Source organism: Nicotiana tabacum, chromosome 9 (assembly GCF_000715075.1).
Source record: "Nicotiana tabacum cultivar K326 chromosome 9, ASM71507v2, whole genome shotgun sequence".
Lineage (NCBI taxonomy): Eukaryota > Viridiplantae > Streptophyta > Magnoliopsida > Solanales > Solanaceae > Nicotiana > Nicotiana tabacum.
The window spans coordinates 20,849,087-20,921,175 of NC_134088.1; the positions used below are offsets into that span (position 1 = coordinate 20,849,087).

At 39.5% G+C, this 72,089-nt stretch overlaps 1 protein-coding gene and 2 long non-coding RNA genes across 5 annotated transcripts in view; 1 reads left to right on the forward strand and 2 right to left on the reverse strand.

Moving 5' to 3' along the window:
* Positions 1-21,958: 21,958 nt before the first annotated feature.
* Positions 21,959-25,205, reverse strand: LOC107770506 (uncharacterized). 2 transcript variants are annotated; one of them, XR_012694796.1, is made up of 4 exons: positions 25,067-25,205; positions 24,815-24,941; positions 23,610-23,692; positions 21,959-22,456 (listed from the first exon to the last, which is right to left on the reverse strand). It is a non-coding gene; the product is annotated as an uncharacterized LOC107770506 (long non-coding RNA). The 2 variants fall into 2 exon arrangements; XR_001644631.2 differs by lacking the exon at positions 23,610-23,692.
* Positions 25,206-26,337: 1,132 nt separating this feature from the next.
* LOC107770499 (CBL-interacting serine/threonine-protein kinase 24) lies at positions 26,338-46,365 on the forward strand. 2 transcript variants are annotated; one of them, XM_016589818.2, is made up of 14 exons: positions 26,338-26,557; positions 26,800-26,894; positions 28,190-28,262; positions 28,585-28,820; positions 29,453-29,515; positions 29,662-29,733; positions 30,640-30,747; positions 30,837-30,911; positions 31,029-31,082; positions 42,065-42,190; positions 43,714-43,803; positions 45,203-45,325; positions 45,756-45,803; positions 45,911-46,365. In XM_016589818.2, exons 4-14 carry the CDS (start codon positions 28,656-28,658, stop codon positions 46,037-46,039), a joined length of 1,053 nt encoding a protein of 350 aa, XP_016445304.1. In that variant the 5' UTR covers positions 26,338-26,557; positions 26,800-26,894; positions 28,190-28,262; positions 28,585-28,655; the 3' UTR covers positions 46,040-46,365. The 2 variants fall into 2 exon arrangements, with proteins under 2 accessions (XP_016445304.1, XP_075077606.1); XM_075221505.1 differs by lacking the exon at positions 42,065-42,190 and having other exon boundaries at positions 26,341-26,557.
* Positions 46,366-70,163: 23,798 nt separating this feature from the next.
* LOC107770467 (uncharacterized) overlaps positions 70,164-72,089 on the reverse strand; it is a 2,172-nt gene continuing 246 nt past the window's right edge. Inside the window, exons 1-2 of the long non-coding RNA XR_001644620.2 lie at positions 71,097-72,089; positions 70,164-70,501 (exon numbers count right to left, since the gene is read on the reverse strand). The exon at positions 71,097-72,089 is cut by the window's right edge and continues 246 nt beyond it. This is a non-coding gene — a long non-coding RNA (uncharacterized LOC107770467). The remainder of the gene's footprint in view (positions 70,502-71,096) is intronic.

Below are 72,089 nucleotides of genomic sequence, written 5' to 3' on the forward strand. Positions count from 1 at the left end.
AACTTGAAAGTAGAAATTTTGGGAATTTTGACCTAAACTTAAAAGAATATAATTTGGAGATTTGAATACTCATTTAGATTTGGATTTAGAAACTAATCAAAGATTTGGATTCAAAGGGTTATGAGTCACCAAAATTTAATTCTATTTTGGAGTTTGACCATTTGGGAATAGGGTTGTCTTTCGTTGACTTTGACCTAGACCTCTCATTTGCTTATGGAATTGAGTCCTATGACTATCTTTGATATTATTGAACACTCTTATAACTAGATCAAGATTGTTTGGCAGAATTGGATCAAGGCAAGTGTGTTCTTGAGGAGTAGAGCTTTTTTCGATCGAGGTAAGTTGAGACTTTGACTTCAATAAAAAATATTTTTCTAATTATTTTTATTTTTTATATGCTACGTGTTTGGGGATAATGTATATGTGAGGTGATGAGTGTATATGAAAGTGTCGTGGATTTTTATTCGTGGGATAGAATCTTAGCTTTGTATGCTTTTGTTTTACTTACTTTACTTGATGTAACTTGAGCATCGTATTCATAATAGTATCATGTTAAAGGCATTCTTTTCATGCAAGTTTAACATGATAGAGACTGTATTTTGGATTACACGAGTTAGTGGATAGTCATGCATCAAACATATGTATTATAAATTGCATGTCAGATTTCACTCTTAATTGTGATTATAGCACATTGAGCTTGATCCATGCGGTTGTTTTATGTGCGTATGGGCTATGCAAGTATGTTGCGATTGGTCAATGTTGTTAAGATATTGTGTGTGAATGTCAATCCGTCTCTCTAAAGTCAATGGACACCAGAATCCTATTTGTAGTATGTGCGTAGGTTTGTTGGACACTTAGAGAGTGTTACATTGATCTAAAGATTGAATCTTTATTATGCATTGGTGTTCTTATATTCTTGTTGATGCATTTTATATGAATTCTACTTCGTGCATATCATTGCATCAATATGTAGATAATTCAAATATTAGATTTAAATTGTTCTGTTACGATCAGTGGGTTATGATCGAAATTTCTTCACTGATAGACTCATGACATCATGCTTTTGAGGGTTAAGTTTGTGGTTGATCTAAAGTTTCTAAAATTTTATGGTATATATTAGTCATTTATATTTTTAGTCTAGTTCTTTGCTATTATAATAATCGAATTATTTGCCTTTATATTCCAGTTTGATTTGTAGTTTCTTTTGCTAAGTACAAGAATTTATTCATGTTAAAAATAATCGATTTTTAATTGAGTTCTTTAATTATTCATCATCATTTGATTCAATTATCATCAATATATCTTGGTAAATGATAGATTTCTCAAAGAGCAATTGATTTGATAGTGTTATGTTAAAAATGTAGTCGCGGAATATGTGTTAGGTAGTGTATGTCTCATATTTAAGAAAAAAATCGATGAATAACCTAAAAAACCGACAAAAACTGAATCAAACCGAATCGATAAGAAAACGACTTAATTAGTTTAGTTTTGTTCCAATATTTAAAAACTCGACTTACTTGCTTTGGTTTTTGCGAAGTTACTCTCGCGATTGCGAAGGGGAACTTCGGTCTGGGGTGGATTCCTTCATCGCGAATGAGATGGCATGGTCGCGAATGTGAAGCCTTGGGGGGTTGCCCTTTGCGAACGCGGGCAGCCTTTCGCGAACACATAAGGTTGAGGACCTGGGAGGGGGGTTAGTGATTCACGAAGGCCTGGGGGGAGCAACCTTCGCGAACGTGTGAGTGAACTCGCGAACACGTAGGCCATTTGGGCCGCTGTGTATCGCGAATGCGGCAGGCCCTTCGCGAACGCGAAGAAGGCCTGACGCCCAGACCTTAAATATTTTCAAATACGGGATTTCACCCATTTTTCACCATCTTTTCATCAGAGCTCGGCCTAGAGGCAATTTGGAAGAGAAAATTCATCATCCTTTCATAGGTTAGTATACTTTAACTTATTTTCTTCCATTTCTATCATTACCCTTTAATTTCTAACCTTAATCTTTGTTCTTTCATGGTAGAAAATTAGGGATTTGGGAAGAAATGGAGGGTTTTTGTAAATTTCGAATGTAGACCTCAAATTGGGGTCGGATTTCAATACTAATTACATAATCGGGCTCGGGGTGAATGGGTAAATGAGTTTTAGTCCGAATCTCGGGTTTTGACCAAGCGGGCTCGGGGTTGACTTTTGTTGATTTTTGGATAAAATTGTAAAGGTCTTAACTTTATGTATTGTAAATTAATACCCTAGCATTATTTGATGTTATTGAGTCAACTTTGGTTAGATTTGATTGGTTTGGAGGCGGATTTTAGAGGAAAGGCCCCGGTAGAGCTTTGATTTGCTTGCAGAGCGAGGTAAGTCTTGGGTTTAACCTTGATTTGAGGGAACTAGGAACCCTTGAGCTATGTGTTATGTGAAATTCATGTGTAGCGGCGTATATGCGAGGTGGCGAGTGTATATACGCCGCCAAAATACTTGTTTCCCTGCTTTCCGTATTTTATTAATTGTTTCATTCCATGTCTTAACTGTTATATGCTTTAAATGCTTCTTGCCTTTACTTGTTACTTGTCAATTATTATTCTAGTGTTAAAAATGTTAGATTCTCTCATGCTTCCATGATTGACTGTTACTTGCCTTAATTGATCTACATGTACCCTTTAATTGTCATCTACTTGACTTATCTTAGTGCTTAATATTAATTATATTGAATTTCCAATTTGGCACGAGACTTCCGTCCTAGTTCTGCTCCATATTCGTTAATCGTAGAGATTCTTGTGATTTGAGTTGTTAAATTGCTTGCACATATTAATTTATTTATATTGATATGGTGGGATCGGATTGCGCACCACAACAGGTGGAATAAGGGTGGATTGATTTGGTGAAATAAGGGTGAATTTATATTGATATGGTGGAATCGGGTTGCGCGCCGCAACAGGTGAAATAAGGATGGATTGATATGGTGAAATAAGGGTGATTACGATATTGATTCTGACTATATGGTGGGATCGGGTTGGGCGCCGCATCTCGGCACTTACAGATTATATGTGGTCGGTTGTACTCATACTACACTCTGCACTTCTTGTGCAGATTTTGGAGTCGGTCCCAACGGCGGTCAATAGATTGCTCGGGTTGACTATCAGTGTGCAGACTTGAGGTACAGCTGCTCGGCGTTCGCATCCCTAAGTTCCCCTCCTCGTATATCTTAACTGTGTATTTTTTTCTCTTTCAGACAGCTTTACTCTTATTCGGACCTTTATTTATAGTATTCTAGTAGCTCGTGCACTTGTGACCCCAAATTCGAAGCAGTATTAGATATTTCAGTTATTATGTTTTTCCACCCTTTACTTTAGAATTTATTTCAGTTATTTCGATTTATTTATTATTATTTAATTTGAACTGTTAAAAATGGATAAACTGTTCTAACGTTAGCTTGCCTAGCAAGTGAAATATTAGGCGCCATCACGGTCCCGATGATGGGATTTTCGTATCGTGACAAGTTGGTATTAGAGCACTAGGTTGCCTAGGTCTCACGAGTCACGAGCAAGCTTAGTAGAGTCTGGATGAAAAATGTCACTTCCTCATCACTCTGTCGTACGATTTTATTCTATAATTGATGATTGAACCCTTCTATTCTTGTTCTCTCACAGATGATGAGAACACACACTGCATCTACGACCGGACATGAGCCGGAGCCCCCTATGGCAGATACGACTAGGGGCAGAGGTCAAGGCCGAGGTCGCGCCAGAGGTCGAGGCAGAGCTCAGCCTAGAGCTCGAGCAGCAACACCAGCAGTGGAGCCTCAGGTAGATTTTGACGAGGAGGTTCCAGCCCAAACTATACTTGTGGGACCAGCTCAGGTCCCGGAGGGGTTCATAGCCACTCTAGTGTTTCAGGACACTCTAGTCCATTTGGTGGGCCTTATTGAGAGTGTGGCCCAGATCGGTATCTTTTTGGTGGCACTAGCCGCCTCTCGGGATGGGGGAGGAGCACAGACTCCTGCTACTCACACCCCGGAGCAGGTGGCTTCCTAGTTTCAGACTCCAGTAGCCCCGCCAGTTGTTGTGGCACAGGCCGGTGATAGGCCCGCTTTATCTTCTGAGGCTATGTTGAGGTTGGATAAGTTCACCAAGCTCTTTCCTTTTCATATTAGTGGCGCACCTTCTGAGGACCCACAAGATTTTCTGGACCGTTGCCATGAGGTGATGCAGAACATGGGTATAGTTGAGACCAATAAGGTCGATTTTGCCGCGTTTCAGATGGCTGGTTCTTCCCAGAGATGGTAGAGGGATTATATGTTGACTAGACCAGCTGGGTCGCATGCACTTACCTGAGACCAGTTCTCACAGCTATTTCTGGATAAGTTCATCCTTGTTACCCTAAGAGAGGAGTATCGCAGGCATATTGAGCGACTTCAGCAGGGTGGTATGACTGTCACCCAGTACGAGACTCGATTTGTGGATTTAGATCGCCATGCCACTATCTTGCTTCCTATTGAGAAGAAACGAGTGAGGAGACTTATTGATGGGCTCACTTACACTCTCAGGCTTCAGATGGCCAATGAGACATAGAGTGATATTTCCTTCCAAACGGTTGTTGATATTGCCAGACGGATCGAGTTGGTTCGTGCTCAGGAGAGGGGGCCGGGGTCACATAAGAGGCCCCGTCATTCTGGTAGTTTTAGCGGTGCCTTATCTGGAGGCAGGGGTGCTTTTGGTAGAGGCTATCCTCCCAAGCCATTTTATTCAGTTCTTTAGGCATCTCACAGTATTTCTAAGGCTCGTGGTCCTTATGTTCCTTATTTTGGGCAGCCAACCTACAGTGCACTATCAGCTACTATCAGTACGCCTCCGATTCAGAGCTATCACCGTGGTTATCCGCCTCGTTCGGGTCAGCTTCAGTTCCAGCAGCCACAACAGCGGGATGGGTGTTTTGAGTATGGTGGTTTTGGGAACATCCGGAGGTCATGTCCGAGATTATTGGAGGCAAGCCATGACAGATTTCTCGTGCCATGGTTCTGGCACTGGTTTCTCTACCGCCCGCTCAGCTACCCAGGGGTAGGGGTCAAGCAGCCAAAGGTGGGGGTCAGGCCGTTAGAGGTGGAGGTCAGGCCGTTAGAGGTGGAGGCCAACCAGCTAGAGTCCATCCCAGAGATGTAGCTCAGAGTGGTAGGGCCCAGCCCTAATGCTATGCTTTCCCAGCTAGACCTGAGGCCGAGTCATCTGACGCCGTTATCACAAGTATTGTTCCCGCTTGCCATAGAGATGCTTCAGTTCTATTTGATCTGGGATCTACTTACTCCTATGTGTCATCCTATTTTGCTGCATATCTGGTTGTGCCCCGTGATTCTTTGACTACTCATGTATATGTGTCCACGCCTGTGGAAGATTCTATTGTTGTAGATCGTGTCTATCGCTTATGTGTGGTTACTATTGAGAGTTTTGAGACTAGTATAGACCTTCTACTTCTTGATATGGTAGATTTTGATGTCATATTGGGTATAGATTGGTTGTCACCTTATCATGCTATATTGGACTGTCACGCCAAGACGATGACCTTAGCCATGCTGGGGGTTGCCTTGATTAGAGTGGAGGGGGACTCCTGGTCATTCTACCAGCAGAGTTATTTCTTATGTGAAGGCTCGACGTATGGTCGAGAAGGGTGTCTAGCTTACTTGGCTTATGTCCATGACTCTAGTGCAGAGGTTCCATCCGTGGAATCAGTACCAGTTGTTTGTGAGTTTCCCGAGGTGTTTCCTACAGACCTGCCAAGGATGCCACCCGACAGAGATATTGACTTCAGTATTAATTTGGTTCCGGGTACTCAGCCCATTTCTATTCCGCCATACTGTATGTCCCTGCCGGATTTGAAGGAGTTGAAGGAGAAGTTACAAGATTTTCTTGATAAGGGCTTCATTAGACCTAGTGTCTCGCCCTGGGGTGCGCCTGTATTATTCGTGAAGAAGAAGGATGGGTCGATGAGGATGTGTATAGACTATCGACAGTTGAACAAAGTCACTATCAAGAACAAGTATCTGTTACCGAGGATTGATGACTTATTTGATCAACTTCAGGGTGCCAAGGTGTTTTCGAAGATTGATTTGAGGTTTGGCTACCATTAGTTGAGGATTAGAGAATCTGGTGTCCCTAAAACGACTTTTCAAACTCGGTATGGGCACTATGAGTTCCTAGTGATGTTATTTGGGTTGACAAATTCCCCAGCAGCATTTATATATTTGATGAATAGGGTGTTCAAGCCCTACTTGGATTCTTTTGTGATTGTATTCATTGATGATATCTTGATCTACTTCCGCAGTCGAGAGGAGCATGAGCAGAATCTTCGGATTGTACTTCAGACTCTAAGAGATAGCCAGTTATATGCCAAGTTTTCAAAATGTGAGTTTTGGTTAGACTAAGTTGCCCTTTTGGGATATGTTGTATCGGCAGAGGGCATAAAGGTGGATCCTAAGAAGATTGGGGCAGTTCAGAACTGGCCTAGACCTACTTCAGCTACAGAGATCCGGAGCTTCCTCGGTTTGGCGGGTTATTATCGCCGGTTCATGGAGGAGTTCTCATATATAGCATCCCCATTGACCAGATTGACCTAGAAGGGTGCCCCGTTCAGATGGTCGAACGAGTGTGAGTTGAGCTTTTAGAAGCTCAAGACTGCTTTGACTACGACGCCAGTGTTGGTGTTGCCCACCGGTTCAGGATCTTACAAGGTATATTGTGATGCATCTCGTATTGGGCTCGGTGCGGTATTGATGCAGGATGGCAGGGTGATTGCATATGTGTCGCGGCAGTCGAAGGTTCATGAGAAGAATTACCTTATTCATGACTTGGAGTTGGCAACCATTATTCATGCGCTGAAGATTTGGAGGCACTATCTTTACAGTGTGTCGTGTGAGGTATTCATGGACCATTAAAGTCCTCAGTATTTGTTCAAACAAAAGGATCTCAATTTGAGGTAGAGGAGGTGGTTGGAGCTATTGAAAGACTATGATATCACTATTTTGTATCATCCCGGGAAGGCTAATGTGGTAGCTGACGCCTTGAGTAGAAAGGCTATGAGTATAGGCATCCTTGCATACATTCCAGTTAGTGAGAGGCCGCTTGCTGCAGATGTTCAAGCTTTGGCCAATCGGTTTGTGAGGTTAGATGTTTCAGAGCCTAGTCGTGTTTTAGCTTGCACAGTCACTCGGTCTACCTTGTATGAGCGCATCAGAGAGCGTCAGTATGATGATCCTCATTTTCTTATCCCTTAGAGACACAGTGCAGCACGGTGGTGCCAAGCAGGTTACTGTTGGAGATGACGGAGTTTTGAGGATGTAGGGTCGTATTTGTGTGCCTAATGTGGATGGACTTCGTGAGTTGATCCTTGAGGAGTCCCACAGTTCCCGATATTCTATTTATCCGGGCACCGCCAAGATGTATCAGGACTTGCGGCAACATTATTAGTGGAGGAGGATGAAGAAGGATATAGTTGCATATGTAGCTCGATGTCTAAATTGTCAGCAAGTTAAGTACGAGCATCATAGGCCTGGTGGTTTGCTTCAGAAGTTAGAGATTCCTGAGTGGAAGTGGGAGCGTATCACTATGGATTTTGTTGTTGGACTCCCATGGACTTAGAGGAAGTTCTACTCGGTGTGAGTCATTGTGGACAGGCTGACCAAGTCGGCACATTTCTTCCCAGTGGCATTTACCTATTCTTCAGAGCGGTTAACTGAGATCTAAATCCGCAAGATCGTCCGTTTTCACAGTGTGCTAGTGTCTATCATTTCTGATCGAGGTATGCAGTTCACCTCACACTTTTAGAGGGTAGTACAATATGTGTTGGGCACGCATATTGAGTTGAGCATAGCATTTCATCCCCAGACGAACGGACAGTCCGAGCGCACTATTTAGATATTGGAGGACATGTTTTGCGCTTGTGTTATGGATTTCGGGGGTTCTTGGGACCAGTTCTTGCCACTTGCGGAGTTTGCCTAAAATAACAGCTACCAGTCGAGCATTCAGATGGCTCCCTGTGAGGCATTATACGGGAGGCGGTTGTAATGACCCGGTTGGTCATTTTGAGAGTTATACCCCCGATCCCCTGTTTACTGCCTTCCCCGTATCTTTTTCTGCTTAAGTGACTTGTCGGGGGGTTGTTGTTGTGGTTTCGGAGTAAATTGGGACACTTAGTCCCTAAACAAAAGCTTAAGTCTTAGGATTTTTGACTGTAGTTGGAACAATGTGAAGACGACTCCGAAATCGCGTTTCGTCAGTTCTGTTAGCTCCGTTGGGTATTTTAGACTTAGGGGCGTGTCCAGATTGTGTTTTGTAGGTCTATAGCTGATTTAGGCTTGAATTGGCGAAAGTCAAATTTTTGGAGATTTTGATCGATAGTGGACTTTTTGATATCGGGGTCGGATTCCGGAAGTTGGAGTAGGTTTGTAATGTAAATTATGACGTGTGTGCAAATTTTGAGGTCAATTGAACGTGATTTGATATGTTTCGGCATCGGGTGTAGAAGTTGAAGTTTCAAAGTTCATTAAGTTTGAATTGGAGGGTGATTCATGTTTTTAGCTTTGTTTGATGTGATTTGAAGGCTCGACTAAGTTCGTGTGGTGTTTTAGGACATGTAGGTATATTTGGTTGAGGTCCCGTGGGCCTCGGATTGATTTCGGGTGGTTAACGGATCATTTTAAACTTAGGAGAGATTGCAGATTTCTGGTGTTCTTCAGCTCTGGTTTCCTTCTTCGCGTTAGTGAGGGGAGTCTCGCGTTCGCGACAAGGAACTGGATGCAGGCAAGATTTTGTGCTTCGTGTTCGCAATGGAGGTCCCGCGTTCGCGAAGCACTGAGGTACTTGGTCTACGCATTCGCGATGGAGGTCCCGCGTTCGCGTAGAGGTATTGGCCAACTGGGTCCCCAAGCCCTTTTTGCCTACGCATTCGCGACGTTGGTCCCGCGTTTGCATAGGGTCAAGCTGAGTGGTCTTTGCATTCGCAACACGGGCATCGCGTTCGCGATGGAGGATTTTGGGCCGAAGTAAATTTGTGCTTCGCGAACGCGAGGCTGTGGCCGCGTTCGCGAAGAAGGAAATGCCTGGGCAGTATTAAAGTTTCCAAAAAGGAGGGTTAGCCATTTTTATCAAAACTTGGGTTAGAGAGCTCGGATTTGGACGAGATTTTGAGGGATTTTCAGAGACATCGATTGGATAATGATTCTTCACTTGTTTTTTGTTATATCCCACTAACCTATCACTAATTTCATCTTTTAATTTCGGATTTGGGTGAAAACTTTGGGAAAAATGGGAAGAAGCTCTTCAACTAAGATTTTGGATTTTGATTGAGATTTTGATATCGGATTTGGATAATTTTGGTACGAGTTAACTCATGAGTGAATGGGTGTTCATATTTTATGACTTTTACCCGATTCCGAGACGTGGGTCCGGGGAGGCTTTTTAGGGAGATTTTCGAAATTCTTGTTAAAGTCTTGATTTCATTAATTAAACTAGTCTATTATAGTTGTATTTATGGTATGAAATTATTTTTGGCTAGATTTGGGCCATTCGGAGTCGGATAATCGAGGAAAGGGCGTTCTTACTGATTGATTGAGCTTGGATCGAGGTAAGTGGCTTGCCTAACCTTGTGTGGGGGAAATCCCCTTAGGATTTGGTACTGTTGTGATATGTGAGCATCGTGTACGTGAGGTGACGAGTACGTACACGAGCTATTTGTTGTAAAACCGGATTTATTTTACTGAGTAGTAACCTGTTTTCCTTTTAATTTGAGTTATACCGTTTAAATGAGTACTAGTTTGTTTTCATTCTCAATTGAGCTATTCCAATATGTGTAGTTATCCTGTTTAGTCTAATATCGCATGTCTATGTTCTTTAACTGTTTATTTGAACTCTGTGAAGCATGCCTAGTTGATTTTCTGCTTTTCTTTGTTCTTTATCAGTATAACTATAGAAATCTTGCTGTTAACTGTCGTATTTATCGATTTGAGCTGTGTGTTTCCTTTTGAAATTACGAGGCGGTACCTCGGGAGTTCTCCCTGTATATTTACTTTTGAGACTACGAGGCGGTTCCTTGGGAGTTCTCCCTACATATTTACTTTTGAGACTACGAGGCAGTTCCTCGGGAGTTCTCCCTGCATATTTATTTTTGAGACTACGAGGCGGTTCCTCGGGAGTTCTCCCTGCATATTTGCTTTTGAGACTACGAGGCGGTACCTCGGGAGATCTCTTTGCTTCTTTACTTCGGGACTATGAGACGGTATCTCGGAAGATCTCTTTGCTTCTTTGCTTCGGAACTACGAGACAGTATCTCGGGAGATCTCCTGCTGTTTACCCCTGTGTTGTACTGCTATTTTTGTTGTGTTTTCCTTTTATTAAATTTCATTCTCTTAAAATACTGTTATATTCCCCTGCTTTATTTATTATATACTAGTGGGCCTGACCTGACCTCGTCACTACTCGACCGAGGTTAGGCTTGGCATTTACTGGGTACCGTTGTGGTATATTCATGCTAATCTTCTGCACATATTTTTGTGTGCAGATCTAGGTACTTCTTATCAGCCCCGCTATTAGCTGAGACTGCTTGCTGCTGTACGGAGACTTCAAGGTATAATTTCCGCGTCTGCAGACCTAGGAGTCCCCCTCTATTCTCCCCTATGTCAAACACTTCCTGTATTCCTTTTATTAGACTTTGGTGTATAGAGATGCTATTTTCCTTCTGTAGCTTGTGACTTACGATGTTCCGGGTTTTGGGAAGATTGTGTATTTATAGAGTATTGGTTATTGTACTTGTGGAGCAGCATTATTACTAGTTATTCAGTTATCCACTGCTGTTAGTTATCAAGTTTTACTTTCGTTTTGTTATTTTTCGCAATTTGTTAGGCTTACCTAGTCATAGAGACTAGGTGCCGTAACGACGTTATACGGAGGGAGTTTGGGTCGTGACAAGTTAGTATCAGAGCTCTAGGTTCATAGGTGTCGTGAGTCACAAACCGATTTATTATCGTCTCGCGGATCGGTACGGAGACGTCCGTACTTATCTTCGGGAGGCTATGGAACTGTTAGGAAAAACATTACACTCCTTGATTCCTTGTCGTGCAAAAATTGTTGACTTCAAAATTCTAAAGTTCAGTATACTATTCTCTCACAGATGGTGAGGATACGTACATGCGGATCTGATGACTAGGCACTAGCACCCCCTGCTAGAGCCGCGAGAGGCCGGGGCCGGGGTAGAGGCTGAGGACGTCCACGCAGTGCAGTCAGAGCACCCGCACGAGATGCTACAGAGAAGCCCCCAGTAGCTCCAGCTGGAGGGCAGGCATATGAGGTACCTGTTGTTGCACCAGCCCTCCAGGAGACTCTATCCGAGTTTCTGAGATGTTCAACACCTTAGCTCAGACTGGATTGATTCCACTTGCTCCTGCCACATCTCAGGCCGGGGGAGGAGCACAGACTCCCGTTGCCGGTACTCCAGAGCAGCGGGTTCAGGTCGACCAGGTTCTAGAGATTATACTGATGCAGCTGGTAGCTCCAGCTCAGACCGAGGTTAGGGCAGCAGTTTCTGAGGTGGAGCAGCTCAGACTTGAGAGGTACAAGAAGTACCACCCTCTTACCTTCAGTGGATTGGCGTTAGAGGATGCCCAGGGTTTTCTGGAGGAGTGTCATTGTATTCTCCGTACTATGGGTGTAGCGGAGTCGAGTGGGGTTTCTTTTACTGCATTCCAGCTTAGAGGAGCAGCCTATCAGTGGTGGTATGAGTTGAGTAGTCCGGCTTAGGTAGCTTCACTTATATGGACTCAATTCTCGGACATGTTTTTGAGGGAGTATGTCCCTTAGAGCCTCAGAGACGCATGGCGCGCGGAGTTTGAGCAGCTGTGCCAGGGTGCTATGACTGTGTCAAAGTATGTAATTCGTTTCAGTGATTTGGCCCCACATGCACCGGCCTTGGTTACTACAGTTCGAGAGAGGGTTCATCGGTTTATTGAGGGACTCCACTCCAGTATCAGGATTAGTATGGCCCGGGAGTTGGAGATAGATATTTCTTACCAGTAGGTTGTGAGTATTGCTAGGAGATTGGAGGGCATGCTCGCTCGGGATAGAGAGAAGAGGGAGGCCAAGAGGTCCCCGAGAGTCTGGCACTTATAGTGGTACTCGTGCCCCAGCTGCAGTTCGCCATGGTAGGGGCTATGAGAGTCGCCCTGTCCATTCAGCACTTCCAGCCGCCAGTGGTATTCCGGACCCATCTAGGCCCCAGGAGCCTTATTATGCACCGCCAGTATCTAGTGCACCTCCTGCACAGGGTGCTTTTAGCGGTCAGTCCAGCAGACCTGGCCCGAGCTAATCACAGCAGCCACACTCTCCGAGAGCTTGTTTTGAGTGTGGCGGCACTTCCCATATGGTGAGGGATTGCCCCAGACTTAGTAGGGGTGTACCTCCACAGACTTCTCAGCCACCGCGTGCTCCACCGGGTCCTCAGGCTATGATTCCAGCACCAGCTACCACCCCACCTGCTCATCCAGCTCGAGGTGGAGGTCGGGGAGGTCGAGGTCTCCCTAGAGGGAGAGGCCAGGCAAGATATTATGCTCTTCTAGCTCGTAAAGAGGCAGTTGCTTCCGACTCTGTCATCACAAGTATTGTTCTGGTCTGTCGTAGAGATGTGTCGGTCTTATTTGATCCAGGCTCTACATATTTCTATGTGTCCTCTTATTTTGCCCCGTATTTGGGCGTATCTTGGGATTCCTTGAGTTTCCTTGAGTTCCCCTGTTTATGTGTCTACTCCTGTGGGAGATTCTCTTGTTGTGGACCGCGTGTATCGGTCGTGTTTGATTGATCTTAGTAATTTTGAGACCAGAGCTGATTTATTATTGCTTAGTATGGTAGACTTTGATGTTATCTTGGGCATGAACTGGTTGTCACCCCATTATACTATTATTGATTGTCATGCTAAGACCGTGACGCTAGCTATGCCAGGATTTTCGCGATTAAAGTGGATATGTACCTTAGAGTATACTACCAGTAGAGTTATTTCATTTCTTAAAGCTCAACGAATGGTTGAGAAGGGGTGTGACGCGTATCTAGCTTATGTGAGAGACGTCAGTATTGATACCCCTACAGTTGAGTCAGTCCCAGTAATGAGGGATTTTCCAGATGTGTTTCCAGCTGATCTTCTAGGCATGCCGCCCGACAGAGATATTGATTTTGGCATTGATTTGTTGCCGGGCACTCAGCCCATCTCTATTCCTCCGTATCGTATGGCTCCTCCTGAGTTGAAGGAATTGAAGGAGCAGTTACAGGAGTTGCTTGATAAGGGCTTCATTTGGCCCAGTGTGTCACCTTGGGGTGCTCCTGTCTTATTTGTGAAGAAGAAGGATGGTTCTATGGGGATGTGTATTGATTACCGCCAGTTGAACAAAGTCACAATGAAGAACAGGTATCCATTGCCTCGTATTGATGAATTATTTGATCAGCTACAGGGTGCCAGGGTGTTTTCCAAGATTGATTTACGTTCCGGTATTCGGGAGTCAGATATCCCGAAGACTGCTTTCAAGACTCGGTATGGTCACTACGAGTTCCTTGTGATGTCATTTGGGCTGACCAATGCCCCAGCAGCTTTTATGCACTTGATGCACAGTGTGTTCCGGCCTTATCTTGACTCATTCATTGTTGTGTTTATTGATGACATTCTGGTGTACTCCCGGACTCGGGAGGATCATGAGCAGCACCTGATGACTGTGCTTCAGACCCTGAGAGAAAAGAGGTTATATGCAAAATATTCAAAATGTGAGTTTTGGCTAGACTCAGTGGCATTCTTGGGTCATGTAGTATCGAGTGATAGGATCCAGGTGGATCCGAAGAAGGTGGAAGCAGTGCAGAGTTGGCCTAGACCATCATCAGCTACGGAGGATCCGGAGTTTTCTTGGTTTGGCGTGATATTACCGTCGATTTGTAGAGGGTTTCTCATCTATTGCAGCACCTATGACCAGGCTGACCCAGAAGGGTGCTCCGTTCAAGTGGACAGAGGAGTGTGAGGAGAGCCTTCAGAAGCTCAAAACAGCTTTGACTATAGCCCCAGTATTAGTATTGCCTACAATTTTGGGGTCTTATACTGTATATTGTGATGCATCGCGGATTGGTTTCGGTGCGGTGTTGATGCAGGACGGTAGGGTGATTGCCTACGCGTCCAAACAGTTGAAGGTGCATGAAAAGAACTATCATGTCCACGACCTTGAGTTAGCAGCTATTGTTCATGCCTTGAAGATTTGGCGACACTATGTTTATGGTGTCCCTTGTGAGATTTACACCGATCACCGGAGTTTGCAGCATTTGTTCAAATAGAAGGATCTTAACTTGCGTCAGTGGGGGTGGTTGGAGCTACTTAAGGACTATGATATCACCATTTTATACCATCCGGGGAAGGCCAATAGGGTGGCCGATGCTTTGAGTCACCGAGCAGAGAGTTTGGGGACTTTAGCATATCTACCAGCAGCAGAGATGCCATTGGCGTTGGATGTTCAGGCCTTAGCCAGCCAGTTTGTGAGATTGGATATTTTTGAGCCGAGTCGAGTATTGGCTTGTGTGGTCTCTCGGTCTTCTCTTTATAATCGTATCAGGGAGCGTCAGTATGATAAACCCCATTTGCTTGTCCTTAAGGACACGGTTCAGCACGGTGATGCAAAGGAGGTCACTTTTGGAGATGATGGTGCACTGAGGATGTAGGGCAGGCTATGTGTGCCCAATATATATGGCATGCGTGAGTTGATTCTCCAGGAGGCTCACAGCTCGTGGTACTCCATTCATCCGGGTGCCGCGAAGATGTACCAGGACTTGAGGCCGCATTACTGGTGGAGAATAATGAAGAAGGACATAGTGGAACATGTAGCTCGGTGTCTAAATTTCTAACATGTGAAGTATGCGCATCAGCGGCCAGGTGGGTTGCTTCAGAAGTTAGAGATTCCGGAGTGGAAATGGGAGTAGATCACTATAGATTTCATTGTTGGGCTTCCGCGGACTCAGCAGAAGTTTGATGCAGTTTGGGTGATTGTGGATAGGCTGGCCAAGTCAGCTCATTTCATTCCTGTGATGACTACCTATTCTTCTGAGCAGTTGGCTCGAATTTATATCTGCGAGATTGTCAGGCTTCATGGCGTACCGATATCTATCATCTCTGACCGGGGTACGTAGTTTACTTCACTATTCTGGAGGGTTGTACAGCAGGAGTTGGGTACTTGGGTTGAGTTGAGCACAAAATTTCACCCTCGGGCGGACGGACAGTCCGAGCGAACTATTAAGATATTAGAGGATATGCTCTGTGCTTGTGTGATATATTTTGGAGGTTCTTGGGATCAGTTCCTACCACTTGCGGAGTTTGCCTACAACAACAGTTATCAGTCGAGCATCCATATGGCACCGTATGAGGCTCTGTATGGTAGGCTGTATCAGTCTCCAGTGGGTTGGTTCGATCCTGGCGAGGCTAAATTATTGGGTACAGACTTGGTTCAGGATGCCCTAGATAAGGTGAAGGTGATTCAGGATCGACTTCGCACAGCCCAGTCCAGACAGAAGAGTTATACGGATCGGAAGGTTCGCGATGTTGCATTTATGGTTGGAGAGAGGGTCTTGCTCCGGGTTTCGCCTATGAAGGGCGTTATGAGGTTCGGGAAGAAGGGCAAGCTGAGCCCAAAGTTCATTGGTCCATTTGAGGTGTTGCGGCGAGTTGGAGAGGTTGCTTATGAGCTTGCCTTACCTCCCAGTCTAGCAGGAGTTCATCCGGTATTCCATGTTTCTATGCTAGGGAAGTATCACGGTGATCCGTCTCATGTGCTGGATTTCAGCTCAGTCCAGTTGGATAAGGATCTATCTTATGTTGAGGAGCCAGTGGCTATTTTGGACAGTCAGGTTCAAAAGCTGAGGTCAAAGAACATTTCTTTAATGGAGGGGTCAGTCGGTTGAGGAGTCGAGTTGGGAGACCGAGCACGATATGCGCAGCCGTTATCCTCATCTTTTCACCACTTCAGGTATGTCTCTATACTCATTCGAGGACGAACGATTATTTTAAGAGGGGGAGGATGTAACGATCCGGCCGGTCGTTTTGAGAGTTATAGCCCCGATCCCCTGTTTACTACCTTCCTCGTATCTTTTTCTACTTATGTGACTTGCCGGGGGGTTGTTGTTGTGGTTTCGGAGTGAATTGGGACACTTAGTCCCTAAACGGAAGCTTAAGTCTTAGGATTTTTGACTGTAGTTGGAACTATGTGAAGACAACTTCGGAATGGAGTTTCGTTGGTTCTGTTAGCTTGTTGGGTGATTTTGGACTTAGGGGCGTGTCCGGATTGTGTTTTGTAGGTTTGTAGCTGATTTAGGCTTGAATTGGCGAAAGTCAAATTTTTAGAGATTTTGATCGGTAGTGAACTTTTTGATATCGAGGTCGGATTCCGATTCCAGAAGTTGGAATAAGTCTGTAATGTTAATTATGACTTGTGTGCAAATTTTGAGGTCAACCGGACGTGATTTGATATATTTCGGCATCGGTTGTAGAAGACAAAGTTCATTAAGTTTGAATGGGAGGGTGATTCGTGTTTTTAGCATTGTTTGATGTAATTTGAAGGCTCGACTAAGTTCGTGTGGTATTTTAGGACTTGTAGGTATGTTTAGTTGAGGTCCCGTGGGCCTCGAGTTGATTTCGGGTGGTTAACAGATCATTTTGGACTTAGGAGAGATTGCAGATTTCTGGTGTTCTTCAGGTCTGGTTTCCTTCTTCGCGTTCGCCAGGGAAGTCTCGCGTTCACGATGAGGAACTGGAGGCGGGCGAGATTTTGTACTTCGCATTCGCGATGGAAGTCCTACGTTCGCGAAGCACTGAGGTACTTGGTCTACGCGTTCGCGATGGAGGTCCCACGTTCGCGTAGAGGTATTGGCCAACTGGTTCCCCATGCCCTTTTGCCTACGCGTTTGCGATATTGGCCCCGCGATCGCATAGGGTCAAGTTGAGTGGTCTTCGCATTCGCGACTAGGGCATTGCGTTCGCGATGAAGGATTTTGGGCCGAAGTAAATTTGTGCTTCGCGAACGCGAGGCTGTGGCTGCGTTCGCGAAGAAGGAAATGCCTGGGCAGTATTAAAGTTTCCAAAAAAGAGGGTTAGCCATTTTTATCAAAACTTGGGTTAGAGAGCTCGGATTTGGACGAGAATTTGAGGGATTTTCAGAGTCATCGATTGGATAATGATTCTTCACTTGTTTTTTGTTATATCCCACTAACCTATTACTAATTTCATCTTTTAATTTCGGATTTGGGTGGAAAATTTGGGAAAAATGGGAAGAAGTTCTTCAACTAAGATTTTGGGTTTTGATTGAGATTTTGATATCGGATTTGGATAATTTTGGTACGAGTGAACTCATGAGTGAATGGGTATTCATATTCTGTGATTTTCACCCGATTCCGAGATGTGGGCCCGGGGAGGCTTTTTAGGGCGATTTTCAAAATTCTTGTTAAAGTCTTGATTTTATTAATTAAACTAGTCTATTATAGTTGTATTTATGGTATGAAATTAGTTTTGGCTAGATTTAGGCCATTCGGAGTCGGATAATCGAGGAAAGGGCATTCTTAGTGATTGATTGAGCTTGGTTCGAGGTAAGTGTCTTGCCTAACCTTGTGTGGGGGAAATCCCCTTAGGATTTTGTACTGTTGTGATATCTGAGCGTCGTGTACGTGAGGTGACGAGTACGTACACGAGCTATTTGTTGTAAAACCGAATTTATTTTACTGAGTAGTAACCTGTTTTCCCTTTAATTTGAGTTATACCGTTTAAATGAGTACTAGTCTGTTTTCATTCTCAATTGAGCTATTCCAATATGTGTAGTTATCATGTTTAGTCTAATATCGCATGTCTACGTGCATTAACTACTTATTTGAACTCTGTGAAGCATGCCTAGTTGACTTCTTGCTTTTCCTTGTTCTTTATCAGTATAACTATAGAAATCTTGTTGTTAACTGTCGTATTTATCGGTTTGAGCTGTGTGTTTTCTTTTGAGACTACGAGGCGGTACCTCGGGAGTTCTTCCTGCATATTTACTTTTGAGAGTACGAGGCGGTTCCTCGGGAGTTCTCCCTGCATATTTATTTTTGAGACTACGAGGCGGTTCCTCGGGAGTTCTCCCTGCATATTTGCTTTTGAGACTACGAGGCGGTACCTCGGGAGTTCTACCTGCACATATACTTTTGAGACTACGAGGCGGTACCTCGGGAGATCTCTTTGCTTCTTTATTTCGGGACTATGAGTCGGTATTTTGGGAGATCTCGTGCTGTTTACCCCTATGTTATGCTGCTATTTTTGTTGTGTTTTCCTTTTGTTAAATTCCAGTCTCTTAAAATACTGTTATATTTCCCTGCTTTATTTATTATATACTAGTGGGCTGACCTGACCTCGTCACTACTCGACCGAGGTTAGGCTTGGCACTTACTGGGTACCGTTGTGGTGTACTCATGCTACTCTTCTGCACATGTTGTTGTATGCAGATCCAGGTACTTCTTATCAGCCCCGCTATTAGCTAAGTGCTTGCTGCTGTACGAAGACTTCAAGGTACATCTGTCGCGTCCGCAGACCTAGGAGCCCCCCTCTATTCTCCCCTATGTCAAACACTTCTTGTATTCCTTTTATTAGACTTTGGTGTATAGAGATGCTATTTTCCTTTTGTAGCTTGTGACTTATGATGTTTCGGGTTTTGGAAAGATTGTATATTTATAGAGTATTGGTTATTGTACATGCCAAGCGGCATTGTTACTAGTTATTCAATTATCCACTGCTGTTAGTTGCCAAGTTTTACTTTTGTTTTGTTATTTTCCGTAATTTGTTAGGCTTACCTAGTCGTAGAGACTAAGTGCCGTCACGACGTTATACAGAGGGAGTTTGGGTCGTGACAACGGTGTCGTTTGCCAGTTAGAAGGCTCGAGCCTGGGGAGGCTCGGTTGTTGGGTACAGATTTGGTACAGGATGCCTTGAATAAGGTTAAGATTATTCAGGATCGACTTTACACCGCTCAGTCTAGGCTGAAGAGTTATGCCAACCGTAGAGTTCATGATATTGCATTCATGGTCGGAGAGAGGGTGTTGCTCCGATTTTCACCCATGAAGGGTGTGATGAGGTTCGGAAAGAAGGGCAAGTTGAGCCCTAGGTATATCAGACCCTTCGAGATTCTTTGGGGAGTGGGAGAGGTGGCCTACAAGCTCGTATTGCCACCCAGTTTATCAGTAGTCCATCCGGTGTTTCATGTGTCCATACTCCGGATGTATCACGGTGATCCGTCCCATGTGCTAGATTTCCGCTCAGTCCAATTGGACAAGGATTTGACTTATGAGGAGGAGCTGGTGGCTATTCTAGCCCGGCAGGTCCGACAGTTGAGGTCTAAGAGTTATCCTTCAGTTCGAGTGCAGTGGAGAGGTCAGCTGATCGAGGCAACCACTTGGGACTCCGAGTCGGACATGCGGAGTAGATATCCACACCTTTTCACCAGTCCAGGTACTTTTCTATGTCCGTTCGAGGAAGAACGTTTATTTTAGAGGTGGAGAATGTGATGTCCCGATAGGTCATTTATAGTTTTAACCTTTATTTCTGTATTTTGAAACCTCGATTAGCTCCGTTTATCCTTCCTTGATTTGCGTGCGCAGTCCGTATCTTTTTTCGAAAGGTTTTTATGTGAAAATTTGACTAAAATGTGAAATCGTGCCTTAAAAACTTATTTGAGTTGACTTCGGTCAATGTTTTGAGTAAACAAGCCTGTATCAGTATTTTGACGATCCCAGTGGATCCATATCGTGATTTGGGACTTGGGCATAGGTCCGAAATCGAATTCGGAAGTCCCTAACTCGAATTATCACAATTTATTGAAAACTAGAAGCTTAAAAGTTTAAAGAATTAATAAGTTTGACCGTAGTTTGATTCTGTTGCTACCGGGTCCGAATTTTGGTTTCAGAACTTGGTATAGGTTCATTACTGTATTTATGACTTGTCTGCAAAATTTGGTACAAAACGGAGTTGATTTGACGTAATTCGGACGTACGCTTGAAAAATTAAAAGTTCTCAAGTTTCATTGAAAATTTCATTCATTTTGGTGTCTGATTCGTAGTTCTAGGTGTTATTTTGGTGTTTTGATTGCGCGAGTATTTTTGGACTTATGTGAATGTTTGGTTTGGAGCCCGAGTGGCTCGGGTGAGTTTCGGATGGGCAACGAATGTTTTTGAACTTAAGAAAATTTCTGGTTTTGGCTTGTGTTGTCAACTAAGATACTCCCGTGATCGCGAAGTGTAATATGGGATGGGGGAGTTTTTCTTCATCGCGAACGCGATGGAATGTAAGCTAACGCGAAGCCTTGCGGGTTGCCCTTCGCGAACGCGTGCAGGCTTTTGCGAACGCGTAAGGTTGAGGACCTGGGGAGGGGGGATCGGTGATTTGCTCTACGCGAACGCGAGCACTGGCTCGCGAACACGAAGGCCTGGGGGGAGCAACCTTCGCGAACGTGTGAGTGAACTCGCGAACACGTAGGCCATTTGGGCCGCTGTGTATCGCGAATGCGGCAGACCCTTCGCGAACGCGAAGAAGGCCTGACGCCCAGACCTTAAATATTTCCAAACACGGGATTTCACCCATTTTTCACTACCTTTTCATTATAGCTAGGCCTAAAGGAAATTTGGAAGAGAAAATTCATCATCCTTTTATAGGTTAGTATACTTTAACTTATTTTCTTCCATTTATATCATCACCCATTAATTTCTAGCCTTAATCTTTGTTCTTTCATGGTAGAAAATTAGGGATTTGGGAAGAATTGGATTTTTTTTTTTTTTTTTTTTTTGTAAATTTCGGATTTAGACCTCAAATTCGAGTCAGATTTCGAAACTAATTACATAATCGGGCTCGGGGTGAATGGGTAAATGGGTTTTGGTCCGAATCTCGAGTTTTGACCAAGCGGGTCCGAGGCTGACTTTTGTTGACTTTTGGGGAAAAGTGTAAATATCTTAATTTTATGTATTGTAATTTAATTCCCTAGCATTATTTGATGTTATTGAGTCGAATTTGGTTAGATTCGATTGGTTTGGAGGCGGATTTTAGAGGAAAGGCCCCGGTAGAGCTTTGATTTGCTTACGAAGAGAGGTAAGTGTTGGGTTTAACCTTGATTTGAGGGAATTAGGAACCCTTGAGTTATGTGCTATGTGAAATTCATGTGTAGCGGCGTATATGCGAGGTGACGAGTGTATATACGCTGCCAAAATACTCGTTTCCCTGCTTTCCGTATTTCATTAATTGTTGCATTCCATGTCTTAACTGTTACATGCTTTAAATGCTTCCCTCCCTTTATTGTTACTTGTCAATTATTATTCTAGTGTTAAAAATGATAGATTCTCCCATGCTCCCATGATTGACTATTACTTACCTTAATTGACGTACTTGCGCCTTTTAATTGTCATTTACTTGACTTGTCTTAATGCTTAATATTAATTATAGTAAATTTGCAATTTGACACGAGACTTCCTTCCTGGTTCTGCTCCATATTCGTTAATCGTAGAGATTCTTGTGATTTGAGTTGTTAAATTACTTGCACACATGGATTTATTTACATTGATATGGTGTGATCGAGTTGTGCGCCGCAACAAGTGAAATAAGGGTGGATTGATTTGGTGAAATAAGGGTGAATTTATATTGATATGGTGGGATCGGATTGCGTACCGCAACAGGTGAAATAAGGGTGGATTGATATGATGAAATAAAGGTGATTACGATATTGATTCTGACTATATGTTGGGATCGGATTGCGCGCCGCAACATATATTTACTTATTATTATTGATATACTAGATGAGTTAACGATTTTGATTCTAATGCAGCTTTACTTTACATTGCAACTAAGAAACAAGAACATTTCATGAGATGCACAGTTAAAATTCTTCTATGCGAAAAGAACAAAGACAAGATTAGACATAAAAACCCCACGATGGCAAATATGTACATCGGCTGATATCTCCAAATTGTGAAAAAGTCACCTTCGATCTTATGGTATCTTGAAAAATCACTCAACATGGGTGTGTTAGCCATGAACTTAATTAAAGAAAATATCGCCTTCAATCACCTCTTGTGCAATTGTATGTAGCCAAGGCAATATGTTTCACTCTATAAACTTCCAGAGTCCACTTTTTCCCCTTCTACGTTTATACCTGCTGAAATTAACTCCCTTCTCTTTCTGCTAATGCGGCTTGTGGGTAGGAAAGTGCTAACATTTTCTGTTTCACCATGTATAACTACAACTTATGCCTGCACCCTTGACTCGACATGTATGTATTGCAAACTGACATGATCTTTATGATATATCTCCTCTCTCTACAACTTTCAAACTCAAGAGTCAAGAAGAAACATAATGAAAATACTGGCTTCAATCAGAGCCCTGAACAAGTTCCACCAAGGTAATTATGAACCTGCCAATTTTGAAAGATTGAAACTTCAAGAGAAGGGGATTATGTAGGATATGTTATATTTACAGGAAACTTTTGTCCTAAAAAATGATTCAAAATTACTTAGCAGAAAGATATACTCTTTACATCAAAGCAATATACAAAAGTAGAATTTAGTATAAATTTCAAAACAATATAAAGTGACGAAACACTTATGGAATAAGAAAAATGTGACATTATAAACAGATTGCTTTACGCTGGAGCATCAATACCTTTTTATGTTAAGAAAGCTAAATATGTGAAGCAAGAAATTTTGATCCATTCTTATATATACCAAACATCATTAGGTAAACATAAAATTATCAAAAGGACTAAGCCTCACAAAGAGCCTTTTTGATCAAAGAAAGATATGTTTGCAGATATAAATATACATTCTTTTAGCACAAACAAAATACCACATTGCAATAGGTACTCTAATAGTTGGAGTAAAAGTGGACTATATATATATATATATATATATATATATATATATATATATATAGTACACATTCAGTATGTTTTCTCCTGTATACTGAGTTGATGCCGTATTATTGCTTTGAAAATTCATTTACTGACTGAGAAAAGAAAGATCCGTATGTTCCTTTGACATTATTAATCTTCTCTTTCCAAAATACTATTTTTCCTGTTCCATTCATTCATTTAATTTCTTTGTACTTGCTTACGTTTTTGGACCAAAAAGATAGTAATCATGCGAGAAGAAGGTAGATGAGAAGAGAATAAGATAGTTGAAGAAGGATTGAAGAAGCTTGATACCCATACTCCACCTTATAATGGTAATGGATACTGAGTTTGGGTCGTTTTCTTCCTTTCTGTCTTTTTATTTTTCCAATGGCCCATTAGAGGCTTCTCTTCCTTTTCGTTTAATCTCCTTGGAATTTTTAAATATCTTAATTTATCAATTTTCTTGAAATAGTGATATGAATAAATTGGTTGAAAAAATAAAGAATAGAATTCAAGAAGCAAAAGAGCTTTATGTAATAGCTTGCAATTGATCTTTCACCTTCTTTCCAGGCTTCTAGCTCAGAATTGGATGACATTCGATTCAAAACTATAAATGCAGAACTGAACTTTAAAATCAAGGAGAAAGAAGAAAATGAGATAAAATAGTAAGACTCACCAATCAGAAGTGGTAGAACACCATAAATCTCTAAGCGAGGGTAGCGGCAAAGAACTGCAACAATAGCCCAGTCCCAGGAGCAACTATATTGCCATAGAGGGAAAAGCGTGTATTAAAGGATAAAAAAATGTGTATCTCCATAGCGTCCTACTCTAACTGGAGGGGGAAAAAGAAGCACAGAGATGCTAAAACCCAGGCAAAGTGGAAGACGATGAATGGAAAAGCTCTAGAAGATTTTAGAGCCACAAAGAAAGCAAAATAGAGGAGGGGTACGTGGCAATTCTGCTTAGGGTAAAAGACGGAACCCCGTAAAAGACACCGCATACTAACTAAAGTAAAGATTAGAAAAGTTCAATATGCCCTTAGTCGACCATCTTAGCTTTTCTATGTATACCTATCTTCGTAGCAAACAAAGATTCTAATCTTCAACTAAGATTGTTCGCTATTAACCACATGATCTAACTGAAAAAGAAATGGAGAAGCAACTCACTAAATATTTGTGAAGCATGTTCCCCGGAAAGGGACAATGTTGTGTTAAGTTCACCACCAACAGATGTCACACACATGCCTAAAATGCAACACAAACCAACATAACCGGAAGCACATATTAATATTCTATCTTCTGAGAATTAAGCTCTTGGGTTCCTATATCTTTTTTCATAATTGAAAGCCACTATATCAGTGTAATTCTTCCGTGGAACAATGATCAATGATCTAATTATATTAATAAACCGTGTACTTCTAAATGAGTTTGGAGAAATATTAAGAAAGTAGTAGGAGGGTCTTCATCTTCACTATAAAGATGATCCACCAGAATTTAGTAAAAAGGAACTTCTTTTTACAACAATCCAGTAAAAAGAAAATTGGAATAGAAATCCAATAAGCTTCTGGATGTTTTTTATCACTAAAGCAGAAGAAACAAAAAAAGGGAGCAATGCACAAGCATTCCCTGAACAGACGGCGAAAGGCAAAGAAAAAAGGTAATTTGCATTACTGTAAAATTCCATCTAAGCACAATCTACTCGTGTTAATTTATCCGTAAGAATTGATCTGAAATATAGAATCAATACTATTCCAAATTCCTCGAATTAGAGCACTATGCCAAATATATGATTATAATATTGAGAAATTTCAAGTAAAACAACCTCAAAGACATTCAAGAAGCAGGTATACTAAAATAAAGAATCCTCTAAAAAGAATATTACCTCTGTACATATCATAAAATATGTTCCTAGAGGTTGAACATTTAAAGAGCAGCAAATACATGGAAAAAGAGCACCATTGTTGTCGGCGAAGAACTCCAAGTTATGCTCTAAGCTCTTCTACTCACGCCTAACTCTCCAACAAAAAAGGTCAAATCAGACAGGAAAATAAATTCCTCATACAGATTAACCGGAAAAAAAAGAACAAGATTTGGACAAAAATTAAAAGAGGAGGTGACGTGAAAATTACAATACCCGATTGAGAAGATGAAGAGAACTGGAAAGGGCATTATCTGAGAAGTCTGGAGAACTTGAACAAACAAGGAAATAAAAGAAGGTGAAGCAATTGATCTTCCTACAGGTTTGAAAGAAAATCATACTTCCTCAGTTTTAATTCCGTTTTAATAATTTGTGGTCCCGAACAAGTAAAAAGTAAAGTATTTGTGTGGTTATAAAAGCTTCTCATTAGGATAGAATTGTAAGTTTAAGTTTAAATTGTTTCTAAATTATTTCCAAATTTAGAAATAAATTATTCTTTTTAAATCGAACCAAAAAAAAATAAGTTCACAGCGGACGGAGAACGGAGGGAGTACAGCAATTGGAATAGGGACGGAAGAAGGGAGGTGAAAGAGTTATGTTTTTTCTAGAATTGTGTCGAGTGATACTTGGAAAAAGCAACCTGGACCATTATACCCTTTATTTTATTGTTATTAAATGATAATTATACCCTTGACCAACTTGGCTCTTCAATATAGATAATATATTGTGGGCGTTTGGACATAAGAATTGTAAAATTTTAAAATGGTTGAAATTTCTTTTCTAAGTGAACTTTAGTTCAGAATTTATTTTATTTATTTTAGTTTTTTTATTATTATTTAATTTAAACTGTTAAAAATAAATAAATTATTCTAACGTTGGTTTGCCTAACTAGTGAAATGTTAGGCATCATTCCAGATTTGGGATTTCCGGATGGTGACAAGGCAAAACGTGAAAATCAAGTTGGAAAAGGTGAAAAGTTGTAAAGCATGTAGCAGCGTCGGGCTTAAGGTGCAAAATGATCGATTTTTAATTGATGTGACACTATTGTTTTGCTAGTTTGTCCCCAAAAAATGATCCAGTCTAAATTAATAAATAGTTTTAACTTAACTTTTATTTTATTAATAATAAATTTTTTTATAGTTATACAAATATTATAATATATTAACACAAGTTTCAAAAATTTTATAAACACACAAATGCTATGACATATTTTAACACTATACTATTTCTTAAATTCTGTATCTACTCAAATAGTTTCGAATAAATTAAAATAGAGCAAATACTTTTTATCACTTTTCTCATAATGGGAATTTTTTTTTATCCACAAATATTATGATATATTATCACAAGTTTCAAAACTTTCATAAACGCATTAATACTCCAATAGTCTTTTCTAAACTTATTTCATATAAATTAAAATGGCAGGAGTACTTTTTTTTACTTTACTATATTGACATATTTAATATCCCTTCTTTCTTTTCTGTTCTTTCGTCCTTTTTAAAGATAAAGAAGTGCACTTTTCAATTTACCGGTATATCTTCATAGGGAAAACGAACAAGAAGAAAAATAGTATTTGACCTGTTAAAATTAACCACTTTTTGATTCCTTTCTAGTCGACGAGATTCGCCACTTCAAAATTCTCCAAAAACCTCAGAGTTCTGATTTCTTGTTTCCGGCGACTGCTCCGCCGCCTGCTCTCTTTTCCCGGTAATGCTCCCGCCGTAAAATTCTCCTCTCATTTACTGCTAAATTCATTATTATGTCTTTATATGTTTTTTAGATCATAAACAGTTCAGTAAACATTGAGGAAGCTTACGATCAGTTTAATTTCTTTAACCTTTTTCAGTAGAAGTTGGAACTGCGACATTTTCAGTAGAAGCTAATGTACCAGTTGGTTCAGTTAATATTGTTGATCAGTTAATTTTTTTTTTTTTTTTTTTTTTTTGCAGTTGAAACTACAGTTTTTTTTTACGATGGTGGTGTCGGACTAGCTTGCGCGGACCTCGACTATTTCACCGGATATGTGCTCCTCATGCCACCACAGGTACCGGATAACTCTATCCACCAAAACCTAGGGTGGGAAGAAATTACATAGTATTTTTCGTTTCCACTTGGATTTGAACCTGAGACCTCGTGGTTCTTCTCTCTCTTCATTGACTACTTGGCCACAGCCTTGGATGCGAAACTGCAGCTTTTTTGTAACAATCTATGAGTAGCTACACAACTCATTCCATCTGTCCATCATGTAACAATTAAGCAAACTCAACAAAATTCAAACAGAAATACCTGCCATAACCGCCACAATCACATAGTGAGCTGCTACTCTACAAACCCGATGGTAGAAAGTAAACCATATAACTATAACTCTTCCGGGTGATACACCCATATGATGCCTTGATTTGTATAAGCAAATCTGACCCGCCGTGAATACACATCATTTACGGTCCTACCAGTAGACACCTAAACTGATTCCACATTGTTCTGACGTAGTAATAAGCCTTCCACAAGCCAACAAAGACCCATTCTAACTCTCACTTATAAACACACAACTGCGAACATATATATGCAAACCCGTTTCAACCCAGTCACCAACTACACCACTTGTGATCAGCTAGATCAGCTAAAACCTCGGGAAACCTAATGCATTGAATATACGAATCCTTAAATCTCTATAGTTTTTACTTAACTTGTCCATTATCCCGATACACAAGAATAATGCCAACAACCTCTTAAACCATACTCCTCAAATCAAGATCTCCGAGAAGGATATATTACTACACCTAAGCAGATCATAACATACCAAATACTATAATCCACAAGCTCGAACAAGCACAAATCTTCTCAAGTCACCCACCGAAGATGCCTACAACCAACTTTCTGACTATTGACCATTACAAAAGTAATAGTCTCACCTCTAGAAATCCAATCTCTAAACTCCAAAAGTTCAAGATTCCTCATCCTAATGAACATGCCTACTCAAACACAACTCTGAAGTCACGCCTGCCAGCATCTCCAAAACCCCCATCTCCACAGATCCTTCCATGCCAGGCAGCTAAAATCTGAACCTCAATGACTAACCATCACATAATTGCTGTAATGCTTAGTCGAATTATCCATAGACCCCATGTGTAAGCATCCTCTACAACACATTCCCTTTCTTGGTGATACTGAAATCTGTACTACTATGCCCCTTAAGCAACTCAAATCATCTGCGCTAACTCAGAGTTGTTTAATTTTAATCCCTTTTTTTTGTATCATGTTTATGGTTTTTAATGAGCTAATGTAGCAGCTGGTTCAGTTAATATTGTTGATCAGTTAACTTTTTCTTTTTTTTTGTAGTTGGAACTGCAACTTTTTTTCTTGCGCGGACCACGACTATTCCACTGGATATCTGCTCCTCCCACCACCATAGGTACGGATAACGTTGCCCATTAAGGCTTAGGATGTGAAGAAATCACCTAGTGTTTTTTGTTTCCGCTTGGATTTGAACATGACACCTCATGATTCTTCTCTCTCTTCATTGATCACTAAGTTTGTTAGTGATTAGTGTCGAATGCTACAATTTTATATTCTTCCATTTTATATGTATGCATAAAAGCTGATAAGGTAGTCCTTATGTGTGTGTTCGAGCCTGTTTGAAGATTCTCTAGATAATTTAATTTAAATACAGTAAAATGTTCTACAATTTGTTTTAATTGTTTATTTATTCATTTTGCCTATGACTACATTGATAGGTTTTCACAAGCTAGTGGTATAGTTGGTTCAGTTAAAGAAGTGACTCCGTCCGTCGGATGAGAAGTGAGAGATGAAGAAAGTCAAGAGAAAGCTTGGGAAGTATGAGCTTGGCAGAACTATTGGCGAAGGTGCTTTTTCCAAAGTTAAGTCCGCGCAGAACACCGAGACTGGCGAGAATGTTGCCATCAAAGTCTTGGCGAAAAGCACCATTCTCAAGAACAAAATGGTCGAGCAGGTATTGCTATATACTTTCTTTCCTTATATTAGGTCTAAGTTTGAGTTTATTGCCTTTAAAGATCAGAATTTGAGAAAGCAAAGTTTTTTCAGAATTGACAAATTAATCTTTTCAAAGCCAAGTTTAGATTCATGAATCTACTTTGTCAATCTTGAGTTAACTGCTTGATGATGTGATATATATATGCTCCTACTTGTGTGATAATGTGGAGCAGTAGTGATGATTTAGTCCACAACTATACTACTAAGTTGACACTTAACATTATAGAAGTAGTACAAGCTTCATTGCCGTGATGTGGGAATGTGCTTAGCATCCTTACTAACTCCACTTGCTGAGCTTTATTTATGTTTGTGGGTAGTATCCATCTATCTTGAATAATAGTGGTCAAACGGCAGTAACCCTGTCTCCCAGGAAGTGGATGGATCCTAAGTCTGTGCTTTAAATGTTTGACTAACTTGAGGTACTTAAGAAGTAAATCATTTGCTGTATCATTTTCTTTTTGACTATCTATGTTTCGTTAAAGATGATTATCTGGCTATGAGGACTTAAGATCTTGGAGTTTTTCTCCTCGTTCTTCATATTTTGCCTCTTTTTCAGGTCAATCTCTTGACTTCTTTGGTCTGGTTTTGCAGATCAAAAGAGAGATATCTATAATGAAAATTGTCAGACATCCTTGCATAGTTCGGCTTCACGAGGTAAAATAATTCGAGAAGCCTAGCATGAGTACAACTCTTTCTCTATCTCTCCCTTTCCCCATCTGTCTGTAGTATGTTAAATTAGTAGCTTCATTTTCTTAATCTTTCTATTGAGATGTTTATTGCTTTTGCATATTCATTTATAGGTTTTAGCTAGTCGGACAAAAATATATATCATTATGGAGTTTGTCACTGGAGGAGAGCTTTTCGACAAAATTGTAAGATATTTCCAGCATTTTTTATATATATTGACTGAATATTTACTCCTGGCTTGGTGTTAGTTATTCTTAGTGTTTAGCAATATTATAACTTGGTAATTTTTTGTTGGATAATGCTTCATGATCTATAAGTAAATGCTATTTTCGAATCTAGATTGATGTAGATTTTGGGAGTTAATCAAATCAACTGAGTGAATCCTAATCTGTATGTACAAAGTAAAGATTCGGGGATTATCTTCCTAAGAGAAAATAATAGAGGCACGGATCCATTATCATGATCTTCATAAAAGCTATTTGACAAGCTACCCATATATAGATCTTTCTTCTGTGTTAGCATGCATACTTGCGCTTCTGTTTTTTCAATAAAAGGTCCCAGGATCCTTTCTCTAACAACTAATAGTTTTTGAGATTGTGATACGTTTTCTATTGTTAAGCCAAAAGGTTCATCTTCAAGAGTTTATACTAGCTTTATCTTACCACTCTAATTTTAGTCTTTGGTTAATGGGTGGAAATGATCAATTTGTTAACAATAGTTTAGCTTTATTTCCGTCTTTCAGAGAGTTCAAGGATGTTTTCTAGCTAGTCAAAGTCCAACGATTGAATTTTTTTTTCATCTAATCCGGATAGTTGATATGTAATACCTCAGATATCCTAGTTCTAAACATTAGTACACAATGATGGATGCAAGGAGTACCAAATAGATCTATACTGTTGGGTACATGCTGATTCTTAGAGTAGCTAGTCAGTCTTCCTTTAGGTGTTTCCATTTTCACCAACTCTGGTACAGCTCATGGACCTTTGAACCTTTTCTTTCTTATCCGTCTTCTTCCAATGTTGATTATTAAGAAGTGATTATTTATCTTTATCATGCCTCTGCCTTTCATGATAGTTTTGCTGGATTTGTAGGTTCATCAAGTTAGGCTCCCTGAAAAAGAGGCTAGACGATACTTCCAGCAACTCATAGATGCCGTTGCTCACTGTCATAGTAAGGGTGTATATCATCGGGATCTGAAGGTCGGCAATTGCTATATGGGGAATTTGTTGTGGGGATATCCATTTTTAGCATTAACCATTAACATTTGATGTTCTTCCTTGTTCTGTAGCCTGAAAATCTTCTTCTTGATTGTCAAGGTAACTTGAAAGTTTCCGATTTTGGACTTAGCGCATTGCCTCAACAAGTAAGTAGAATCTCATTTTTTAGTTGCATTAGATTGGCAGAGCATACTATTGTTTTCTTGATTTTCCTTGCGAAAATGAAAGCTTCTAAAACGGCATTTTATCGTAATTTCAATCAGGGAGTTGACCTCCTTCATACCACTTGTGGGACTCCAAATTACATTGCACCTGAGGTACGATGTTTATCTATTTTGAATTCTTTAAATCCTTTGTGACAGTTTGCTGAGTGTTGCTTCCTATTTGGGATACCCAAAAGATGATTCCTCATTTAATTGGCCTGCTAGCCTCAATAATACTCTTCTCATCTCAAATTATTTAAATTTTAAATTGATTGGTTATTTTCATGCTAAATTTACTACTGAGTAGATATGTGATGTCATTCCAGCTTTAATGATGCCATGCTATAATGCTGTCATCATGTATTGCTTTAACCTTAAGTTTGAGAATAGTATGCTTGCTGAACAAATATTTTCAGCTTCCTTATGAGAAAGTGGCGGGATTTGTTAGCATAGTTTCCTATGTACTTTATGCTTTTCACATTCTTTTAGTCCTTTACTGAAACCTAGTCAGTCTGTCAATGCTTACGACAGCCTTGCTCGTGTTTGCCAACTGAGAATCCATATCAGCTTCATTCCTTCTCAATGTCATAGGGGTCATCTGTGGGATGTATATTTCTTTGTAGGAATACTTATACTTACAGACTGTTTGGCCAAAAGTGTTTTTTTTGCAAAAATTGAGGAGTTTGGCCAAGCTTTTAGATGGAAAAAAGTGCTTTTGAGGAGAAGCAGAAAAAGTAGCTTCTCTTCAAAAGCACTTTTCTGAGAAGCACTTTTGAGAAAAATACACTTAGAAGCAATTTTCAAAAGCTTGGCCAAACACTAATTATTACTCAATAGTACTTTTCAAATTAATTAGCCAAACACAAAAAGCTTCTCACCAAAAGTACTTTTTTGAAAAGTACTTTTGAGAGAAGCACTTATCAAAATAAGCTGATTTTAGAAGTTTGGCCAAACAAGTTATTAGTTTCCGTGCTGTCTATCTCTAGGAATGCACAATTTCTCTTCTTTGTAGAAATTAAGTCTTTCTCACTCCTCTCAACTCTATATATACTATGGATGTGTGTATATACAAATCTTCAATCAATTCTAATGAGTACCATTGACATGTGTTCTGTCTACAAGGAGCTTGAATTACGGTGAAGCCAAGAAGAGCGTTCATATCATTCATTTTACTTTGTCCCGGCACTTATTTACCTCTCATGGCTAATCAACTTTCATTTGTTTGTAGCTTTTGAGAAGAAGAAAAGGCTTCTTATATTTCTATGTGTTTACATCCCATGAGCAAAGGAATTTATACAAAGCTCCTAATGCTAATTAAGGAAATAAAATAAATCTATATAATCAATCCAACTATCAAATCAAATAAAATCAGATCTCCTAAATATAATCAAATCTCATGAAATCATGCTAATCAACAATCTCCTAAATCAAATCTCCTTGAATCATGTTAATTAACACTCCCCCTCAACTTGGTGCAAAGACGTCGTACATGCCCAACTTGCAACTCAAAGTATGAAAAGTTAGCTTGTTGAGACTTTTGGTAAACACATCAGCTAGCTGTTTTTCTGATGGCAAATAAAACAAACTTAAGATACCAGTTATAACTTTTTTTTTATGAAGTGTCGATCAATTTACACATGCTTTGTTCGGTCATGATGGACTGGATTATGAGCTATACTGATGGCAGCCTTATTGTTACAGTACAAGGAAAGTTTTCCTTTTTCGGACATTGTCAATTCCCGGAGTAGCTTTTGTAGCCAAAGCAGTTCGTAAACACCCTAGGCTATAGCTCTATATTCTGTCTCCGCACTTGATCTAGCAACTAAACTTTGCTTCTTGCTTCTCCAAGTAACCAAGTTTCCTCCTACGGGCGTATAATAACCGGATGTAGATCTTCTGTCATCTAGAGATTCAGCCCAATCCGCGTCTGTAAAGGCTTCTATTTGGATGTGATCATGTTTGGAGAAAAGTAGACCTTTCCCTGGAGCAGACTTCAGATACCGCAAAATGTGAAAGACAACTTGCATATGAGGATCTCGGGGATCATGCATGAACTGACTTACCAGGATAACTGAATAGGCTATATCCGGTCTAGTGTGGGAGAGATAAATGAGTCTTCCAACCAACCTTTGATATCTCTCCTTATCAACTCACTCTCCAACTCCGCTTTGTAATATGTGATTGCTTTCAATGGGCGATTCTGCGGGTCTTCAACCTGTCATACTAGTTTCTTTCAAGAGATCCAGAATATACTTCCTTTGAGAAATAAAGATTCCTCTTTTTGATCTATCAACCTCAATTCCCAAGAAGTACTGCAATTTTTCTAGATCCTTGATCTCAAATTCATGTGGCAACAACTTCTTCAATCGAGCCATCTCCTCTTTGTCATCTCCTGTCATTACTATGTCATCAACATAAATTATGAGAAGAGTGAGTTTACCCATTTGATGTCTTATGAAAAGAGTGATCAACGTTGCTTTATTGGTAACTATGGTTGTCCAGCGGGACGGGTCGGCCCGACCCATCCCGGTCCCAGCCTAGCCCACTAAATATTAAACGGGACATGGGATGGGACGGGCTGCCCATTTTGTCCCGGTGGGCCGGCCCCTTAAGGTCCCGTCCCGTCCTGCCAGCCCGCATGATTTTTTCTTTTTTTAAAAAGAGTCGTTGGCAACGGCTGTAAACGGCCATTTTTGGCCCTTAACCCCTCCCCCCCCAAACTTTTAATTTAACCCCGAAGTTTATTAAATTATACTTTGGCCTTATTTTAACTATAAATATCCCCATCCTTATTCTTTTTTTTTTGGCCTTATTTTAACTATAAATATCCCCATCCTTATTCTTTTTTTTTTTCACAAAAATCAATCATTCTCTCTCAAATCTCTTACATTCTATCTTTATTCTTTTATCAATTTTCTCATAATTAACTACATTTCAAGTATTTGGGCAAATTTTTTGAGTAACTTTCAAGCTTCAAATTATTTCGTCAAGTATTTGGAGCAATTCTTTGGGCAATTTCTTCAAGTTTCAATATTTAATCATTGTGCACTCGTTCCATCTCCTAATTTTAATATTTAATTTTTGCATATCATTTTAGTGCTTAATTTTTGTGTTTACTTTACGTGTTTTATTTTCATGTTTCATTTGTGTGTTTAATTATTTTGTTAACTTTTCTAATTTATTTTCGTATTTAAATTATGGCTCCTAAAAGAGTATTTGGCATAACCAACCCATTTAAAAAAAGTAGTAAAGGTGCTAGTTGTAGTAATCCTTCTCCTAGAATTAGAAAACATATAGATGAAATGATTCATGTTGATGCAACTTCATTTACCCAACCCCCGGTATTTTATAATATTAATTCGGGAGAACAACTAGATCATGAAACTTTACAAAGACAATTTGGTAATGATATTTTTAATGAGAAAGAAGAAAATGAGGAAGAAGAATTAGATGAAACATCCACTAGTCCAGCAACACAAGTTCAAACTCAGAGTCAATCTCGGTCTGGAGTTTTATCCCCGTACCTCCTGTAAGGGGTAATGCTAAGGTTGGACGTACGAAAACATCACTTGTATGGATGGAATTGTTTTGAACATAATAAAGTCAATTTAGTTGCTACCTGTGTAAAATGTAAAACACGATTTGCACATGAAAAATCCGGTGGGACGGGGGGTTTAACCAGACACTTACTTAAAACACACAAACCTTTATGGATACAAGCTCAAATAGATGCCGGAAAAATATCGGATCCTAGCAGCGGTACTGGCACTCCTATTGGATTTGGCGGGGTTCTAACTTTGTCCGACAATAGTTTTACCTTACTTCTGGTACTATATTACATCCCTATAATAAAGATAGAGATCGTGAGAACTTAGCAAAAATGGTGGCTGTCTGTGGCTTACCTTTTACTTTCTCTTCTCACCCTGCTTTTGTGCATTATATACAAGAAACTTATAACCCTGCTTTTCAAGGTTTTCCTAAGACCACGATTAGAAATGATGTTTTTAAATTTCAAACTGAATATCTTCAGTATATTCGTTGTGTATTTTTTCACTTAGATTGTAAAGTGTCTATCACATCTGATATAGGTCGTAGTCCTAATGGTTGTGATTATTTAACTGTTACATGTCATTGGGTTGATCATCACTAGAACATGCAAAAACGTATTATTGGTTATAAATTTGTTGATTCAAAACACACTGGAGCATATATTGTAACTATTGTTCTAGAAATACCTGAATTTATGGGCTCAATGATAAAGTTTTAACTATCACATTAGATAATGCTTCTGCTAACATCATTGTAGCAAATGGCTTAAAAGCTAAAATTTGCCCAATTAATCCAGAAATTTTCCATGTTAGATGTGCATGTCATATTTTTAACTTGGTTGTAAAAGATGGTATTAATTAATTTCTTGATGCTTGTGGTAAAGTACAACATGTTTGCGGCTATATTTTTCGTGCTAATAAAGCGAGTAGAATTCGTGAGTTTAAAGAACGATGTGCATATGCTACTAAGAGGCCTAGTTCAAACAGAACCCTTCCTAGAAGGTGGCTGCGTAGATTAAGTGTTCTTCAAAAGACTTGTATTTGTATGTGAAATTTGAAACTTCAATTAATAAAATAAAAGGCTTTAGCCTTGAATTTTTTTATGAATTGTTTTACTTAGTTATTTTATAGCTTGAGATTATATTAAATAAATTACAAGTCTATTATAATTAATAAACTATTTCGTTACAAGTCTTTTGGTTTAATATTTATAATTCTTTACTTAGTTTTTTTATAATTTATTAAGTTTTAAGTTTATTAAAAAAGTCAAAAAACTAGCCGTTGCAAACTTTAAAAACTTAGTCATTGTCAACTTTTAAAAAAAAAAGACAAAATGGCCTCCGGGCCACTTAAACTTGTACCTATTTGTCAGCCCGGTAGATAAACTTATAAGTTTCTCATTTGAACACTTGTACTTGACGGAATGAGTACTAATAAACACCTCCAGCTGAACGTGTTCCTCAACCGCTATGACCCAACTGGCACATCATATTCTTAACCTATTATTGTTTGACATGTGTAATTTGTAGGTCCCAATCTCTTTTTACCAATTTATTAAAGAAAAATTAAAACATTTTCCTTTCTCTTCTTCTTCTTCACCATGGCAGCACCATCACTACATATTTCTTCCACCATGAACACCACCCTCATCCACTCTAAAATCCCCAAAATCAATAATGAACACTATTCTTCTCTACTCTAAATCTCCCAAGTGAATAAAAAAGTAAAAAGAACACAGACAAAATCAGTAAAATCTTAAATCAGTAAAAAGAACTCTCTTCCATTATCTTCTCCAAAATTATCTTTGAAAATCTCCATACAAATTAGTAAAAAGAAGAAAACAATTTCCCAACAATCTCAAATAGGAGTTCACCAATACATAAATTCAAAATCATCTCTAAAATTTTCAATCTTCAACACCCAATTAATTGATTTTTTCAAAACTGAAATTTTGTTCTTTATTTTTTTCTAACCAGCATTTTCCTCTTTGAAAGTGGTCATGCCAGGTTTGTTAGAAGGTTGTGGTCGAGCTAGATTTGTTAGAAGGTGGTTGAAGAGGGGGCGGGGGGAGGTAAGTAGGAGGAGAGACGAGAAAAGAAAGGGGAGGGGGAAGGGAATCAGACAACAACAAAATGAAAGAGTGAAAGAAGAAGAAAGAGGATAAGGGAGGGCGTGGGGGTAGGTGAGAGTTTTAACCTTTTTCAAATTTTTCTTTTTGTTTTTCCTTTTAATTTACTTTCTTTTCTGAATTTAATATTTTTTTAATCAAAATTGTTATATTCACGAGCGTTTGTATCGTGGTTTGCACGTATTTGAGCCACATCATTTAAGTCGTTGCCACATAAGCATGGTCAATGGTCAATGGTGTTTATTAGTACTCATTCCGTCAAGTACAAGTGTTCAAATGGAAAACTTATAAGTTTATCTACCGAGCTGACAAATGGATACAAAAGTTTAAGTGGCCCGGAGGCCATTTTGCCAAAAAATAACCGTTGCTGTCTATAAAAAAAAATTGTTGCCAAATTTAATGCTTAAATATTTAAATGATTATTTTAAAAAAAGACCCACTTAGGGCCCCCGTCCCGTCCCATCCTGTTTGTTAGTGGGATGGGATGGGATGGGCCTACCGGGTCGTCCCGTTTAAGGCCCATCCCGTCATCGTCCCGGTCAAAGTCCGTTCCGTCCCGATAATTTCGTTCCGTCTCGTCCCGTTGGATAGCTATATTGGTAACAGAGGGAGATCATTGCTTTGCTGAATCTATCAAACCAAGTTCTCGGGGATTGCTTCGGTCCGCATAAGGCTTTCTTCAATCTGCAAACCTTTCCTTGACTTTCTGCAGTATCAAATTCTGGAGGAATCTCCATATACACCTCTTCTTCTAAGTCTCCATGAAGAAATGCATTTTTCACATCAAATTGTTGCAAGTCCCAAGCAAGATTAGCTGCACAAGACAAAAGAATTCTAATAGTGTTCATTTTAGCAATAGGGGCAAATGTCTCTTGATAATCCATTCCATAAGTCTGAGTGAATCCCTTAGCCACCAATCTTACTTTGTATCTTTCAATTGAGCCATCAGCTTTGTGTTTCACAGTGAAGACCGATTTGCAGCCAACCAATTTCTTGTCTGGTGGTGAAGTGACAAGTTCCCAAATCTCATTTTTTGAGATGACCTTCATTTCTTCAATCATAGCTTGCTACCATTTAGGATTTGCAAAAGCTTACCTCCAATTCTGGGAATAGACACAGAAGAAATTGACAAGGCAAAGGCTCTATAGGAGGGAGACAAAGAATTATTGGAGACAAAATTAGATAAAGGGTGTTTGGTGATGCAAGATATGACTCCTTTTCTGTGAGCAATAGGCGCATCTAGCTCATTAGGAAATGTAGATAACTCACCAGTAGAAGAAGGTTCAGCTTCGGTAGATTGCATGATGGTGTTTTCTGCTCTATTTCTCCTTTGAGTAAGTTTTCAAATCAGGCTTATCCAAAAGCCCAATAGTCTCTCCTGAATTCTTTCTCCAATTTCACTTTTCCCTATGACAATTAGGGCTGCTTATCGGGCGGATTGGACGGTTAATTACTCTTAACGGTTTGGCTTAACGGTTATCGGCTTTTAAATGTATTAATTCGCTAGCCACCCGATAAGATATCGGGCGGATTGGTATCGGTTTAGCTCTTATCGGGCGGTTTATCGGCCTAATTAAATCTATATTGCGTGCATTAATTGTTTGTTGACCGCCTAGCATACAAATTCATAATAGGAAATTACACATTGAGTCCCGACAAACATGTTTGCTAACGCCTACATAAGAATGATGTAGTGTGTCATGTGTTGTAGAGTGAAAAAAGTAGAACACATTGTAGGCTAGATTACATCCCAAAGTAGACTACATATGAGTCCAGACATACATGTATGTTAACGCCTACCATTAAATCCCAAAGCAGACTACATTACATGAGTCCAGACATACATATGTCTGTTAACGCCTAGCATACAAATTCAGAATAGGAAATTCCAGTCTATATTCAAAGTGAGTCCAGGATACATATTTCAAAATGATTAATCCATAAGTGAGCAGAATACACAGAAATGTTTGGCCTGCAGCTAACGCCTAACAGAGCTTGAATTTATGCAGCTTCAAAGTTCAAACAACAACTTCAAATTTCTAACTTAAACTCTCAACCAGGCATTTCACGCTATATCATTAACCATACAAACAACACCGAGCAAAAAGCAGTTATGTATAGAAATAGGAATGGATTATAAGTAGTAAACAATTTACAGGAAACTCAGATGCGCTTTTTCCCCAGAACATAATTCAAGACAGTACTATCGTCAATATTGTGGGATAAAAGTTGTGGCAACAACACTGTTGTTCTTCTATTAAACATAGACAGCAGGTATTAGTTTTAAAAAACAAAAGCAGAGGTGAACCATAGACAGCAGCTTAAACAATCTTATAGTAGGGTGGGAGAATAAGCTAAGCAAATAGCTGGAAGAAGTGGAAGAGTTTTTGATATTTAATATATATATGGATAAAAACAAATTATATATATATATATATATTCTTAACGGGTTAAATATATATATATATATATATATATATATATTCTTAACGGGTTAACGGATTATCCGTTAAGAAAATTGAATAATCCGCCCCCAAACCGATAAGCCGTTAATAAAAAAATTTCAATCCGTTCCCCGTCCGTTAAACCGTTAACCCGATACCAATAAGCCATTAAGCTTCGGTTTCGGTTCGGTTTTCGGTTTTGGTTCGGTTTTGAACACCCCTAATGACAATGTCATCAAGAGGTCCAGTAATGGAATTAGGTAGAATCATGTTGAGCGCTTCGCCTCGCTTTGTGGGCGCTTCAGTATTGCATCAAGGCTCTAGGGCATACTTTTCCTTGCCATCGAGTGTAATCCTGAAAAGGCGACACTAAATAATTGATATTTCACTTTATCGTAATTTGTTTTTCAATTTCTTTGTCCATATATTTGTTATTCATGCTTATAATTATTGGTCTTAGACTACATATACATATTTTTACTCTTTCTCTAGTTGTGCCTTTTTTCATTAAAGCCCACGCTTTATTTGCGCTTGAAGCCCCAATGGATCTTGGAGCTTTTTTGCACTTTTCGCGTTTAATAACACTGCCCCTGAAGAGGTGATGAGGTAATACTGTAATAAGACTCAGATTCTCAAAAGGTAACATCCATGCTAACAAAAGATCTCCTAGAGGAAGGGTGATTACATTTGTAACCTTTCTGTGTCGCAGAATACCCAATGAAAACACACTTTATAGCTCTAGGATCAAGTTTCCCAGAATTTTTAGCGTGGACAAAGCAAACACACCCAAACACCGTTGGAGGAACAATATATTTGTTCTTACTCTTTAAAGCTTCCAAAGGACTTTGAAAATTGAGAGGTTAAGTGGCATTTTGTTGATAAGATAGGCAGCCGCTAGAATAGCATCCCCAGTAAGGTTTTGGTAGATGCATGGTGAACATAAGAGATTTTGCTACTTCTAACAAATGCCTATTTTTTCTTTCAATGACCCCATTTTGTGCACTAGTGTAAGGACAACTAGTCTGATGGACTATTCTATTAGACTCCAAATAAGCACCAAATCGTTTATCCATGTATTCGTTGCCATTGTCAGTTCTCAAGAATTTTATTTTGGCATCAAATTGAGTACAAATCATATTTTGAAATGACTGAAAACAAGAGAAAACTCCACTTTTGACTTTTAACAAATATATCTAAGTCATCCTAGTGCAACAATCAATGAAAGTAACAAACCATCGAGGAATCAACTACCAGACAAAAAAACAGTTTGGTAGGAGCCCATACATCAGAATGAATAGTCATAAATGGAGTTGTCCTTCTATTATCACTCATATAATAAGAGTTTCTAGTATGCTTGGCATATTGCACACGCATCACAGAACAAAGATTTAAATCGAGTCCTTGAAAACAAATCGGGATATAACTTCTTCAAAACGAAGAATGATGGGTGTCCTAACTGTCTATGACGTTGTATTATTTCTTGGTTGACATCCTTAAAAGGAAGCCCGGTGCACTAAGCTCCCGCTATGTGCGGGGTCCGGGGAAGGGCCGGACCACAAAGGTCTATTATACGCAGTTTTACCTTGCATTTCTGCAAGAGGCTGTTTCCACAAGGGTCTATTGGTTGACATCCTTACTTTCCCCAAAAAAGGTTTAACCAGAGTTTTGAATTCCATCTAATATATACAAGTCATCACGTAATCTACCACTGCCAATCTTTTTTCCTGTTTGAAGATCCTGAAAAATACAATGATCGGGAAAGAACTCGATTTTACAGTTTAGGATTTGGTGATGGCACTAACAAATAAAATATTGACAGGGAACTCAGGGACATGGAGCACGGATGATAATTTAATATTAGGAGTACAAACAACAGAACTTGTTCCAGAGATAGGTGTTAAAGAACCATTGGCTATTTTAACATTATCTCCTTTGAGATACGGAGAATAGTTTTGAATGCCTTTAGAAGAGCATGTCATGTGTCTCTTTGCACCAGAATCAACAATCCAAGAATTAAGGTGAGCAGCAAAGGCGGTACCTGATTGCACATGATTGGATATGGCACCATTAGCGGAGTCAAGTTTGGCTAGGAGGCGACGGATAAACTAAAATTTCATCCGAAGACAAGATTTTCCAGAAACCATTTCCTTGAATGTCTCCATATTTTTGCCCATTTAGGATGAAATCTTAAGAAAATTGCTCAAAAATAATCTGCCTTGCTGGAAACCAAATATGTCTCGACGGAACCTTAACTCCGATGAACGAAAAAATCAAAACTGGTAGGGATAGGCTCGGAATGTTCTAGCGACCCCAATAAAAAAGAAAAGTCCAAAAACAAACTTGACCAGAAGGAGTTTGTGTTGAGGGCAGCCACCAAGAAAGAAAACTCGACCTCGTTGATAAAAACAGAACCCTAGTGATGTGAGGGAGATAACTCACCTCAAAAAGGCAGCAATAACTCTGATACCATGTAGATTTTGAGAAGAAGAAAAGGCTTCTTATATTTCTGTATGTGTTTACATCCCATGAGCAAGGGAATTTGTACAAAGCTCCTAATGCTAACTAAGAAATAAAATAAATCTATATAATCAATCAAGCTATCAAATCAAATCAAATCAAATCATATATCCTAAATATAATCAAATCTCCTTGGATCATGCTAATCAACAATCTCCTAAATCAAATCTCCTTGGATCATGCTAATCAAAAGTTTCTAAGTTGAGGGTGAATCTGAGTTTATAGTTCCTTTCAGAGTCCTGTTGTAATATTCTGTAATGTGTGTCTTTATCCATCTTTTCATGTAGTATCATAATCTCTGTTACTTGTTTAATATACAAGGTTTGCATCAAGTTTAAATCCACTGGGACTCTGTCAATTTGTGAACACAGTTTAGATTGCTTGAAACCTCTTTCTTCAACAAAATGCAATTAAGCTCATTCTGCTGTGTCTGACTTATTAATTTTACTTATGCTTCAGGTGTTAAGTAACCGAGGTTATAACGGTGCTGCTGTTGATGTATGGTCCTGTGGTGTCATCCTTTTTGTCTTAATGTCGAGATATCTTCCATTTGATGAAATAGACCTTCCTACCTTGTTTTCAAAGGTAGATGCCGTCTTGCATATGTAATGAGATAAATGGTTCATAAATGTATTATGTGAAGTTATTTTGCTTTATGCTTTACACAGCGGGAAGATTCTAACGGGGTTTTAAGGGATTATATTAGGGGCAATTGTTGTTTTGTTTCATATGGATAAGTCTGAGGATTCTAGGTTCTTCCTCTAGAGAACTCCTACTTGTTTTGATAGACAAATTATAGAGTATGGTTACATATAACTGAACTCAACTAGTTTTGATATAAGGCATAATTGTTGTACTGAGGGCTACAGGTTGTAACATATATAGTCTTCTTGTCATTTTCTTATTCAGTTCTTTGACCTCTATCAAGCATCAACTGCTAAGATTAGTTGAGAATTGTGAAGGGTAAGCTCTATGTGATTAAGTGAGTCTCGAGGACTGGCTTTGCCTAGTGATTATGGTTTAATGACTTTCAGTTTGTGTCTACATGAGTCACTTACTTACTTCTTTGTTTATTACTTGCTATTTATCTGTTACCCACTCCGTCCGATTTATGTGACGGTGTTGACTAGACATGGAGTTTAAGGAACAAACGAGACTTTGACACTTAAGCTAAATATCTGTAAATTATCAATACTTCACTTGCTACCAACAATTAAATGAGAGATGATAAGGGCTCAACGTGTCCTTTTATCTTTCTCTCTCCTAATGGAAAATCAGTTTTTATTCAGGTAGGTCCTAACATGTAATGTCAATAAGGGCGAGTTAGAAGTATTATCATTTAGGGGTTGTTTGGTTTGTGGGATAAGGATATTTAATCCTGGTATAAACTTCGGTATTACTTATACCACATTTGGTTTCCATTATAAAACTTTGCATTAGTAATATAATATCTGTATAGCTAATACACTTTTGGTTTCTGGCATTAATCTCCGAATGAGTTATGGGAAGGTTAATATTGGAAACCAAACGCCGTCTTACTAGCATAACAACAACAACAACATACCCAGTATTATCCCACACTGTGGGGTCTGGGGAGTGTAGTGTGTACGCAGACCTTACCCCTACCTTGTGAGGATAGAGAGGTTGTTTTCAATAGACCCTCGGCTCAGGAAAGCATAAGCACCACATTAATGAAAATATAGACAAGAAGGGACGTCTTACTAGCATAAGTGTAACTTATATGTGAATCTGTATCATTTTATATGGGATAGAAGGAATACATGTAATAGCAATATATAAGAATATCTGAAGGCATAATGCCTTTAAAGTGATAATCCTTACATAACAATCCCCGCATTATTATTCACCATATAACAATCCATGCATTATTATTCACCATATAACAATCCATGCATTATTACTGTTACATAAAATGGGATAGAGGAAATATAATTTATTCATTTGTATTCTTCTTTTAGTTATTTTCATTTCAAGCATTTTAAAATTTTATGTAGTTGCGGATCTGAAAATTTTCGCTGCTTCCTCATTATTCTGAGCATTGCTTTTGTGCTCCATGAAATTTCTAATTGGCTTTTCTATTGTTGCAGATCAATGCAGCTGATTTCTCCTGTCCTTCTTGGTTTTCTTCTGGTGCAGTGTCATTGATAAGAAAAATTCTTGACCCAAATCCTGATACTGTGAGTGTAGAGATCACCATTCCATCTTATAGCTATGGTATCGCAATGCTTCTTTGTCGCTCAGAAGAAACTTGAAGATGGTAGGCCACCTAGAATGAAGATCTCCCCCTGCACTACAGACATGCTGTTTACGTAGCATAATAAAAAGATTCTCGAAATTTTGTCCGGAGTAATGCGTCCTTCTTATTGCGTTTTGATGAACCATTGGCTAGACTTCATCTTTTGTCCAATCAAAAAAAGTTAAAAATGACCCACAATTTATGGACGCCTTAAATACTAAATCCAGCAAGAAGCTTTAGCTAGATGGAGATGGTTTGATTGTTAGAGATGCATTTCGTGTCTATCATACTACGCTTCTTTCAATTCTTTGTCCTCCTTATGTTTTCAGCTTGTTATCAAACGTGCTAAAGCTTGACTCTATATTGTTCTTTCTGATCTCTTTAGGGAAATGAAATTAAATTATTACTGTGACTTGTGAAGGATAGATCTCTGAAGAAGTTTACCATGGTTCAAATGTTATGTTAATGCTCAAATATGTCTTTCTCGATCCAGTAACCTATTTCCAGACCACTCTACTATCGATCACTCACAAATCTGAATTGCTGAGGACAAAGCGAAAGTTCCCCTTTCTTCCCCAAGCAAACTTGTGGTGGTCACCCCTTTCTGCCGCTTCCTTCTGCTCTTTTTTTCCCACCTAAACCTTTGTTCATTTTCTACCAAAGCTATATCACATGCTTTAAATGATGCTCACTGTTATGCTTATTAAAGTTAGCAAACTAAGTACAGAACGCCCCCACTTGAAGTGAAACAGAATGTTTGTCATATCCAAGTTATTTTTATCAAGAGGAGAAGATATGCAGTTAATGGACATGATTGATTGAATGAAACAATTAGGATGTTGTGATACAGAAAAATGAAATGCTGTCAAAAGATACTGCAAACTTGCTTAGCTGCTTTCTGCCTGGATAATCTATGAAAATGTAATACATATGGAGGGTGAATTTTCTTCTTAAAATCGTTAATCACTTATGCAACACATCACTCTTTTGACGGGGCAAAGCTCTTTTTCCTAGTAATGTACACATGAATTGTTTGAGTTTAGTTGCTCGTCTTTACTTTAAGCTTGCCGATACGTTACCTTCTCAAACCAAAAAAAAAAAAAAAAAATCTCTCATGAGTTCTCTGCTTACAGTTCCTTCTGATAATTGCATATGTAAGCCATACTTAATGCATGCCTACTGAGAGTTTCCTGTTTCTGTTCAATAGAATAACTCTATTACTTTTCTCATCTGTCTTTTCTCGGTAAATTTGAGAAGTTACAGTATGATTTTTGCAAACTAGAGCAGTTTTGATGTTTCTATAGCCACCATCTATGTTAATCAGAACCATATAAATGCAGCGGATCAAGATTAAAGGGATAAAAAGAGACTCTTGGTTCCGAAAAGACTACTTGCCCTTCAGGATTAAAGATGACGAACAAGTGAATCTTGATGATGTCCGTGCTGTGTTTGACGATATTGAGGTGGAATTCCATTTTATTATTATAGCATATTTATCAACTTTCATTGTATATTTTGGAAGATAAGTATAATACTCCCTTTCAATCTATGTGTCCTACTTTCCTTTTTAGTCCATTTCAAAAAGAATACCTTTTTATCTTTGATAAGTTTTTAGTTCCAACATTTCCATTTTACCTCAAGGTTCAAAGGTTTTTTTGGTATGTTATACACACCTTTAGTTGAAGACTACAAGATTCAAAAGTCTTCTTTACATTCTTAAACTTCATGCCTAGTCAAACTAAGACACAAGATGGAACAAAGGGAGTATTAAATTTAAGAGAATTCTTATAGTATCAAGATAGATCCAATGATAACTGATGACTCCGTATTGCAATATCCTCATCTATTCTGTGTGGCTAAATTTAATATGCTGTTGCATCTTCAATTTTGCAGGGGGAACTTGTAAGCGAGAAATCTGTTAATAGTGATAGTAGCCCCTTGGTAATGAATGCATTTGAGATAATGACGCTTTCTTGGGGAGAAATTAGCAATTATTCTCATCTATTCTGTGCCTAAATTTGATATCTCTTGCATCTTCAATTTTGCAGGAGGAACTTGTAAGTAAGAAATCTGAATATAGTGAGGGTGGCCCCTTGATAATGAATGCATTCGAGATGATCACACTATCTCAGGGGTTGAATTTAGCAGCCTTATTTGACAGGCGTCAGGTACAGTGATTATTTCAGTGAACAAAAAAAAGGTCGAGCAAACCTTAGTTTCCTGTCATGCAGTCTTTCTGTTTCTTCCTACTGCATATATCTGTTGTTCTTTCCTTCTCTTTTATTTTTCCTGGTTTTTGCTTTAAACTTTTCATTTGTGCAATAAGAGAGGGGGTTGATGGAAGCTGCAAAGGTTTCTTCTATAATTTCTTTAGCGTAGTGTTTTCCTTTAAGAAGCAAGCTAGTTAGCCTGTCTCTGTGCTTATGTTCTTTTCTACTTTTTTTCTCCCTTTTTTGTTGATTGGATACATGTGACATGAAAACATGCTTCGTAGTGACCAAAATTCTCCTTGAAGCGGCGAACACTTCACACTTACATAGGTGATTCCTAAATGTGTCATCCCGTAGAGACACTATTTGATATACCCCGTATACAAATTAGAAATCATTAAAAAGCCTTAATACTTTATCCTTGGTACTGAACATTGTCTCATCACGAGAATGGACTAAAATTTTATTTGACAATGTTGAACCGTCATTAATGACTTTGTTTGATCTCTTTGAACCTAGATCTTGGGATCTCCAGTCTTCTAGGTAGAGTTACCGCCACAATGACTTGTTCTCGGCCATAGCCCCATTCCCCTTGATGATTTCTCAACTACCTCTCTAGTTAGGCCTTTTGTAAGTGGATCCGACACATTATCACTTGACTTTACATAGTCAATTGTGATAATTCCTCTAGAAAGTAATTGCCTAACGGTTTTATGTCTTCGTCGTATATGACGAGATTTACCGTTATACATGACGCTCCCAGCCCTTCCAATTGCCGCTTGACTATCACAATGTATGCATATTGGTGCCAACGGTTTGGGCCAAAATGGAATGTCTTCCAAGAAATTCCGGAGCCATTCAGCTTCTTCACCGGCTTTATCTAAGGCTATGAATTCAGCCTCCATTGTAGAGCGGGCAATACATGTTTGTTTGGACGACTTCCAAGATACCGCTCCTCCACCAATAGTGAATACATATCCACTCGTGGACTTAGAATCAGTTGAACCGGTGATCCAATTTGCATCACAGTATCCCTCAATCACCGCAGGGAAATTACTGTAATGCAATTCAAAGTTCTGGGTATGTTCTAAATATCCCAAAACTCGTTTCATTGCCATCCAATGAGATTGGCCTGGATTGCTCGTATATCGACTCAGTTTACTTATAGCACAAGCTATGTCTGGTTGTGTACAATTCATGATATACATTAAGCATCCCAATACACGAGCATAATTCAATTGTGATATGCTTTGGCCTTTGTTCTTTGCTAATGCAAGATTCACGTCAATTGGAGTCTTTGCAACTTTAAAGCCCAAGTGCTTGAATTTTTCAAGTACTGTCTTAATATAATGAGATTGTGACAATGCCAGACCTTGAGGAGTCTTATTGATCTTAATTCCCAGAATTAAATCAGCAACTCCCAAGTCTTTCATATCAAACTTGCTATTGAGCATACGCTTAGTAGCATTTATGTTGGCAATGTCATTACTCATTATCAACATATCATCCACATATAGGCAAACAATGACTATGTGATTTGGAACATTTTTAATGTACACGCATTTATCACATTCATTTATCTTAAAACCATTTGACAACATTGTTTGGTCAAATTTCGCATGCCATTGTTTGGGTGCTTGTTTTAGTCCGTAAAGAGACTTAACAAGTCTACATACCTTCTTTTCTTTACCTGAAACCACAAACCCTTCAGGTTGTTCCATGTAAATTTCTTCCTCCAACTCTCCATTTAAGAAGGCCGTCTTAACATCCATTTGATGAATTTCAAGACCATACACTGCAGCTAATGCTACTAACATCCGTATGGACGTAATTCTTGTAACTGGAGAGTATGTATCAAAGTAGTCTAGACCTTCTCGTTGTCTATACCCTTTGACTACGAGCCTTGCCTTGAATTTATCAATAGTGCCATCATCTTTGATTTTTCTCTTAAAAATCCATTTAGAACCCAAAGGTTTATTTCCGGGAGGAAGATCAACCAATTCCCATGTATGGTTGTTCAATATGGATTCTATTTCACTATTGACTGCCTCTTTCCAAAACAATGATTCCGAAGAAGTCATAGCTTCTTTAAATGTTTGAGGCTCATTCTCCAATAAGAAAGTCACAAAATCTGGTCCAAATGAAGTAGACGTTCTTTGACGTTTACTACGTCTTGGATTCTCCTGATTACATGTACTTTCTTTTGTTTCTTCCCGAGGTCGTTTAGATCCTTCACCAAACGACTCACATTCCTTTTTATACGGATATATATTTTCAAAAAACTCAGCATTATCTGATTCTATAACCGTATTATTATGAATGTCGGGATTTTCTGATTTATGAACCAGAAATCGATATGCTTTACTATTTGTCGCATATCCTATGAAAACACAATCAACGGTTTTCGGTCCTATCTTTACCCTTTTGGGTTTAGGAACTTGCACTTTTGCCAAACACCCCCACACTTTAAAATAATTCAAGTTGGGCTTCCTTCCTTTCCATTGTTCATAAGGAATGGATTGTGTTTTGCTATGGGGCACTCGATTTAATATTCGATTAGCCGTAAGAATGGCTTCCCCCACAAGTTCTGTGGCAAACCAGAACTTATCAACAACGCATTCATCATCTCCTTTAATGTGCGATTCTTTCTTTCCGCAATCCCATTAGATTGGGGCGTGTAAGGGGCTGTTGTTTGATGAATAATTCCATATTCTAAACATATTTCTTCAAAAGGAGATTCATATTCACCACCCCTATCACTTCTTATCATTTTTACTTTCTTGTTAAGTTGCGTTTCAACTTCATTTTTGTATTGCTCTGAATGCGTCTATTGCTTCATCTTTACTATTCAGTAAGTAAACATAGCAATATCGAGTACCATCGTCAATAAAAGTTATGAAATACTTCTTTCCACCGCGAGATGGTATTGACTTCATGTCACAAATATCTGTGTGAATTAAGTCTAAAGGATTTGAATTCCTTTCAACTGACTTATAAGGATGTTTAACATACTTAGATTCCACACATATTTGACATTTTAATTTTTTTTTTCGCATTCAAACTTGGGCAGTACTTCCAAGTTAATCATTTTCCGCAAGGTTTTATAATTGACATGACCCAAACGTACATTCCATAAATCATTTGACTCAAGTAAGTAAGAAGAAGCTGAAATATTATTATTATTTTCAACAACCATTACATTTAGATTGAAAAGGCCCTCGGTGAGGTAACCTTTTCCCACAAATATTCCATTCTTACTAATTACAACCTTGTTGGATACAAAAACGCACTTAAAACCGTGCTTAGCAAGAAGTCCAGTAGAGACTAAATTCTTTCTCATTTCGGGAACATGAATGACATTGTTCAAAGTCATGACCTTGCCAGAAGTCATTTTTTAGAAATACCTTCCCATATCCTTCAACTTTTGCTGTTGAAGCATTTCCCATATAAACTGTCTCTCCGGGTTCAGCAAGAGCATAGGTAGCAAAAGCCTCTCTAACTGCACAAACATGGCGAGTGGCTCCTGAATCAAACCACCACAGTTTAGGATTTCCCACCAAGTTACATTCAGAGAGCATGGCACACAAGTTATCAACATCATCATGGTTTACTACCATGTTTGCTTGACCCCTTTTCTTGTCTTTCTTCGGAGCACGACACTCCGTAGATTTGTGTCCGGTTTTTCCACAGTTGTAGCAGTTTCCACTGAACCGCTTCTTGCTTGGGTTGTATTTCGGACCAGAAGCCTTCTTCCTCTTTTTGTTAGCTTCAACAATATTTGCTCCCATTATTGTTGAATTTCCACGGCCTCTCCTTTCAGCAGCTTTATTGTCCTCTTCGATTCTCAACCGAACAATGAGATCTTCAAGGGACATTTCCTTACGTTTGTGTTTCAAATAATTTTTGAAGTCCTTCCACAACGGAGGCAACTTCTCAATCATTGCTGCTACTTGGAATGCTTCGTTGATTACAAGACCTTCAGCAAGTAGATCATGAATAATCACTTGCAATTCCTGGACTTGAGTAATAACAGACTTGCTAACTATCATTTTGTAGTCCAGAAATTTTGCGGCAACGAATTTCTTCATCCCGGCATCTTCAGTCGTATATTTCTTTTCAAGCGCATTCCACAATTCTTTGGATGTCTCCATGCTACTGTATACATTATACAGATTATCATCCAGTCCGCTAAGAATATAATTCTTGCATAAAAAATCAGAATGCTTCCACGCTTCAATCACGAGAAAGCGTTCATTATCTGGAGTTTTATCCGGCAGATCAGGAACATCTTCCTTGATGAACTTCTGTAGACATAACGTAGTTAAGTAGAAGAACATCTTCTGCTGCCAGCATTTGAAATCAATCCCGAAAAATTTTCCGGGTTTTTCTGCCGGTGCCAACGCCGGTGTTCGGCTTGTCGTTGCGTTGGCAGTCGCCATCGGAACAGCTTGATTTTCGTTTTCAGTCATCATCTTTTCTGTAAAAGAATGACACAAACAAACGTTTAATACACGTTTTCAAACTGGAGTAAAAATCACGTAGATTTTAATATCCAACAAAACGCCACGAAAGCTTAACTCTCCAAAATGGGAGTACACAAATCACAAAGGTTTTAGTTTGCAGAATAATAAGAATAACACAAGTACAGAAATAAATATTAAATTTCTTAAGATTGTTATTCCCGGTCAATATTGCTGTATTTGTAAATATTAATTCTGCAAAATATAAGTTAACGTAATGAAACAATAATAATAAATTCGAGCCCACTGAATTCACAGTGTTTCCTTAAGGAATTTAATCCCCTCCTAGTACCCAAGGTAATGGATTATTTCCTCCCAGGATAGAACGAATAACACACTGGTGTAGCGGTACTTCAAACCCCAGTGTTTCGGCGAACACAAAGTTCGGTAGCAAATCACACTTACAGTTGCTTTGTTTGAAGTTAAAAAACAATGCAGAACGAAGGAGTATATACTCAGAAAAACGTATGGAAGTTCTGAGAGGAAGGAGTGCAATGTATAGCCAATTTGTTGAGCGAATTGTATGTTGAGTTGAGTATCTTTCTTCAACATTTGCTGCTCATATATATAGCAGCCAAGAAGGAGTGCAAGACCAAACGTCCACCCTTCATGGTGGAGCAAGCATTACATGTTTGTGGAGCAAGCACTTCATGGTGGGAAGATCATTATCCGGCTGCCAAATTATCAATACACGGATTGGAAAATATCCGTTACAAATACGGATAATCTTACGTTAATATTTACTATTAACAAATAAATTTGGTCCAAAAAATTAATCAATCAATCGATCATTTGACCAAATCCAAATCCAAATCCAAATCCGAATCCGAAGCCGAAGCCGAAGCCGAAGCCGAAGCCGTAGCCGTAACCGTAGCCGTAGCCGAAGTCGAGCCGAGCGAGCGAGCGACGACGACGGCGCGAGGCTTGCTTTCTTCTTAACTCTTTAAGAGCTACAAGAAGAGCAATTATATATATACCCACAAAAAATGTCTTCCTCTTCCAATATGGGACAATGTCTCATTGTTAAGAGGGGAAACTTAAAATTTTACTCAAAATTTCATTTTCCCTCCATTTCCCATTCACCCTCATTTTAAGAATATTACATCTTAAAAATAAAATCTCAACAATCCCCCACATGAATGGGGAATGGCTATATCACGGAAGTATGCATGAAAAACTGTGTGATTTACAAGCAAGGATTAATTGCATCTGGATAAGTAGGTTTCCCTTTGAACTTTCCGTAGTAAACTTATGTCGGATATACTCGGTCAATCGGTAGATTTGATATCTTTGAACCGTCGATCTTTGGTGTATACCTAGACAACCATAAGTCACACAATCAACCCTTAACCGTCTTTGGTTCTCATTGTTGTGTTCGTTTCAGCCATGAACACCGCCTGGTTTCATAAGTGCGTAGAGAACTGGCCTTACAAAGTTCTCCTTGAAGCGGCTCACACTTCACACTTAAATAGGTGATTCCTAAACGTGTTATCCTGTAGATACACTATTTGATATACCCCGTATCAAATTTAGAAATCATTAAAAAGCCTTAATACTTTATCCTTGGTACTGAACATTGTCTCATCACGAGAATGGACTAAAATTTTATTTGACAATGTTGAACCGTCATTAATGACTTTGTTTGATCTCTTTGAACCTAGATCTTGGGATCTCCAGTCTTCTAGGTAGAGTTACCGCCACAATGACTTGTTCTCGGCCATAGCCCCATTCCCCTTGATGATTTCTCAACTACCTCTCTAGTTAGGCCTTTTGTAAGTGGATCCGACACATTATCACTTGACTTTACATAGTCAATTGTGATAATTCCTCTAGAGAGTAATTGCCTAACGGTTTTATGTCTTCGTCGTATATGACCATACGACGAGTTGTACTTTTTCTCTAGTTGTACTTTTTCTGAATGTCGTTCATGCTAGTAATGTAACAAAGTCAGTGGCGGATCCAGGATTTTAAGGTCGTAGGTACTAACCTACCTTTAACGTAAAGTTGCTATCAATCATAAAGACAAGTGCAAAACTATTTGAACACGACAATAAAAAAAAGTTAATAAAAAAACATAGAATAAAATTAAAAAAAGATAAAAACTAAATGGAAAATGTGAACAAATAAAGGGTGTGTTAGATATAACGGAAAATGTTTTCCGTGGAAAATGTTTTTCAAGAAAATATTTTCTTGGAAAACAAGTAGTAATCTTATTCATTTTTCGGTGTTTGGTACGCAAATTAAGGAAAATAACTTTTCAAGAGTATTCATAAATAATTTAGATACAATAAACATGAAGTCATAAACTTTCGAATCAACAACCTTTCGAACCCACAAATTTCATAAACTTCTGAACCGCTAAACTTTCGAAATCGCAAAATTTCGAACCCGTAAACTTTATAATTTCTAAACCCATAAACTTCCAAACACATAAACCTCTGAACTCATAACTTTGGAACTTGTAAAATTTCGAACCTGTAAATCGAAAGATGAAAAAACTAAAACTGAAAATATATAAAAAAAATAAAATAAAAAATTGTGCATGGTGGGGGGGGGGTGGGAGGGGTGGGTGGTGCAGAAAAAACGAAAAACAGAAATTTGAAATTACAAAAAAGAAAGTAAAAAAATAAAATCTGCGAGGGGGTGTAGGGTGGGTGGTGACGGAAAAAAAATTGAAATTTGAAAAAGAAAAAGCCTTTTTGGAGAGAGGGGGTGTGGTTAGGTGGGTGGGTGTGAGGGTATGGGGTGGGTGGGTGAGGGAGGGGAAGGTTGAGAAGGAGTTTTGGAAAATATTTTTCCTTCTCTTGATAAGGAAAACATTTTCCTTCAATTGGAGGAAAATGAGTTCATAAGGAAAATGTTTTCCAAAACATTTAACCCAACCAAACATGGAAAAATTAGAAAATATTTTCCGAAAAATGTTTTCCTTCGTATCTGTATACGGTCGAAATAGATTTCGGCATTCCTACGTTCGATCGAGTCCGAATGGTAAGCAACCGGAGTGGGATTTTGGGATGAGTCCCGAAAACAGTACAAACGAGCATCAAGTTCCAAAGACTTATCGGGGAGTCGGCTCGATACTATTATCGAGCCCACGACCAAGTCGATCCGCAAGGCAACGTGAGGGTGGTCGGAAATGCGCTACACCCACCCCGAAGGTCGAACTCAAGCCAAAGCCGAGGGCTCGACCCAATAACGAGTTCGAGCCAGTATCGAGCTCGCGGACAAGAGCCGTTGCAACCGCACTAAGGGCGAGAATCTTGGCGGGAATCGAGGAAGAGACAATTCATCATGGGTTCTCCACTATATATATTTTTTATTGTGAATAAAGTAGGATCCCTCTACTATAAAAGGGGGAATCCTTGTAAGCATAAGATCATCTTACGCACTGTAACAAAAGATCACTTCCTATATTGAAAGATATCCCCTTGTGCTTATTTTACTTTATCTTACTCATTCTTCTTGCTCACTATTCTCATTCTCATAGTCAAGAACGTAGATATTACGATTTCTCTATACGGTTTGTATCAAATTATATCACATATCTTTAGAACCATATTCAAACTTAACTTTATTTGATTTTTCCGGTAAACAGTTTGGCGCCCACCGTGGGGTTAAGGATAACAGTGATTGTTTGATATAAATATGCAATATACACCGGACTTCAAGATGAAACCAACAACTTGGTACCCGGGGCCGGAAAGCCACTTGGCGATGGCACTGAAGCTCGAATCGCAGTACCTGAAATTCGAGCCGAAGTACCGCTAGATGTCAATTCGTAAGTGGCTCTTCCGCAAGTGGCGATAGCTCAGTTGCAGAGCCAAACTCATATACAAAGCAGGCCAGATCCAAATCCGCTTCAAGAAATCACCCCCAGAACGGAGCCCGCCATAGTGAAGTCAAACGAGCAAGAATCGGGGACCACTCCCGAAATTACTAAATTGCTCGAGGAACTCACAAAACGTGTCGAAGCTAATGACAAGAGAGTGGAAACATACAATGCCAGGGTCGATCTGATCCCGGGAGCTCCACCAATGATAAAAGGGCTGGATTCGAAAAAATTCATACAAAAGCCTTTTCCCTCAAGTGCATCCCCAAAACCAATCCCTAAAAAATTCTGTATGCCCGAAATTCCCAAATATAACGGTACGACCGATCCCAACGAACACGTCACCTCTTACACATGTGCCATCAAGGGTAACAATTTGGAGGAAGATGAGATCGAATCCGTATTATTGAAAAAGTTCGGGGAGACCCTCTCGAAGGGAGCGATGATTTGGTATCACAATCTGCCGCCAAATTCCATCGATTCTTTTTCCATGTTAGCAGATTCGTTCCCAAAGGAAATCAGACCTCTTCAAAGTAAAGCAAAGGGGTAATGAAATGCTAAGGAAATTTGTATCCCGATTTTAGATGGAACGCATGGAACTGCCACCGGTTACAGACGATTGGGCCGTCCAAGCTTTCACCCAAGGGTTGAACGAGAAAAGTTCAATAGCATCACGTCGGCTGAAGCAAAATTTGAATGAGTATCCAGCAATAACTTGGGCGGATATACACAACCGATATCAGTCGAAAATCAGGGTCGAAGATGACCAGTTGGGAGCTCCGTCTGGATCCATGCATCAGAACAGGACAGCTATTAAAAATCAAAGGGAGATTGACAGAGAACAAAGGTCGAACAAACACCGATATCAACCATACGTCGCAAAACGGATGAACAATGGTTCAACACGCAATATCGCTCGGAACAATCGAAGGAGTGATCGAGGGCAAAATTCTTGGGGGCTTATGAGCAAGAGTGGATTTGAGAAATATGCCGATCCTATGGAGGCACCTCGGCTATCGGAGTACAATTTCAGCGTCGACGCATCAGGCATTGTATTGGCGATCGAAAAAATCAAAGATACTAGGGGGCCCAGACCCATGCAAACCGACCCTTCCCAAAGGAACCCGAATTCGATGTGCAAGTATCATGGTACGCATGGCCACATGACTGAGGAATGCAGACAATTGAGAGAAGAGTGTCACGACCCGAAATTCCCTCCTTCGAACCGTGATGACGCCTAACATTTCACTTGCTAGGCAAGCGAACGTTAGAATAATATTAACCAATTTTTTAAATAATTTTTAAATTATTAATAATCAAGGAAATAAAAGCGGAAGCAAAGTTTGAAATATAGTGAAATAATCCATAAAAAACAACAGTGTCTAAATACCATCCCACAATTGGTGTCACAAGTGCACGGGCTTCTAGAATAATACAAATAAAGGTCTGAATAAAATCAAGTTGTCTCGAAATAAACACACAGCTAAAGTAAAATAGACAGGGACTTCAGAACTGCGAACGCCATGCAGTTATACCTCAAGTCTCCTCCGAGTAGCTGAAATCCGAGCAAGTCGATGGTACGCCGCCGGGACCAACGCCAAAATATGCACAAGAAGTGCAGAGTGTAGTATCAGTACAACCGACCCCATGTACTGGTAAGTGTTGAGCCTAACCTCGACGAAGTAGTGACGAGGCTAAGGCGGGTCACTTATATTTCCTGTACGCAATATTAGTAACAACAACAATAATAGACATAAATCGGGTAACTCGTTTATAATAATTGAAGCCAACTCAGCAGTCATAACCTATTATCATTTCCATCAATTCTGTTGCAGCGTACAACCTGCTCTCACAATATATTCACATTCAATTCTGTTGCAGCGTGCAACCCGCTCTCACAATATATTCATTTTTAATCAAGTCTGTTGCGGCGTGCAACCCGATCATCCAATATAAACTCTTTGTGTGTGTATGTCGACTTTTAAATAAGTCTGTTGCGGCGTGCAACCCGATCCTCCAATATGGACTTTTAACAAGTCTGTTGCGGCGTGCAACCCGATCCTCCAATATGGACTTTTAATAAGTCTGTTGCGACGTGTAATCCGATCCTCCAATATGAACTTTTAATAAGTCTGTTGCGGCGTGCAACCCGATCCTCCAATATGGACTTTTAATAAGTCTGTTGCGGCGTGCAACCCGATCCTCCAATATGGACTTTTAATAAGTCTGTTGCGGCGTGCAACCCGATCCTCTAATATGGACTTTTAATAAGTGTGTTGTGGCGTGTAACCCGATCCTCCAATATATTCATTATAATTAATTCTGTTGCGGCATGCAACCCGATTCTCCAATATATTCATTATAATCAATCCTGTTGCGGCGTGCAACCCGCTCCTCCAATATATTCATTTACCAATTCTTATAGAAGAATTTTCCCAATAAATGCAACAATTAATAAAAATTATAAGACAACAAGCATACAATAATTATGGTTTAATTACGAAACAAACAAAGGCAAATAGCAAATTATTATAAAAATATGCAGTTTAATATCTAATATGCTAAATGTCAATTAACAATTAAGGCACATAATTCAAATAACATGTAACAATTAATACAGGAATTCAAGAATTAATATTTGGCAAAGAATAGGAGAGAAACAATTATTATAACAATTAATTCATAATTTAAAACAATTTATGAGTTTTCAAGTAAATACACAAACAATTAATTTGACGACGTATAGACACTCGTCACCTCGCCTATACGTCGTTCACATGCATTTCACATAACAAATAATTTAAGGGTTCTATTCCCTCAAGTCAAGGTTAACCACGACACTTACCTCGCTTTGCAAATTCTAATAAATTACTCGACCACAGCTTTTCCTTTTAAATTTGTCTCTAAATGCTTCAAATCTATTCACAAACAATTCGATATACTCAATAAAAATCGTAGGAATTAATTCCATATGATTTTACTAATTTTTCAGATAAAAATTCGAAATTCACTTTAAAAATTGATAGTGGGGCCCACATCTCAAATCTTGGAAAAACTTACGAAATCCGAACACCCATTCCGAGACGAGTCCAACCATACAAAAATTATCAAATTCCGACATCGGATTGACCTTCAAATCTTCGTTTTACATTTTTGGAAGGTTTGGTAAAAATTTGATTTTTCTTCCATAAATTCATGGATTCATGATGTAAATGAGTATGGAATCATGAAATATAATCAATATAGGATAAGGAACACTTACCCTAATTTTCCCCTATGAAAATCGCCTAAACCGAGTTCCCCAAACTCAAAAATGAGTAAAATGGCTAAACTCCCCATTTTATGGGGTTTCTGGCGTTTTTGAGTGCCCCTGTGGCGCACTTTCCAGAACACTAATAATTTCCAATGCTAGGGCTAGCGCCCCACGCTACCCTGGACGCTGGCGGCTACGAAAAATCTTTCCCGACACAAAAATGGGCATAACTCTCTCATACGATGTCCGAATTCGACGATTCTTTTTGCTATGACTCCCAAATTTCAATACGGATCTAATGCTTGCATCAAAACTGAATTTGGAATTCATTTGCTTAATGGGATACCACTTATTGTTGAAGAAATGACGTCGAACGTTCTTGAAATACCAAAATTAAATTCCGTTGACCACCTGAAATCCACCAGAGGCCCTCGGGATCTCAATCAAATATACCAACAAGTCCTAAAATATCATACAGACTTACTCGGGGTCTCATATCACGTCAAACGACGCTGAAATTACAATTCACACCTTAATTCAGACTTTTGAGTTTCAAAACTTTTCAATTTACAAATCTTGTGCCAAAACATGTTAAATAAATCCAGAATGACTTTATATTTGGCACACAAGTCATAAATGACATAACGGAGCTATTTCGATTTCCAGAATCGTATTCCGACCCCGATATCAAAAAGTCAACCCCGTGGTCAAACTTGAAAATCTTTAGCCTTTAAATTACTAGTTTTCGTTAAATGGTCATAACTTGAGATAGGGGCCTCCAAATTAAATTTCGGGCATCCGCCCAAGTTTCAAATCACGATAGGGAGTTACCGGAACTGTCAAAACACTGATCCGAGTCCGTTTGCTCAAAATGTTGACCAAAGTCATCTCAATTGAGTTTTAAGGCTCTATTTCACATTTTAATCCATTTTTCACATAAAAACTTTCCGAAAAATTGTACGGATTGCGCATACAATTCGAGGAATGATAAATAGTGCTTTTCGAGGTCTTAGAACACATAATTAATAATTAACTTTAAAGATGACATTTTTGGGTCATCACAAAGAGGTAGCCCGCCTATTCAATGAGGGCCACCTTCGAGAGTTGCTCAGTGACCGAGCTAAGAATCACTTCAGAGAAAGGGACGCCGGCAAAAGAGATAAACAGGAGGAACCTCTGCATATCATTCACATGATCGTCGGTGGGGTCGATATTCCACAGGAACTCGTTCTCAAGTACGGCAAGATACCGGCCACAGGGGAAAAACGAACCCGAGGTTATGCACCCGAGGGCACTTTATCATTCGGAATCGAAGAAGTCGAAGGCATCTCTCACCCTCACAACGACGCTCTGGTAATTTCGATCCTATTAGATAAAATTCAAATTAAGCGCATCTTAGTGGATCCAGGTAACTCTGCAAATATCATCCGATCTTGGGTAGTGGAAAAGCTCGGTTTACAGAATCAAGTCGTGCCCGCAGCTCGGGTCTTAAACGGCTTCAATATGGCCAGTGAAACAACTAAAGGGGAAATTGTCCTGCCCATAAATGTGGCTGGAACCATCCAAAATACCAAGTTCCACGTAATCGAAGGCGATATGAGGTACACTGCCCTACTCGGAAGACCATGGATCCACAATATGAGGGCAGTACCTTCGACTCTACACCAAGTGATGAAATTTCATACGTCGTACGACGTGAAGATAGTGTACGGGGAGCAACATGCTGCGAAGGAAATATTTGCGGTCGATGAGATAACACCGATACCAATGACGTCGGCCTCAGAAAGGTCGAGCATAAAAAATATGGGAGGAACCAAATAGCAATCATAGCAACTGGTCTCGACCGAATCGGTAAAACAGGAAATAAATGATAACGAGGAAGAATTTCCGACACCTCGAGCTCTCATCGTCCCCGACGCCACCAAGTCGACGATCGAAGAACTGGAGCAGGTTATATTAATCAAACATCTGCCCGAGAAAAAGGTATACCTGGTTACGGAGTTGACCCCCGAACTCAGAGAAAAACTCATTCAATTTCTTGTTAATAACATAGATTGTTTTGCTTGGTCCCATTTAGACATGGCGGGGATCTCACCATCGATAACAACGCACCAGCTGAGCTTGGACCCTAGGTTCAAATCGGTGAAGCAAAAAATAAGACCCCAATCCGAGGTGAAACACGCATTCACAAGAGATGAGGTAACTAAATTTCTCAAAATAGGGTCAATCCGAGAAGTGAAATATCCCGAATGGTTGGCCAATGTGGTTGTAGTCCCCAAGAAAGGGAACAAACTTAGAATGTGTGTAGATTATAAAGATCTAAACAAAGCATGCCCCAAAGATTCCTTTCCACTACCTAGCATCGATCACTTGATCGACGCCACGGCCGGCCAGGAGATCCTCACTTTTCTCGACGCCTACTCCGGGTACAATCAAATTAACATGGACCCGGAGGACCAAGAAAAAACTTTGTTTGTCACTAAGTATGGAACCTATTGTTATAATGTAATGCCGTTCGGGCTAAAAAACGCAGGGGCTACGTACCAACGCCTAGTGAATAAAATGTTCGAAGTACAAATAGGTAAATCAATGGAAGTTTACATTGATGACATGCTAGTTAAGTCCCTGCGCGCAGAGGACCATTTGACTCATTTGCAGGAAACGTTCAAAATTCTAAGGAAATACAACATGAAGCTGAACCCCGAAAAATGTGTTTTCGGGGTCGGATCAGGCAAGTTCCTCGGCTTCATGGTGTCAGAAAGGGGGATCGAGATCAACCCAGACAAAATAAAAGCCATCAAAGACATCATCGTCGTGGATAGTGTGAAAGCAGTGCAAAGGCTGACCGGGCGGATAGCTGCCTTAGGCCGATTCATTTCAATATCGTTAGATCGAAGCTACAGATTCTTCTCTCTACTCAGAAAGAAGAACGATTTTGCCTGGACCCCGGAATGCCAACATGCACTAGAACAACTGAAGCGGTACCTATCGAGCCCACCATTACTTCACACTCAGAAGGCAGATGAGAAGCTTTACCTATACTTGGCAGTATCTGAGATCGCTGTGAGTGGTGTCCTAGTTCGAGAAGAGCAAGGTACGCAGTTTTCTGTTTATTATGTAATCGGACCTTAGGAGAGGCAGAGGTTAGATACCCACACTTAGAGAAACTGGAGCTTGCATTGGTAAGCGCCTCGAGAAAGTTAAGACCATACTTTCAATGTCACCCCGTATGCGTTTTAACCACTTACCCACTTCGAAACATTTTGCACAAGCCCGAGCTATTGGGCCGACTGGCCAAATGGGCCATTGAGCTCAGTGGGTACGATATTGAATATCAGCCTCGGACATCCATCAAGTCCCAAATCCTAGTCGACTTCGTGGCCGACTTAACACCGACCCTTGTACCCGAAGTTGAAAAGGAACTCTTGTTAAAATTGGGTATATCGACGGGGGTCTGGACCCTCTATACCGATGGTGCTTCAAATGTGAAGGGTTACAGGCTTGGCATCGTACTAAAGCCTCCCACAGATGGCATTATTAAGCAATCCATCAAAACTACTAGATTAACTAACAATGAGGCCGAGTAAGAAGCCATGATTGCAGGTCTCGAGCTAGCTAAAAGCTTGGGAGCAGAGGTCATCGAAGCCAAATGCGACTCTTTGTTAGTAGTAAACCAAGTGAGCAAAACTTTCGAGGTTCGAGAAGAAAGGATGCAGAGGTATTTGGACAAACTACAGATAACTCTACACCGTTTAAAAGAATGGACCCTACAACATGTACCTCGAGAACAAAACAGTGAAGCCGACACACTCGCAAATCTGGGGTCATCGGTCGAAGAGGATAAGATCGACTCGGGGACTATCATTCAACTCTCGAGATCTATAATCGAGGGTGGGAACGCCGAAATAAATTCCACAAGCTTAACCTAGGATTGGAGGAACAAGTACATTGAATACTTAAAAAACGGAAAACTCCCATCAGACTCTAAAGAATCTAGAGTTCTACGAACCAAAGCTGCTCGATTCACGTTGGGTGAAGATGGAACGTTGTACAGAAAAACGTTCGACGGACCACTGGCAGTGTGCTTAGGGCTAGGGGACACCGATTATGTTTTACGGGAGGTCCACGAAGGCACTTGTGGAAACCACTCCGGCGCCGAACCACTAATTCGCAAAATCATCAGAGCAGGATACTACTGGGATAGTATGGAAAAGGACACTAAGGAGTTCGTTCGAAGATGCGATAAATGTCAAAGGTTTGCACCAATGATCCATCAACAAGGAGAGCAGCTTCATTCGGTCATCTCTCCATGGCCATTTATGAAATGAGGAATGGATATCGTCGGCCCTCTATTATCGGCCCCAGGTAAAGCTAAATTCATTTTGTTTATGACTGACTATTTCTCTAAATGGGTTGAAGCATAGGCGTTCGAAAAGGTAAGAGAGAAAGAGGTCATAGATTTCATCTGAGTCACATCGTGTGCAGATTTGGTATACCAGCGGAAATAACATGTGACAATGGTAAGCAATTTATCGGCGGTAAAGTGACAAAATTTCTCGAAGACCATAAAATAAAAAGGATACTATCAACACCATATCATCCTAGTAGAAACGGACAGGCCGAATCAACCAACAAAACTATCATCCAAAACATGAAGAAAAGATTGAAAGAAGCTAAAGGAAAGTGGAGAGAAATTTTGCCCGAAGTCCTTTGGGCATATCGGACAACATCTAAATCCAGTACATGAGCAACTCAATTTTCCCAAGTATACGGCTCCGAAGCCTTAATTCTGGTCGAAGTCGGGGAGCCAAGCGCAAGGTTTCGACATGCTTTGGAAGAATCGAACTACGAGGCAATGAACACTAGCCTTGAATTATTAGACGAAAAATGAGAAGCGACACTAGTTCGAATGGCTGCACAAAAACAATGAATCGAGAGGTACTACAACAGAAGAACTAATCTCCGCCATTTCAAGACCAGGGACTTAGTCCTAAGGAAGGTCACTGTCAACACTTGAGATCCTAATGAAGGGAAGCTCGGCCCAAATTGGGAAGGACCCTATCGAGTCCTCGATATAATCAGGAAAGGGTCTTATAAACTTGGGGCAATGGATGGAAAACCACTACCAAACAATTAGAACATATTGCTTCTCAAACGATATTACTCTTAAGGTATAATTTTCTTCTCTCTATCATTTATATACGTTCATTGGACGCTAACTCATTGCAGGAATTCGACTAAAAACATCAAGACCTCCGGTTTCAAAGCGTGTGTTGTACTCGTTTTCCCCTTAGTTCGGTTTTTATCCCAAATGGGTTTTTTCCGGCAAGATTTTTAATGAGGCAACAATTATGTGCTACCCGAGGACAAAATCAGCAGTATCTGAGGATCCTTCATAATCAACCTCGAATACTGGGGGGCTACCAATCGAGTAAATCAAGTTCGGCACAAGTAAGTTGTTTTCATATCTAATTCTTGTCAAACAGGGTCTTGATAGAGAAAAGTGTAAGGACCAAATGGTCAAAACAAACCATGCCTACGTAGTTTTGTTCGAATCCTTGCACAAGATACAAACACATGTATAATGACATAAAGGAGAGCTTCTAATTTCAGATATCTCACACTTTGAAAAGATTTTCCTACTTCATGGTTCAAATAGGTTAAAAAGCCTGCGGGCTAAGATATTTTGAGTTCGAGTTCGAAACAATCACTCACTCAATTAATAAAGCCTAAGGGCTATCCTACCTCGAGTTTGAGAAATCACTCACTCGATCATAAAAAGCCTACGGGCTAAGATATTTTGAGTTCGAGTTCGAAACAATCACTCACTCAATTATTAAAGCCTAAGGGCTATCCTACCTCGAGTTCGAGCAATCACTCACTCGATCATAAAAAGCCTACGGGCTAAGATATTTTGAGTTCGAGTTCGAAACAATCACTCACTCAATTATTAAAGCCTAAGGGCTATCTTACTTCGAGTTCGAGCAATCACTCACTCGATCATAAAAAGCCTACAGGCTAAGATATTTTGAGTTCAAGTTCGAAAAAATCACTCACTCAATTATTAAAGCCTAAGGGCTATCCTACCTCGAGTTCGAGCAATCACTCACTCGATCATCAAAAGCCTACAGGCCAAGATATTTTGAGTTCGAGTTTGAAACAATCACTCACTCAATTATTAAAGCCTAAGGGCTATCCTACCTCGAGTTCGAGCAATCACTCACTCGATCATAAAAAGCGTACGGGCCAAGATATTTTGAGTTCGAGTTCGAAAAAATCACTCACTCAATTATTAAGGCCTAAGGGCTATCCTACCTCGAGTTCGAGCAATCACTCACTAGATCATAAAAAGCCTACAGGCTAAGACATTCTGAGTTCGAGTTCGAAACAATCACCCACTCAATTATTAAAGCCTAAGGGCTATCTTGCTTCGAGTTCGAACAATCACTCACTCGATCATAAAAAGCCTACGGGCTAAGATATTTTGAGTTTGAGTTCGAAACAATCACTCACTCAATTATTAAAGCCTAAGGGCTATCTTACTTCGAGTTCGAGCAATCACTCACTCGATCATAAAAGGTCTACGGGCTAATATATTTTGAGTTCGAGTTCGAATGAATCACTCACTCAATTATTAAAGCCTAAGGGCTATCTTACTTCGAGTTCGAGCAATCACTCACTCGATTATAAAAGGTCTACGGGCTAAGATATTTTGAGTTCGAGTTCGAAACAATCACTCACTCAATTATTAAAGCCTAAGGGCTATCTTACTTCGAGTTCGAGCAATCACTCACTCGATCATAAAAGGTCTACGGGCTAAGATATTTTGAGTTCGAGTTCGAAACAATCTCTCACTCGCTCATAAAAGCTACGAAGATCGAATTCGATGAAATCGCATATAAAAGCATTCACAAGGCATAAATGAAATCTTCACGAAGCAAGGCAGTTAAAGAAAAAGATATTTGTATAGATATATATACAATGGTGGTTTACATAAATGGATGCAACATAGAAGAAGCTAAGGGCTAAGCTTCTGGGTTATCATCGAGAGCAGTCTCTTCTCCACGCCCCCCATCTTCGTACCCGCTCTTGCTACCATCATCATCATCATCATCGCCATCAGAAGCCAAGGCTTCAGCTTCAGCTTCGAGCTCTTTAGCCTTTTTTATCTCTTCAGCAAGGTCGAAACCTCGAGCGTGTATCGAGGGTCTCTCTCCAAGACCGACACTTAGCAAGTTCGGCAACCCAATGTGCTCGAGTGTCGGCAGTATCCGCCGCCTCTCGTGCCTCCATCTGGGCAGCCTCGGCATCAGCCCGATACACGGCAATAGACTTGTCCGCCATGACTTTCGATGACTCAACCTCCGCCTTGGCCTCAGCAAGCCGTGTTTCAAGCTCCTCGATCCTCTTAGCCTGAGCTGAACCCTTTTGCTTGACGCTTCGAAGCTGAACATCGACCGATAATAATTTGGCCAAGATAGTTTCTTTTTCCGTAGCCAGGCGGTCGATAGTCTCCTTCAACTGGATACATTCAGCCTTGATTTGATCGACTTCTTCCCAAAGTAACACGATCTTTTCAACCTTTTGCTGCAGCTGAGATAACGAAGGGTTAACTTCCACAGTTGAGTCAAACCCATACTCTAACAGAACGAGGCTCACCTGCTTATCTAGTTCGGCCTCTTCTTCACGAGCCTTAACCAAATCTGCTTGGAGGTCCTTTATAGCCTCGTCCTTTTGGCTGCAAAGAAGCCGCAGGGCATCTCTCTCCCCCGAGACCTTCTGAAGCTCGACCTCACACTGGCTGAGGTCGACTCAAAACCTGCTAATGGCCTGTACAGTAGGGAAAAAAACACAAGTCAAGTTTGGAAAAGAACGAAGAAATCAAGTACAGTAAAATCATTACCCGAGAAATGAAACGTTGGGCCTCTTCTAGGAGGTTAGAAGCATCACCAATGTCGGAGGCATCATCGACTCCAGTAAAGCAATCCCGAAAAGGGTCCCCTACACTAGAGCCTCCACCCATATCGAGGGTCTTCAATTCTCGAGCTTCCTTTAACGCCTCCTCAGAAAAGGTTGGAAGAGAAGGCAAATGACCCACTGTCATGGTCCCAAGCGAATCGCTCGGGACGCTCTGATCGAGACTCGGGATACCAGAACCGACCCCGACCGGTATAGCCGCCATCGGCTCAGAAGCTCTCGCGACCTCGATAGCTCACGCAGATCGGATCACCAAAGCCGAAGCATCTTCTTCTTCTTCTTCTTCTCTCAGTCGTTGGACCGAGTCCATTGGAAGAACGATTGCCTTCCTCCTCACCCTTCGAGTTTTGGGCTTGGGGTCCTCTGACCGAGAGACAGCTTTTCGCTTCTTATCTTTCCCCGGTTCTGGGACCAGGGACTTGGTTCCTTCCTCACAACTCGAAGGCCTCAAAATGACATCCTTGGTTACACCTGCATGAAAGGAAATCGGTAACGAATGGAGTATAAAAAAACATTTCAAAGAACACGAGCAGTAACCCCTACCATGATTCTTGGCCTCCCATCTGCCTTTCGCCAAATCACGCCAAGCGCGTTCGGCATAAGAGGAAGTCGAGACTAACTTCCAAACCTAATCCTCGAGGCCAGGTAACCCTTGTGGCATCCAAGGGACAGCTGTATATCGGAGAAAGACATCAGATAAAATCGGAAAAAGATACGAAAAGCAACTTCTTATGAAAACCACTTACGGTCGAAATTCCATTCCTCGGGGAACGACATCTTCTCTTCTGGAATGAGGTCATGGGTCCTCACTCGGATATAACGGCCCATCCAACCCCGATCCTTGTCTTCGTCGATGCTCGACATCAAAGCCTTCGATGCCCGACGATGAAGCCTGATTAGTCCTCGAAAGATTTGAGGCCGATACAATCGTATGAGGTGATTCAGGGAAAAATCCAGCCCCCTGCCTTGTTGGAGAAGAAACGAAGTAAGGTTACTATACGCCATACAGAGGGATGAATTTGACCAAGGGTGACCTGATATCTTTTGTAAAAATCAATGATCACCAGGTCGACGGGACCCAACGTGAAGAGGTAAGTGTAAACACTTAAAATCCCCTCCACATGAGTGATGACGCTCTCTTCGGGAGAGGGAATCTGCAACACAACCTCGAAACTCCAGTTGCAGTCTTTCCTCACAGCCTCGAGATGACCCTTCGTTATCGAGCACATGTATATCAACACATGCTCACATCGACCCGGAACAGATGAAGGATTCTCGACCTTAAAATCGATCTTCAGAGTACACGGGCCGGGAACATACTCATAGGTAGGCGGCTCCACCGGCACCTTGTCGCCGAACGGCCTTGAAGAAGAAGCTTTCTCCTTCTGAGGTACAGTTTTCGAAGTTTTGGCCATTAATATGAGAGGAAGAAAGGAAAAGGAAGATGAAAAGTTGATGATACCAAACACTGGTGTAGATGGCTCCGCAAGCGGCAAAATAGAGAGAGGCTAAGAAAATTTGGAAGAGTGAAGACGTAAAAGTGGTAAATGTTAGATGGAGGGGTTATTTATAGGCTTACATCGTGACGGTTCAGTATCAACGGTGGCCGACCACCATCTGACATGCATTAAATACCTTGAAAAACTAAATCGATGGGACAGCTATCACATACGTCATGATCGAGCCCTGTGAAAACGTCAGCTTATAACCCGATTGAACCGTCGAAAAGCATATCGACTCTCACCACATCCTTCTTGAGAAACGAAGGGACTATCTATATACGGTCGAAATAGATTTCGACCTTCCTACGTTCGATCGAGTCCGAATGGTAAGCAACCGGAGTGGGATTTTGGGATGAGTCCCGAAAACAGTACAAACGAGCATCAAGTTCCAAAGACTTATCGGGGAGTCGGCTCGATACTATTATCGAGCCCACGACCAAGTCGATCCGCAAGGCAACGTGAGGGTGGTCGGAAATGCGCTACACCCACCCCGAAGGTCAAACTCAAGCGAAAGTTGAGGGCTCGACCCAATAACGAGTTCGAGCCAGTATCGAGCTCGCGGACAAGAGTCGTTGCAACCGCACTAAGGGAGAGAATCTTGGTGGGAATCGAGGAAGAGACAATTTATCATGGGTTCTCCACTATATATTTTTTTTTAATTGTGAATAAAGTAGGATCCCTCTACTATAAAAGGGGGAATCCTTGTAAGCATAAGATCATCTTACACACTGTAACAAAAGATCACTTCCTATATTGAATGATATCCCCTTGTGCTCATTTTACTTTATCTTACTCATTCTTCTTGCTCACTATTCTCATTCTCATAATCAAGAACGCAAATATTACGATTTCTCTATACGTTTTGTATCAAATTATATTACATATCTTTAGAATCATATTCAAATTTAACTTTATTTGATTTTCCCGGTAAACAGTACCAAACACACCCAAAGTATTAAAAAGGAATAAAAGAAGAATCTGCACCGGAGAAAAAGAAGAAAAAATCAGCGAAAACGAGTAAAAAAAATAAAAATCTCTAAGTGAAACCCAAGTAAAAGTCAGCAAACTCGAGCTACTTGGGAATCGAATCCAATTTTAGGATAGCGGCGGAAAAATGGATTAAAAAAAATAGTTATTCACTCATATTATTCATTAAAAATTAGTTGAATAATGAACTTTTTAAAAATAGGTCAAATATGAATATGAATCATATTATCCACTTAGAAAATAAATAACCATTGGATAACTAATGCGTTTAACTTTTACAAGTGTAAAGCTTCAAATTAAGGATTCCTCAAGTTTGAGAGACTAAGAAATTTTTTCAAAAATGATCATTTTCATTTCAAGAAACCATGGATCCATATTATCCGCCAGTTAACCCATTTTTTTTAATTAAATATGGGTCGAATTGGATCGGATAAATGATCTATTTTTACATTATTCTTTTTCGACTCGTAACATATTCTACCCGACCCGACCGATTGCCACTAGTCAAAAGAGCAACTTTTACCGCAATAAAAGTAATGTTAGACGGAGGGGAGTAATTGGTAGATAGCACTATCTCACGGATTAGACGTTCTTCACATGCTTTATCTATGTTTCCTGATCATCTATCACAAGTCAAATAAAATGAAAAAATACACACCCACACACAGCAAGTTACACAACAAGTTAACACTAGAAAATAGTTTACCAGTGTACCTTCTTCTCTAAATTAAAAAAGAGAGTAAAAGAACAATAAAAGAAGGAAAAATGGTCAAATATATCTACTTTTAAATATTGTTTATATTTGTTCTCGTTATATTTTGGGAACAAAAATACCATTGTTGTTACAATTGTTATCAAATATACTCCTATTTCCAAAGGAGGTCTACTGTGTCAATGACTCAGAGATTAAAATTCCACGTGAGTTGACATTTGGGTGAGGTGGATGCCACGTCACATGCCACCTCACCAGCCTAACCTTATTTTAGTTGAAGGAAAACTAAAATCACCATTGGACTATTTGGAAAAGCTTGAAGAACATCCAAATGGGTCTACAGTGAATCCGTGATTGCTTAAATCTGCCTTTGCCATGGACCCATTTTCTCCAACTTGATACAATCCTTCAAGCTAAATGAAGCTCCCAAAAATCACACTCTAACTCACACTATGAGAAGGGTCTAAAGAACCAGACTTTTTTCAATTCATATGAAAACACACAAATTCACTTAAAATTCTAACATATAACATTTGCAAGATTGAATATTTTGATAAACTAAGATAATATGTGTGCTTCAAATGAGGAGTTCTCTTAGTTGGGAACATGAATCCTACCCAACATATGGAGATTTCACCATTCTTTCATTGTTTACCTCATACTTTTCCACAGTCAGATTTTTGCGTGATATATCTGATTTTGGGATACTTTTGTTTTTAAAATTTGTTTTGGTAGCTTTTATGAAATCAAACTCATACGATTCCATCTTGAAACTTCTTGATATTTGGGATTTTTTGGATTGTTTTTAGATGGGTTTTTGTTAGTTTTGCTGATTTTTTAATGCATGGATCCCAATGTCAGTTAAGGGAGTGGGTAAAATAATTAAGGTTAGTGTGGTGAGGTGGCAGCTACATGTCATCCACCTCACCTAAATATCAGTTCATGCCTGAGTCATTGCAACAGTAGATCTCTGTTAGAGATAGGGGCATATTTGATAAGAATGGTAACGGCAAGGGTATTTTTGCTCCCAGAGTATTACGGAGGTTAAATATAAACAATATTTAAAAGTAGAAGGATATATCTAGCCCTTTTCCCATAAAAGAAATATACAGTCAAACACCTCTCTATAACATTCTCGTTTATTCTAATTTTTTTAACTGTTATAGTGAAATGTTGTTATAGAAGACATATATTATAACATAATATAAAAATCGGTTCGAAAAGAACATGACTTTTATAATAAATGACTGTTATATATGAATATTGTTATAAAGAGTTCTGTAATGTACATGTAAAGTTACTAACTAAAAGTCGTTCATAAAATGAATGCATTAACACCAAGAAATTGTTTACAACTTTACCTTCTACCCTAAGTTAGAAGAGGGCAAAAAAGAATTAATATTAGATGAGATTTCAAGGTTGAAAATACTTAGTTCCACATTTGCATTTCCATGATAGGAGATAATAGCCTTCATCTTCTCTAGTGTATAATGTATTTAACGCTTTGCTAACTTTCCCAGAAGAAGTAATATGTGGAGGAATGACAAGTACAGCCATGCAAGGTCTGCAGCCTTTGCACCTATTTACACACTTTGGTGGACTTGATCCCAACATCACCATTCTCATTTGCTTCCTTTCTCCACTTCTCCCTATAAACAACAATTTTAATTTTTTCAGATAAGACAAACAAGAATTAGCGATGAATTTTGTAGCTAAATAAAAAAATCTGTTGCTAATATCATTTAGCGACAGAATATCAAAAGATTTTGTTAATTGCGAGCAATTTAACGACAGATTAGCAATGAAGTTCGTAATTAATTCCAGATTTTTTTTGTAGTGGCTCAACCGAAAGGAAAACAACAATTAAACATTTTCAACTCAATATCGAACTAAATTATTTTACGTCCATGTGAAGTAATGGATACTCTAGTTTTTTTTGTTTTGGAGGGGGGTTGAGTTTCTCCTTGACAATCAAAGGGCTCCTAACCCTTAGAATCGGATTTAGAATTTTAAGTTAGTGAATGTAGAGTTCACTACATCCACTATCATGTTGTTGCATTGGGATTTATTTTGTATAAATATACACTTTATTCTAAAAGATTTAGATATATAGTTTAAGTAGAAAACAGATGTTTCCTGAATAATACTATAAGAAAATACTACTCACTTAATTAATAAGCAATATGGAGCTTTCTAAGTACCTGTCATGAGACTAGTAGATAAAGAAGGTTAAGGGATAAATACCTTTTTCAAAAAATTGAAAGAAAGAGTGAGAAGAAGATAATGATGTGTTTCTCCTTAGGTTCATGTTTTTTGTCACCCCCTCTATTGTTTTACCTGATATAGAAGGAAGGAATGTGAGTGAATAGATGAACATCAAAATGACAGCAAATTTTAGTCCTTTTGAGTTGGACATATTAGTGGTTGAGGCCATCACCAATCTTTCACAACATGAAAAATCAAACTCCCTTTCACACCAAAGTGTGTTTTGAGTGTTAGGGAGAATTTAGTAGTGTCTCACTCTGTATATCAATATAGTTCTACTTGTGGTTGTTTCAAAAAACACAAAAATAGAGCTTTATTAACTAGAAACGGGCCCAACACGTACATAAGGTGTGTCACACAACAATCAATGAAACGGGTGAAAATCAAGATTCAAATTCTAAAAAAGGAAAAAAAATATTTGCTTAAATTTTGATAGATAGATGTGCTGGTGAAATGTACTAGATATGTAATAAAATAGTCTGAGGTGTATGTAAGATTGGTCGGGCACTAAGAGTGAACCCTAACATGGAGGGGCGAATTCAAAATTTAAACATAATGGGTTCAACTTTTAAAATTCTTAATATTGAACCCGTAATATTTTTAAAGTTATGAATGCATACCCATTTATTGCTGTAATTTATGCACCGCGTCAAAAATTATGGGTTCAATTGAACCCATCGAAATTATGCTACATCCGCCCCTACTATACTAACATGTACCAATGTGTTATTTAGCTGTCAATAATGTGGATAAAAATTATGAAAAATCAGGATTTAAATTTCAACAGCGACAAAAAAAAAACTTAATGGTTTCTTGTCATTTTGTCTAATATTTGGCTGATAGAGTTATTTAGTATTTGTGTTAATGGGATACAATAGACATCAAATAATAGTCGAGGTATACACAAACTAACCGAAATTATTATAAAATAAAAATAAAAAGAAGGGGCCATCACAAAGAAACTTTGATTTC

What these genes read in the sequence shown, in the direction of transcription:
- LOC107770499 (XM_016589818.2), top strand. Translation starts at nt 28,656, where the DNA reads ATGAAGAAAGTCAAGAGAAAGCTTGGGAAGTATGAGCTTGGCAGAACT. An exon ending in CAAATTACATTGCACCTGAG is followed by an intron (nt 31,083 to 42,064) that starts GTACGATGTTTA and finishes CTTATGCTTCAG; the next exon opens with GTGTTAAGTAACCGAGGTTA. An exon ending in TTCCTACCTTGTTTTCAAAG is followed by an intron (nt 42,191 to 43,713) that starts GTAGATGCCGTC and finishes CTATTGTTGCAG; the next exon opens with ATCAATGCAGCTGATTTCTC.